The sequence below is a fragment of the Amphiprion ocellaris genome, chromosome 14 (genome assembly GCF_022539595.1).
Source record: "Amphiprion ocellaris isolate individual 3 ecotype Okinawa chromosome 14, ASM2253959v1, whole genome shotgun sequence".
In the NCBI taxonomy this organism is placed as follows: Eukaryota; Metazoa; Chordata; class Actinopteri; family Pomacentridae; genus Amphiprion; species Amphiprion ocellaris.
In genome coordinates this window covers 18,206,101-18,274,099 of record NC_072779.1, presented here as the reverse complement: position 1 = coordinate 18,274,099, position 67,999 = coordinate 18,206,101, and the positions used below count along the sequence as shown (strand labels likewise).

General features: G+C 39.0%; 1 protein-coding gene across 1 annotated transcript; it reads left to right on the top strand.

The window, feature by feature from the left end:
* Nucleotides 1-13,252: 13,252 nt before the first annotated feature.
* On the top strand, nt 13,253-54,940 carry fgf11b (fibroblast growth factor 11b). Its single transcript, XM_023275414.3, has 5 exons — nt 13,253-14,268; nt 34,232-34,342; nt 35,380-35,483; nt 47,722-47,920; nt 48,024-54,940. Exons 1-5 carry the CDS (start codon nt 14,076-14,078, stop codon nt 48,158-48,160), a joined length of 744 nt encoding a protein of 247 aa, XP_023131182.1. The 5' UTR covers nt 13,253-14,075; the 3' UTR covers nt 48,161-54,940.
* The last annotated feature ends 13,059 nt before the right edge of the window (nt 54,941-67,999 follow it).

Genomic DNA, 67,999 nt, shown 5'->3' with positions numbered 1-67,999 from the left:
AAGTGGATTTGTTCGATGGCTGCTGTGGCCACCTGATAGGTGTGACAGATGAGAAAGACAGGCTGGAAATAGACTGTATAGTGACCATAAACAGAAAGCCATGGCAGCAGTATCAGTGACACAGCAGAGCTATACACCCTGGACAGAGAACAGAGGTGGCAAAAGAACCTTGCAGCAGGATAACAGCACAACAGAGTGTGGTTACAATAATGTGTTAAAATTAGTTAGTTGAACCTCTGAGTTATAGTCAAATGTAGCTAAACAGAAACACTTCTTCACTGGTTAAATCACACAAGATTTTGTTTTCCAATGCATTCTCTACCCAGCATGCACACCGCTCTTACAGTCTGTATCCCTGGTGTTATTTTAGCTTCCCTGAGGTTAAAATACTAGTAAATGACATGGCATTTCATCATGCCAGTGCACCACTCAATTCAGATGGAAAACCTCACTGAGCTATTCTGCATTTTTGTGTCATAAAATTACTAAGAACCATTCAGAAATAGAAAAAGCTGAACCGAGGCTTTGTCGAATTCAGACAAATAAGCAGCAATGTGTTAATGATTCTATAAGTCTTTAAGTAAATGTTAACACGATCAAAGTGATGCTAACATAATAATGCTAAGCAGGTGTAATAGTGACCATTTTCATGTATTACCATGCTAAATTCCAGTTTAATGCTGACACAAAATTATTGACTGTACATAAAGATGGACAAACCAAATACGAAATCAGTGGTTTCTTGAATAGTTTGAAGGTCAATGTGGTGGTTTCAGTATTTTCCATCTTTGCAGTGCCTGACACTTCCTCACTCCTCAAAAGTAAGCGAAGAGGTAGAGTGTGAGTGGAGCTGAAGGGGGGCATTAAAACATCTCTGGGCCATGGACTGTTAGCTAACAGCACCCACTTGTTACTCAAACTATACATAACCATTATTTGTATCAGTCTGTAAAGTTCCGGCTGTAAATGACCAACAGGTCATTTGAAGAACTGCAGTTTTGGCACTTCAGCATTGAAATGAGTTTGCCACTTGCCACTTTTGCCACACAAAACCTAGTTGAAATTTGATGGGAATTTCTGTAGCTGTTTTTAGTACTTTGCCATCAACCACTGGACAAAGGTTTGGACACACATTCTCAATTCATGGTATTTCTTTATTTGCAGGACTATTTGCATTTTAGATTCTCACTGAAGGCATCAAACCTATGAATGAGCACATACTAAATTATCTAGTAAACAAAAAAAGTGTGAAATAAGTCAAATGCATGATATGGATTCGAACAGTTGCCAAATAGGGCTGTCAACTGTGTACCAACCTGACTTCTGTACAACACAACTGATGGTCCCAACCCTAGTAACCCTCATCAGTACACCTGGGGTCCATGCGGGCCCAAGGGGTATACAACTTGTCATATTATTTTATTTGCAAGTTGGATTTTTCAGTCCCTTTAGGTAATTGTCACCCACATAGTTGCCATCACATAAACCAAAGCTTATTTGATTTCAACCAGGTTTGTGGTGTATATATAGAAAAATCATTTGAGGTACATGCGGACCCCATCCAGACTGTGCATCTTTTAGCTATGTATGTTTGTGTTATGTTGCTCTTGTAATGACTGCTTCAGTTGCATTGTGTTTCATTTTAATTCAGGAGTTCTTACACTAATATTGTAAGCAATACACTACAGTAACTATCAATTGTAATTTCATTGTTTCTTTAATATTTGTATCTATAGACAACATACATTTTAGGAAAATATACACTGAGAGGATATAGACAGGTACAGAAATATGAAACAGATGAAATACTACTGAGATCCAGCTGGACCCCAAGTGCATGGATGAAGTAGGTTTTTCCACGTGTACTGATGAGGGTTAAGAAGGCAAGGAATTCCACAAATTAACCTTGACCAGGCACAGTTGGGAAGTGAAAACCATTTCAAATGACTACCTCATGAAGCTCATCAAGAGAATGCCAAGAGTGTGCAAAGCTGTAATCAAAGCAAAGGGTGGCTATTTTGTAGAATCTAAAATATAAAACATGTTTTGACTTATTTCACCCTTTGTTGTTTACTACATAATTCCATATGTGTTCATTCATAGTTTTGAGGCCTTCAGTGAGAATCTACAATGTAAATAGTCATGAAAAAAAAGAAAAACCCTTACATGAGAAGGTGTATCCAAATTTTTGACTGGTAGTGTATATATTATGAAAAGTCAAGGAAGGGATATCTAAAGTAATAATTCAACCTGAGGGAAGGTAGATGTCAACCAAAGTCATGGAAACCTAAATTTACTGGAAAGACCTTATAGAAACCTAATGAATCCATACATGTTCTTGGTAGTGCTGGAGGAAAATTCATGGTATCCACAAAATCTGTCATGGTCCAGGCTGTGTCTTACCTGTTTTTCCTTTTAGTTTCCTGTGCCCTCCCCTTTTTGATGTTTCTTGTCTGTCCTTTCTCACCCTGTTGGTCTTCAATGTGTGGGTATGGGACTGGGTGCGGTTGACCTACTGTCAGCAATCCCTCAATTGTTAAGATATTTCATTCTGGACCAAAGTGGTGGACTGATATTGCCATATCTGGAGTCTGCTGCCATAACTAAAAATGCGCTTAGTACAAACATTTCTTCCTCCCAAATTCCCTTTATTTTATTTGGATTCCAAAGAAAAAATAGCATTTTTCAAATTCTTTTCATAATTTATCTTATGTGTGAGGGGACAGAGATTGTTTGTGCTCTTATCATGCCATGTCTGCTGTTTTGCAGAGTAGCAGCAGCTCCAGTTCTCAACATGCGTCGACAGGATGTTCAAGAACAGTACTTAGCTGTAGGTCATCTGTGTTTTGGCAACCTTCAGAACTCAGCACACAATCACTGTAGTGTAAAATGCTAGAAAATAGACTTGGAGTCTCACAATATGCTTCATGTTTAGGAGTGGATAGTGGAAGTAATGCGAGCAGCTTTGAGGCAAGTGTAGATGAATAGATTTACTAAAATAGAAGTGTATCTTTTCCGTTAAATATAAGTCTGAAAAATGTCTAAGAAATGCATTCTGTGATGCTTTTGTTTTCCTTGACACATCATCAGTTTGCATACTTGCTGCTTTCATGCCATACTAAGCCACAGAATCTTGTCAAGGATTTGGCATGTCTGTATGAAAGCCTTTGTTTAAAAATGCTAATGCAAAGCTAATGAGTACAAAACATTACATTCTGGATGGGAGAAGGCAAAGCAAAAGCTTAGCTAGCCTAATTATGTAACCACGTATGTAAAAGATGCAGCCTCTGGGTCTGAAAAGTCCAACCAAAGTGGAAGTGCCTCAAACATGCATTCTTTCTCATGGCCAGCAGGAGGCAACACCTCTGTTTGCAAAAACAGGTTTGATTGTTGAGAAGTCTATGAGAAAATGACCCGACATCTCACTTGATCTATCACCTCGAGAAACATTTGTCTAATGGATTTATGGTCTCAATCACTATTTTTAAGTCTTCTTCAATACAGCATGATGTTTGTTTTGTAGATTATAGTCTCATTTAGAGAAGGATAGATGATAAAGCAGGGTATGTTTTACGTTGTATGTGTAACACAACCTGAATAAAGAGCATAAGGCTCACAAATTTGTAAAAGGAACAGTCCACAGAAACTGTGTGGAGAGCAGGTGGGGTGGTTTTGGTGCCAGAAGTTAGATTTGAGCTTTCAAGTGGTGTTATGATCCTAATTCAGCATAACATCTGCGATGGGAGGTGCCCATCTGATAACCCCAAGGACATGCCAGCTTTTATCTACCATTTCTCTCCTCTACCAAGCTTGATTTTTGCATCACTCGCTTACCTTGTGTAGAAATACATACCAGCATACATTTAGTAATTGTAGTTTTGGTGAATCCTAAAGGAGTCACTTGGAGTGAGATATTCTTAGAATCTGCAGTAAGTGTCAAGTAGTAAAATGCCAAACAGACTGATGGAACACTTGAGAGACCTCCAGAAACTCAAAATCAATATTTATATCAAATACACAGTCAATCTCAAAACCCACTTATGTGACCTCATTTTTCTGACATAAAACGATCTTGTTTCTGTATTCCTGCTTAGCTTTGATTTTCTTTGGCAGCGCTTCATATGTGAAAATACATCATAATTTCAAAACCTGCAGTATTACCATACATTTGTGCAGACTGAACACAAATGCATAAAAATACTTTGAATCCATTTCTGAACTCTTTGTGTTTATTGAGAATATTGTCAGAGGGATGATGAGAATTTGTTGTAGCAAGATTAGTTCCTAAATTGGGAGTCATTCTTTGAACCCAGACATTTCATCTCCATTCCTAATCCATGAAATGAAAGGTCATCCTAAAATGACATAGGTCTATTTCATTCCATTTCAGTGAAATGAGGGATAAAGATTGTGAATCAGGGGGAAAAAAGATTAAGAAATCAACATCAGAGATCATCCCTGACTTGTATTAATCAGACTTAAACAGCATTGTTGCATCTCAGTGTGTTTTCCTCCTCTAGGCACATCCACTAACTTTAAGCATTGGGAAGTTCAGAGTCATTTTTTTTTTTGTGACATAGTTAAGTGCTTTGGTGGCAATTTCCCCAAGTAATTAGATATATCCATTACAGTGCATTGAAAATAAGTGGTTATGGTTACACTAAAGTTTACAACCCATAATCCATAGTGACAGACATGTATTTTTTAAAGTGTCAACAATGCAACAACTTTCTCCATCCAGACAATGGCATTAGGTCCTGGCTGGGGGACTGAAATCCGGCAAAAGTGAGAGATCCTCCTTCCTGCTGGGCTTTTCTTTACTATGAATCTCACACCAATAATAATAATATTTTCTACTTCATTAAGTTCTTCAACAAGCTTACACTATGAGAAGAATTGTCATTTCTATATCATTGGGTGTGAAAATATAACTTTTAGAAACCAAAGTTTAAATTTATTTATTTTTTTAAACTTTGAAGATGTATAAGACACTTGTGAAAACCCAGGTTCACTTTTTTTCTTAAATTATGAAGTCTCCTCCTGTCTCCCTCCACATGGCAGGTGTATCACCCATCACAGCAGTGGCTGCCAGTTTTGAAGGGGATCACACGGGAGAGAGTAAAGGGAGTTACTGTGGTGATGGTTGAAGCAGCAGGGGTGACAGCGGACTTTAATAGCAAGAACACAGAGGCCTTCCAAAAATCTGCATTCATCACAGAAACTTTACTTACTCTGAAAAAGGCAAGTTTAATCTTCCAGACTTACCTGCTAAGGCTTCACCTCAGGCAACAGTGTAGATAAAGACAATGAGAAAAGCTCACGTCCAAGTACAAAGAGAATGTAGAAGAGCTGGGTTCGTTTTCCTGTTTGTTAATTCTTATGGTTTACTGACATACATAACTTTCCAAAAGTTGCACCATTATTGCAGTTTTTAGGTCAAAAGACTGAGAATACAATACAATAAATCTGCATCTAGTGACAACTGTAAACTGAGGCAACGATTGCTAAGTTGTTAACAAAACTATATTAACTCATACTGCAGTAGACCTACAAAGTAACTGTCAAAACTCTCAAAATGCACTGGAAATTTGCTGTAGTATCTGCTTGTGCCACAAGGTGGATCTTTCTGTTTAATACAACAAAATGACCAGCATTTTGCTGAATGGTTGTAAGGGTCATACATAAAGTAAATGGAAGGAACTTGCATGCTGTCTACTGTTGTATTTTCTATGAGTGCACGAGGGTCCATGTGACATAAACTTAGATTTTTTTCCCAAGTACAAGAGAGTCTGCACAGAACCCTCAATGGGCGTGGGCATGCATCCCATACTTTGTGTCTTCTACAAAGGCAGAAGTGTTCACACTCTGCAGTCATGTGTATGCACAGAATACGAAGATGTCGACCCTCTGTAACAAACAAAGTCCTCCAAGCAGACTCCAAGTGAACAAGAAAGTAGTATATAATAAGAACAACTATACATCCGTGGTGTTAGCGGCTGTCTGTGTCTTCAAGGGAGCATAGCCATGGCTAAGTAAGAAAAAAGTCACGGCCTGCCAAACTCTGCTTGCTGTGGCACTTGTGTTCATTAACACTGCAGCATAAATTTGGGAACCGTCTGTTACAACCATGCTAGTGACACTAGTATCAGAATGCACTTTTAAAATATTAGCATGTTAAACCTGCTGTTGGTGCTTAAAAAGTCAGGGGAACTCCACTGGCTGATGTTTTGATGACCACTCAGTACTAAAAAAAGATGTGGAAATCTATTCAATATTTAAAATGGGAGATATTTCGATCTGGAACAAAATAAAGGACTGACATACAGAACAACTGGCAGATACTGGCAATACTGGCATCCCCAGAGCCATGACTTTAGCATACAGACATAAAAAAAAAAGAAAGAAAATTAAACCTCGATATTATACATTTAACTACACTTCAAAAGGCCTTAACACTGTCTCCAAATATCAGACAAATCACGAATCCTAAAATTATTTCAGTGTTAGTTTTAAATCTAAAAATGTTGACGGTAAATGTAAGGAAATACAATTCTCAATACAAACAAAATTAGAAATTATTTATAAACAAATTATGAAGACAGTTATATTGATGTGAAGTGTGTAAGCTGGACATAAGGACAAAATGCTTTTGCAAAAACTGACTAGTAAAAGATTACTGTTTTCAACACAGCCTTCTACATAACAAACACACATAAAATATAAAACCATTTTAAAATAAATAGATTTCTGCAAACATTCACGACAGTTACCGCTGTTTAAAAACCAAGCATCTGCTGGGCACTGCAGTAAATACCAACTCAGGAGCTGCTGTCTACAGGAAAAATAAAACGAGAACCTGCATCTCTCTCAAACACAGTCATTTTCACGATTAAAACCTCATTAGCAGAGTCTGATCTGAACAGGGCTAAATAAAGAATGAAACCGAGAGTGATATGTGCTGCTCAAAGCTAATGAGCAACTCACCCGAGGGTCATGGACACTGGAAATATTATTTCTGTATGCAAGAAGCAGGCCTCAGATTCCACATGGTCGCATAATGGAGGGGGATTAACGAAGAATACCTCCTGTCATCTGTGGACAGCATGATGAGCTGAGAGGGGATTGAAGGAGAGAGAGTGATGAAGAGAGGAGGGAGAAAAAGACAGAACTAGGCCAATTGTTTTGATGTGCTTAACTCTTTCTGGCATTGTGTGTGTGTGTGTGTGTGTGTGTGTGTGTTTATGGGTGCAACGGTGTGTTTACATAAACATGGCTGCGTGTCCAAACTTCAGTATTTCCAAAATCACATCACCAGACACTTGACCAACATACTCAAGGACACCTTGCAGCAACCATACCATACATGTATTATAGCCTGGTGTGAAGTTGAATAACTAATTGTCGATTAATTTGTCATTTTTAATAGGTTATTGTATACTTGATTAATTGTGTTTATCTATAAATGACTGTTTTATAAAGGTTAGATTTCAATCTAAATTTGCAAAACCCAAGGTGACCTTTTGAAGCAGTCCAAAAAAAAAAACTTGGCATTCTTTATAATATTTCTTATATTAGACAAGGCTAATAATTTAAGCAATTTGTTGGTAATTAACTGTAATTACTGGTTGATCGGCCAACTGATTTATCAGCTAGCTGTTTTGGAGCAGCTCAAAGAACAAACAATCAGTGCAAATGTCTCGCACAGTGAGGAATCCTTAGTCTAGTTGATTCAAAGAAGTGTGACGACCATAAAATTTATTCTAAAGCTGTTTTTATGATGACAGATGAATTTATAATGGATGAAATATTCAGATCCTTTACTTAAGTAAATGTACCAAAATGATAGACAAATATATCATAGTTTGCTATTAGGCACAGTACTTGAGGAAATATATTTATAGTTACATGAAAATGTAATTACATCCCATGTAAATTGCTGGTCTTTCCACTAGTCTTGTGGAAAAAGTAACTACATTTTTCACACCTTCAGATCCATAGAGCTAGAATCATGAGTTTCAGAGTAGGTGTCAATGATTAGACCCCCCTTAGGGAATAAAAGTCGAATCTTTGACCTCTGGGGTCAAGTGTAGTCTCAACAACTAAAGAACTCTCTTGCGCCTTTGGAAAAATGGTTGTGGATGTTGATGAGTCTGGCAAGGGATATAAAAAAGTCCTCCAAATTATCTGAACTAAATCTACAAACGACTGCCAATTTGTCCAGGACAGACCGCCCTAGCAAATTCAGCCCAAGGGCAGACCGTTTGATGCAAAGTCTCCAAAAAAAGCCAAAATTTCATCACAGAATGTACATGTAACTCTTGCAACTGTTGATGTCGAAGTGCTTCTACAATCAGAAAGAGTTTACAGACAATTTGGCATTCATGGGAGGCGTGCCAGTAAAAGGCCTTTGCTGTCCAAAAAGAACATTAGAGCAAAAGTACGTTTTGCCAGCGAACAGTCAGACAAAGAGCAGACCTTTTGGAATAATGTAATCTGGACGGGTAAGTCAAAGTTATTGGCCACAGTAACAGTGGACATGTTTGATGCAGACCAAAGACAGCTTCTGAGAAGGAGAACCCCAGACTAACTGGGAAACATGGTGGTTAATGGTTAAAATGTGATGGTTTGGGGTTTGCTTTACTCCCTCATTGACTTGACAGCTTGCAGTCATTGATTCAACTTCAAGAGTGCTTGAAGATAATATGAGTCCATCTGTCCGAAAGTTGAAGTTATACTGGATATGGTCCTCTCAACAGGATAATGATTGTAAGCATACAAGCAATTCTACCAAGGAGTGGTTCAAAAAGAATAAATAGAACTGAACGGATTGGTATTGCCAAGTCAAAGAGCAGATTTGAATGAGAAATATTGTGGAGAGATTTGAAACAGGCATTTACATGCATTCAAATATCATGAAAATGAATTTTACATGGAAGAGTGGGGAAAAATTGGAAAGCCGATTACAGAGACTGATTAACAATTGTACAAAATGTCTACAAGAACTTATCTCTACTCAAAGGGGAAATCATAGCTTCTGAGGAAGGATGTGTGCTTACTTTTGTTATAGAATGATATTAAATCTATTGGTAGTTTTGTCAATTAAATGAAAAATCAGGTTTTTACTGTGATCCTCTATAGACAATCTATCAAAGAAAAGATAATATCTTATTGTCCAAATACGTGACATAAGCCAATGATATAAGCCAATAATATCGATATAGTAAATGACTGGTTATATCCCACCACTATGATGAATAGAAAACAACCTTCACCATTTCATCAATGTAGCTTATCTAGAGTATATCATAAGTCTTTATTAGGTATGAGGGAGACTTTCAACAACGTAAAGTCACCAGCACCATACTCCGTGATTGAGTTGCTTTTTCTGAAACTGTTTTATTATTAATTTATGATTAATTTTCTTAAGCATCTGCATTACCATTTTTATAATAAAGAATAATAATTCTATTACAAGTTTTTTTTTTTTATGATTACATTTTTTTAAAAATCAAATGGTCCAGCTCTGGGGGGTTCAGGCATATGGGTTCTGTAAAGCGTCTTGAGACAATTTGACCTGTATTTGGCGCTACATAAATAAAATTGAATTGAATTTAATTGAATTGCATTGAATTGAATAATGGGAAAATGCTTGACTTCTGTCAAATCTGGTAACGCAGACCACTCATGCCCACTGTAATGCAAAGTTACCTCCAAAGCCAAACTTTGAGGAGAACTAGGACAAAATGTAGGGGCACCACTGAAACTGACATGCATTGCAACATACTGCAATTTTTGCCATCGATCGGTCCCTGGTCTGCTACAATGTTTAGGCTGGTGGTATGTGTCAAAATAAAAGCCCCATGAATGTTAGGACCCAAGGTCTGGAAGCAGAACATTGCACTGTAACGAAATGATCAATCAAAACTGTGTCTTTTGTGCTCTCTGTGATGTTCATGGACCAACGTCGGGGCTGAAATGTGGAAAATGCCTGATGCTCAGACTTGGTCCTGTGTGCAGACAAAACATTGTTCATATATATTACATTATTTTTCATAAAGGAGGGTTCATGAAGGTTCTTCTTATGTGACGTAAGTTATGTTTGGGCAGCACAATAATGTAAGACAGAGGCTTAAAGCAAGTGTCTCACAGCAAAAGCATGACAACCCTTCTTGCTGTTGTGCTTTATGAATGTTATATGTATAACAGGTTTGCTTTTTAACACTATTACCTGCTGATTACTCATCTGAACTGTTCTCAATGGAAATTTGCGACTGTAGTGGCACATAATCTCTTCTTGAGTAAAATGAATTGATAGTTTTATTGACAACAAAGGGTCAAATAAGGAGCGTACTTACAGACTGGACAAGGGTAGATGACATCCTGCACAGAACTGTTCCCATGCTGCTTTGCTTCGATGCATCACATTAACTCTCCACTCTAATCACTGTCAACCTCGCTCACACATACTAATTCGTGCTCCCTACCTGATTAAAGTAATTTCTTGTTTTTAAAAGCAATCCCAAATTTTGCAAATGCCCCAATATTTTTAAGACAATAGAGGCAAAAATATCCCTCAAATATTTTGTAAAGTTTCTACAATTACACTGGGTAACATGGAATTAAGTAAAAAGTGAGAATGATTATTCTGGGAAAACATTTCAATCAAGCCCTTCAAAAGAGGATATGCCCATAATACCCCCGGCTACCATGCAAATTGATACGCATGCAGGGATTGCGGAATGAATTGTTTTTAGCAAAACATCTGCATTTAATCCCCTTCTGTGTATTATTCAGATGATGAGAATTCATATATGGACACATGACAGAATACCGATTTGCTATTTTTATATATTTCATTTTGATTTATGCTGGATTTTGTTTCCTCCACTAAACCAACAAGGTTTCAATAATGACACTATAGCTGTAGGAATCTGCACAATAAATTGTGAATGTCATAAGAAGTAGGTTGAAAAGCGAGGTAGGTGTGAACAAATTATATCTGAGCAAGACAAAAGACTAGAATTAATATGGTAATAAATTGAAAATAACAAATGGGGGCTAGACAGTGTCCTGACATAATGGGTGTTTAGTTGTTAGTTGGGCTGTGTTCATACAGGTGATAGCTCTTAGGAAGAAATGAAAAGTGGCTTTAGTCTTAATGAGTCTACTTACTTTTTGGCACGAAATTTCATTATAATGATGGAAACATTTCTTAACCTTCAGACTGCCTAATGTCCCCAGAATCCCTACTTAGCTTTCTTTTGGTGTAACTTGGCATGTATTTGTGACTGGATAAAGCAAAAAGGAGGACAACCTTTTGGCAATGTGTGTAATGTGATGTCCATTAGGAGATTGATTCTTAACCCAAAGTAAGAAGACGAGTGAGTGGCTGAGGATGGTTGGAGAATGCAAAGGGAAGGGATCATTAGAAAAGGAGAGAAATATCGTTCCGGTTTTTCTCGTCAATACAAAGTGCATTATCTCATCTGCGGTTCCCTCCCTTCCGCCCCCGCCATGCCCTCGTCCCTCCGCAGAGACCAAACATCTGCTGTCACCTGTCAATCAAGTCCTGACAGACGGTGACCTTGCGCTGCATTGTTAGAAACGATTTGAATCGACCTTGCATTTTCAAGTTCCCTTCGCTGCTGGTTTTCCTGACAATTGGCTTGTAAAAGAGGTGCCATGGCAAATAAAATTGGATTGATTGGCGCTCAGATAAGTAGATTTATTGGGTTCTCATCTGAGGGGCTGGACTGGAGATGTTCATAGTGATGTTATATTCAGTTGTCCTACAAATTTAGTGATGAGATTTTCACATTAAGACCCTGACTTACCGAGCTAATGTATTAATCAGTGTACTTCGACAAGGATGCTAAACACATTTCCAGTTCAGACATAATCATATCACAAACATCCACATTACATGCGCTCAAAAGAGTGCAGTTTTTTAAATTTCATTTATACAAATAATTGTAAATGTATTAATAGGCCTGCTTCCTATTCTATTCTTGCAAACATGCTGTGTGTCTTTAATCAGGTTGTCTTTGTTTTGCGGAATGAAAGCGGTAAGCATAAACCTTGTTTTTGCCGCAACTCAACGCGATGACAAATGCTTGACTGCAGGGCATTGTCATTTACCAGCAGCCGCTTTTTTGTGGAAAAGTATGTCAGCATGATTTGTGCTCTATACTGATACTTGGTGAAGTTTGTTTTGTCCCAAAAATCTCTATTTTCAGCCCTATAATTTTTACATAAATGGATGTAGAACAAATGAGTTGTACTGCATGTACATGGTACATTATAGATGCATGTTTGTTGTTTTTGTATGGGAGAGCAGGAGTGTGTGTGTGAGTGTGTGTGTGTGTGTGTGTGTGTGTGTGTGTTGGCAGGGTTAGCTGTCTAACTCAATCTGTCCAAGCTCATGTTTCTGTCAGGGTTAGTGTAAGCCAGCAGTCAGCTATGTCAGACACTAAATGCCAGTTTTAGGGGAAAAAAGTCATTTTATTAGTTTCTTTTTTTTTTTTTTTTTTTAACATCCATTTCATATGTAAAGCTCAAGGAAACAAATCAAAGAGAGAACATGGAGGTTACTACTGTGCGAGCGGGTGTCACAGAAGAATACTAACTAGAGACACACAATTATACAGCCGGGAAGACTCCACAACAAAATATGCTGATTCGCTGGGTGTTTGGTGTGTGTGTGTTGTGTGGATGTGTGGGTGCATGTGACAGGAAGGTAGCACATGGTGATGCTGTTCCTCTTGAGGAGATAGAGAACTGTCACAATCTGCACCTCAAGCACTCTCTCCTTCTCCCTCCCCTCCCCTCCCCTGTCCTCGTCTCCCCCCCCGCACTGCCTCTCTGTTTCAGTAGGGCAGTCAAAATGATTGAGGCTTTTTTAGGGAGACGTTTCTGTAAAATAACAAAATTGCAGCCTCTGTGAAGTGGCTGTTACCCGTCTCTCCCCCACGTTTCCCTTCCTTTTCCTAGCCAAACTCATTCTCACACATCACAGCCTCTACCTCCCCCCTCCCTCGCTCCTTTTTTTTTGCTCTCTCCCCCCTTCTCTCTCTCTCCCTCTCCCTCTCTCATGAATGTCACCTCTACTGATGGTGGCTGCTGGAATTCACACACACATACTCTCACAACCACTCGCTGACTTTGGATGGGAGGAGGCGGAGGAGGAGGAGGAGGAGGAGGAGGAGGAGGAGGAGGAGGAGGAGGGGGAAGAGGAGGAGGAGGGTGTGGGGGTTCGGTGAGGACTGTGGGAAAGGAGTGTGCCATTGGAGGCAGAAGAGGAATCTCTGTCTGTCTGTGTCCATGTCTCCGCTCTGTTCCCGGCTTCATTCCGACAAAGACCGTCAATGTCCCGCCTGCTGTTCTACCTCTGGATTTAAGTCGGCTGGATTACCGCTCGCACTCTCAGCTCATTATTCCACGCTGCCACATTTAAATGGGAGGCAAAGTTGGACCTCCGTGGACTGCACAAATGGTGACAAACAGTTTGATTTTTCTTGTGCTTTTAAGAGCTTCCTAGCATTCAAAATGACCTCACTTTACTTCGGTAAAAGTGTTTTTATATGTAAAATAATTTGAGCTCCTTTTCTTTGGTATTGTCTATTTAAAGTAGGTTAGTTAATTTTTCAACATAATATCTAGAACTTGGCCGTTAAGGCACATTTTGGAGTGAAATATGAGTGGGGAAGAGGGGTAGAGATATGTCTCCATCTTTACCTTTTCCAAAGTCAATCATTGGTTTTAGTTTACATCTGAAAATGTGACTATGGCACTTTTTTATGTGTTCTGCTAGTGTCAGATTTTTGTTTTTTTGGTCAGCGTGGAGGCTTTACATTGGACTGCAGGTGAACTTGCATCTCTTCCAGTTCTTGCCTCTCCAAGGGAACCCTCAAACTAATCTCTTCCCTGTTAACCCACTTAGACGCTCGATCTCCCCTGTGGGGGCTTCTCTAGAACGTCCGTCCTACTCTAGTTTTTAAGGGAAGCAAAAGCCAAACCAGCAAAGGGAGTACTAGGCAAAAAGACACCCCCCTCCCAAAGGTGAGAGGGGGGGGAAGATGGCAGCTCTCGCCAGCTCTCTCATTAGACAGAAACGGGCGGTCAAGGACGACCAAGCCAACCGACCGGTAGCCAACAAGCGCAAGCCCTGTCCGAAGAGCAACAAGTCCCTGTGCCAGAAACAGATCCTGGTTCTGATCTCTAAAGTGCGACTATGCGGGGGTCGAAAAGGTCGAAACGACAAAAGACCAGGTGAGTCACTGCTATCGTTTTCATCTTTTCTGCTTGCTCTTTTTCCTGCTCTTATTTTGGGATATTTTGCCAGGAACCAAGGCTGAATTAATAGTTTATGTAAAAATTTAAAATCGGAACAAATGATATCTTATATTTAATTAAAGAGAATTAATCTACAATATAAAATTCAATAATTCAATTTGTAGTCATAATGTCCAGCTTCAAATTCAATGAATTTTACTTCAGTATAGAGTCAATTTCTCTACTTTCAATTTGAAAGAGTCCCACGGGTTTATTTAGTCGATCAAAAAGCTGTTGAGTGCTTTTTCATGTTACTCTGTCCTCTTTTATCTCCTGTGCAAACAACAGGGTATTTGAAACAGCAGATTAGCACTGTATCAAAATACATTTCCATTTGAACCAAGACATCACCCAGCACGGCACCTGCTTTTTATGCAGAAATACTGTTTACGATTCACAGTTAAAACCCATCACATTAATATTTGCTGCCATCATAGCTCATAAAAACTAAGAGTGTCATGTTAGCAGGTCTTTTCAGGGCAGACTCCTGCAGCTTCACCTGTTTGATGCACTGACCAATGTCAGTCAATGCACTCATCCTTGCATGGTAAAACAGCATAAATTGCAGTGTCAGTGCAAAAGTAAAATGACTTGTCACACAGAGAGTGAAGCGTTTGCATAACCAAATACACAATATGGGGGACTTGTATCAAGAATAAATTGTGAAATTAGTTAAAAGCCATCATCACAGTTTCCTGTGCTGGTTTTGTCAGATTTTCTGATGTACTTGCTCTTTGAAAACACAACTTCAAGTCTGAGGCTCTGAATGAAGATTTATGTGATGTGGTGCCAAAATCACTTTACCTCTTACCAACTTGCCAATGGAACAGAAAAGCATGCAAGAAAATTGTATATTTTAAACACTACTATCTCCTTTTAGTATTTTTAAATTATACAATGTCTTGCTTATTTTAACATTTAATAGAAAGCTTTTTACATTTTTTCCATATTTGTTTTTTTCTAAATACATCGTTGCGTTAATTAAGAAGAAAGAATAAAATAATTTCTTAATCTGTTCTTGACATTCTCTTTTCTCCTTTGGTGTGAGTGGTAGACTGCTAAATTTAATTCATTACTGAGGAATGTTTTGCCTTTTTCATGCACAATTAGTAAGAGTGGTATGCCCAAGTTAAAATATGCATAATAAAGAAATGTCGCTGAACAAACATCCTTCATAAAGAGGCCACATACTTTCATGGCTGATTAGGGAAGAAACTGTGAATTTAGAGTGTTTTTTCCCCCCCGGAGTTTCTGACTGCATCTAAGCAGATTGAACATGAGAATGATGAGTGATGAGCAGAGCTTCGTGCTTGATGAGGACTTTCATTTCAGTCTGCACCCCTTTGCTCACATATGTTTCCCATGCTTCAAACAGCAGTGCAATTCAAAAAATCTGAAGTGCACCAAAAGACTGATGTGCTGCAGATATGATACAGTGCAGTACTTATTGAGTATGGTCTGGCAATTTGTGTTTTTAGTCTTACATCCTCTTCAGTGGAATTTATGGTACCGTCTGATAATACAAATTCTCTGAACTGGCTCAAAACATTTAAATCCTTCTGTCATTAAAAGTGAAATAGCTTTCTGCCAGTCACATCTGTTTCAGGGGTATATAAACCACCATGTCTGTACTGCTTACACAACAATTTTTTAGACAGCAAATGTGACGTAACAATGACAACAAACTATAACTGTAGCTGTATTTCCTAGAAAAACTGTATTATGATCATTATTTTGGATCTGTTCCTTATAGCCGAGACAATCCCTGCTTTTTATGAAACTGGCAGTAAGTTGTTTACATAATGCTACCAGATGTTCAGCGCTGCAGTGGCAGCGAGGTTGATTATGGACATGAATGAAGAGGCTCAAGTGACAGTTGTTACCACGATGGCTTCATGAACATGTCACCAGTGTCCTGAGATATCCCATTCACTGTTTGGGCTAAATGGTCTATGTGACGCTGTTTGATGTTTATAATACTAGAGGAACGTTTACAGTCCACTATTTGTAAATGTCTATGTTGTGTAGAGAAAGAAAGAGCTTTGTAAAGTATGTTCTAGTGCTTGTTCACGTTCTCAAATTTTCAATTAGAGTCGCATTTTTATGCCTCAAAATGTAATAAAAGCACAAACTATAGAAGGGTAAATAAGAGTAAGAATAACGAGTTTACAGCCATGCTAGTGGCTCTGTTAGGCTAATTCTACCATGACAATATGCTTTATGACAATGTTGGCATGCTTACAATTAGTAGGCATAATGATTACTCATGTATCCTCTTTATCAACCTAATTTACCATGTTATCATGCTAATATTTGCTCATTTGCAAATACAAATCACATATGAGGCTGATGGGAATATCATTAGTTTTGTATGTATTTGCTCATAAACCAAAGTATTGGACAAACTGAAAACCAGAGCTGTTGATAACTGACCAAAGTAAGTGGACTCAAGCTCTGGCCACTGTGGATTTATGTCAAATCATCTAATAATGTTGGATCAAAATGGTGGACAGACCAAAGGGCTTGATTTTATGTCCTCAATCATGTGTTATAAACACACCTCTAATTAAGTGTGTTACTTATTAATTGTTAATCGCTTAATTGTCGTTGCTAATTTAACTAAATAAAAATATATTAACCAATAGGGCAGAAGACAACAAGCAGGCATGTCAGGAAATGTATTGTAGATGTACTTTAGGGCCACTTGCCCCTTGTTTAATAGGATGGAGTTACAGGTGTGTTTGCTGATTGTCCGTGAAAACAAGTACATCTACCTGCTGTCTAACCGCTAATAGTGGCAGTCTTGTTGATGAACTCTGCAGCATCAAGGTATCTGGTACCTATCCAGTTTAGCTAGCTACCTATGGGTCATGTTAATGGAAAACTAGAATTTTTAAGGAATAGTATAGGCCAGGAGCTGGGTGTCTGTTAGCAGAGAGCTAACACTGTTAACATTCAGGAGCATCAGGATTCAGGACTGATTACATGCTTCTAACAGCATTCAAACAAAAGTGATGAAGTGATGAAGCGATGATGTGTTGGCAACGCTCTGCTCTGAGTATAAATACATTTTAGAGGTGGAAGTAAATACTGACAGACTTACTGGACTGACAAGTTGCTATAACAATATTTGTTGACATCTGTTCTAGTTGAGCATTTGTTTACAGCAGCTGGACTACGTTTACTACAGTGAACAAGTGATTCCATTATGTAGATCAAGTATGATGATTATTTTGATGTAAAAACATTCAGACTCAAGTCTGTTGCGAAAAGATTATTAACACTAGAGGTCCACTTCATGTGGACAATTTCAACTTGCTAGCTTGTGTTTAATACTTATTTTGTCAGGCCAACTGTTGACTTTTTAATGAAGTCATTTTCCTATCTAATTTATAATTCAAGTAACCTGATGTTTACTTTGTTCCTCATTTTCTTCATGTAACTGAGCCATGTAAAAATGCAATTAAATGTAAAAATAATGCAAAAAAAAAGAGTGACATGAAACTTGCAAGTCACATGACATTGACACAGCACAGTAGAAAAGAATGGGCAAAAAAAAAGTCAATATCTTACAATTTCATAGCCTTTATGCAAAGTTAATATATTTCACACTAGGAGCTAACGTAGCTATTACAAATTTTAGTGTTACACTGCGTTGTTATAGTCAATAACATTTTATGTATTCACAATTAAACTAAGTCCTGGATTGCTTAGAAACTGATTTAAATAATATGGTTAATTTCATTAATCAACGACAAGAATATTAGACATAACCAGTAAACTCAGTCAGTTATGAATCTACTGTAGCCTTATTCGGACTTTTTAACATGCAATGAAGGGTTTTCCCTGGAGGATAAGTCTGGGGATCATTAACGTTAATAATGAGTCATCCTGTGGAGACCACAAACTTTCAGGTCTAAAAAGTGAACCAGTACAGAAGTGCCTTAATTCTACATTTGTTCTATCAGCCGGCAGGAGGTGAATCCTCCAGCAGCAAAAACAAGTCTGACTGAATAAACGTCTATAAGAACATGACCCTACTTCCTGCTTGATCTGTTACCTCAGTTAACATTTTCCTAACAAGTTTATGGTCTCATTCTTTAGTTTTGAATCTCCTTCAATATAGCATGGTGTTTATTTTGTAAATTATCGACCTACTGACAATAAAACAGACGATAAAGCAGGGTATGTTTAAGGGCAGCATGACTGACCACCATATCACCGTGCATAGTGTCCTTTGGTTCTCAGTCAGATCTACCCCTCGTTTACCATGACCAGTTTGAAAAGAGAACAAAGGTGACGGCAAAATGTGAAACTGAAAGGTTTAAAACGGTAGATTACAAACCAATAGATGATGTCATGGTGGCTATGTCGATGGCTTATACACAATCTATGGCATATGCCAACCTGCTGGAATTAGTAGATTGACATGGCCCTTTGCTTTATTGGTAATGTTGCAACTGACAGGGAATAAAAATAAAACCTAATACATCTTTAAAAAAAAAGGTAAAACAAAAGCGTTTTCAAATTGATGGGAAAGAAAATCAATTGACCTTTATACAGTGCTGTGTGAAAGACGGATTTTGAGAAGATATATAATGTATACATGCTTTCTGAATTCTGTGGTTTTGAAAATGGCTTAAAGATTAGGGATTAATATTCCACATGTACACCACATGCATCCCACATGCTTATCTTTTGTAACATGTACATCGCCACTGGTTAATACCAGGAAATACATTTAGACATCTTCTCTGTCCAACACAGCCATCACAGGAGTCTGTAAATTCTCTACCAGTTGTGTTTTTTGAGAGGAGGAGAGTTTCAGCTGTCATATTAGCATCACACGAGCACACATAAGCAATATGTATTACTCTCATACAGCAACCAAATACAACAATGATAGGGGACGGACATAAACCCTGTTGTCTGTACATGCCCCTGGCACAAATCGCAGACAAGATTTGCCCATGACACACCACGGCATTTACCCGATTTTACCTGCCTCTGTCCTCTTCATCACCCTTCTCTAGGTAACCTGTGCAGTTCCTTACTCTATAAGAGACCCTTTCAAGTGGTCGTTCTCCCACTGTCAGTGATCTGCACTGCTGCCCTCATTTCAGATCAATTCAACTCATTAATGTATAGTGATTAATCAATAATCCCCCTCTTAGTTTGTTCAAGGTGGAATCTGACTTGAAAAGGGAGGGATATCGAACTGCCTGCCCCTGTGTATCACCTTTAGTACCTTTCTCTAAGTTAGATCATGTGAGCACATAGTCTAAGCATACACGTGTGCATTGAAGTGAAACTTGCAAAAAAATAAAATAAAAATCCACAGACAAACACCGCAGATGTTCACATTCAAAGTCAGTGAGAAAAACATTAAAACAACTACTTGGACTTTGGTAGGGGCAAAATGTTTCTAGACTTTACAGAAGAATTACCATAAAAATACAAATACACATTAAAAATAGCAACACTATCAGCTGAGTCATTAGAAACTAATGCATGCAAATATAGTGCAGAGCTAGACATCTTGTGGCATTGAGTGTGCTGTTTGGCATGGAGGTACAGTAGTATGTTGTAAGAGTAAGCATCCGAGGGGCCAGTCGACGGTTGGAGCACAAATGTAGGCTCCGGCTGGCGGGCAGCAGACCGGGTTACAAGGAGAGATCCAGCAAAGGATAGCATTAAGCTGACCCCAAGAGATCAGGGCCACAAACTCGCTTACTCAACAACACCTGATCAGACAATGCAGTGTTAGGTAGCTTCTCATCAGAACTTTACTGACTGTGACAGGGGTCAGAGAGAGAGAGAGAGAGAGAGACACAGAGACAAAGAGGGAGGGGAAGTCTGCGGAGGTAAACACAAGCTTATAGAGAAAACTAACGGTATTACTGATATCAGAGAAAACTGTATCAAAAGGTGGAGGTGGACGGCAATGATGGGGGTGGACACAGATAAAGAGGTAATCAAAAACACAGGAAGAGAAGTAGAGAGAGATACCAGTGGAGATTACAGGGAAGGTGAGTGGGACTGCAAAGAGGTGTGAATCAGCCCGTCATAGAGGCAGCATGTGGAGAAGAAGATGAGATGGGAAACCATGGGGCTGGATATTAAGTGTCACTGCAAAACAGCTTCCTTCAGTTATCCTCTTGTTTAATAATCTGTCTACAAAGTAGGTGGACCTTAATTGAACGTTCAACATTGTCCGTCCCTTGTAATAAATGCTGACATTTTTCTAGTTAGTGGAAGTCGGGTGAGTGGGTCAAGTCTGGTGTACTGCTTACAGAGGCTTAAATAAACAATACTGTCAAGTGGAAATAATAGTCCTTTTTAAACAGGGAACCTGCTTTACTGCCATTAAAGAGACCCCACATAATGCTTGCTTTACTTGTTTGCACTGAACCAATTAGGTTCACCAAGATGCTGCCACAGTGTGTGATTTTAGATACTTTGTCGGCATTCCAAAATCCAAGGCGTGACGTGTAACATAAGAACACGGGCTTTTTAGTCAGACATAGACCAAACGTATGAAAAATGTGAATACCTGAAGCAAGGTGTTTCTTTCAAAACAATAATGGCAGGTCAACTGAGTGCTTAAGTGTCTCTGCTAGCCATTTACGAGAGCAGCATTTTTTGCAGGTTAGTTGCTGACTGCTTCTTAAGAGATTTTTAACTTGTAAGAGGTAAGTCAAAGACATAACATGTTGTAAAAGTGTCCTATCCCTGTCCCACCATGAAAAGAGCTGTGTTTGTGCAGAGCTCTGCTTCCAATCTCTGCAGGCATAGTGGGCGTGACAACTACTTTTTGCCTCTCATATGATCACCACAATTTTATTAGTGGCAAAAACATCCAAGATCATCCACAGATTGTTCATAGAGCAGACACATAAAAGGAAATACGGCACTGTTTCGTTTAAACAGCCAACACTCAGGCCAAACCTACAGACACCAAAGTCGGTCAGTAAAAGATGTTTTACCTATGCAGACCAACAGAGCCAATCTGATATGAAACTATATAAACATACCATAATACAATAATTTATTCCAATTCTTTCATGGAGTATTTTCACATTCTGCACTGCCTTGCATTGACGTAGGTAAAATGTTTAAAGTTTTTCTGATTCATTTAAGAAATTACATTTTAAATTCTATGTGCTGTCATTCATTATTACATTAAGTACTTAGCATTTTTCTGTGTAGCTATCGAAGTGTAAGGGCAGGTAGTGTGTCAAGGTCACAAATTTGGGTCCATGATTACCTCTGCTACCAACTCAATGACAAAACAACAATGACGACCGTTCCCATTTCTGTGTGTTTTATACAAAATTTCAAGGCAGACTAACAGTACAACATGCCTTTCTAGAACAGGCTGTATAAAAGAGGCTTATGCTTATATGCTACTAAACTGCTATGCCAATTGCAGTTGGAGTATTTTTGACAGCAAGAAATGTTACATTGTCGTGCCACACGGATTATCTCAAGAGTTGGTTTAGGAAATAAAAGACTGTGGCATTAGAGACCCTGGTTCACATACTGACTCCCTTGTGTGATTGGGTTAAAGGTCCTAAAAATATTTATTTTTTTCTTGTTGCGAACAATGGGGTCTTGAACAATTAAACAGCTGTGCAAACTAGTAGGACATAAATCTAATTTCTAGGCAACACAACCACAAACTGTTGCAATGCAATAAAAAGCACTCGAAGCGTGCTGAAGATGTTAAGAAAACTGTCTCTCAGCAAGCCCAGTCAGTCAATTAAAAGCTTCAGTAAAAGCTCTTACCAAACACAGACAAAAGAACTTAATTCTGGTGTCTGGTCAGACAGCTAATCTGATTCACTTTTACTGGAATTGAAGTAACAAGACCAGAGTTCATCAAAATCGGAGACGATTTCGAACAACAACATCTGGATGACACAAACAAAAGATTAGTGCTTGATTGCTGTTGATGTCATCCGACCAAAGTTTGAGGATTTTCAGCTTTGAATAACCTTTGCTTCATCCAAGGAGATCTAAAATTAGTAGTACCAAATGGTGTTTACGAGGATGGGATGCAGCTGTATATGTGTAGAAGTAGGCAATCTAGTTCATTAAATTTTGTCTAACATGAAGCACAAATATTTGACCTTTAATCTTTTGGAGTGTATACAAGGAAAACCAACTCAACATAAATTCTGAGATCTAGTTTTGTATTTATTATCATTCTAAAGGTTGATCTGAAGTCTGAGCAAATAAAGTCAGTGGACATGAGGAGATCAGGTTCTTTTATTTGTGTGAGTATTACTTCAGTCAGAGTTCAGATGTTAGCTGGGGAAACCATATTCAGCTGCAGAGAGCCTGTTGATAATGGCCTTAAGTCTCATTCAAAGTGAGGTGGGTGGAAGGATGTGTGCACAAAGAGCACCCTTTTGTTTCCTGTCCTCCTGGAGATATCACCTTAACCTCCCACACATACCTCCTAAATTCAATCTGTGGGTGCTTTGATTAAAGCTGACAAGGGTGGATCGAATTTATCTCTAACAAGAGAAAGACAGTGAGGATGGACGACACCTATAGAGGAAATGATGAGAAGACAAGGAGAGGGAAATGTAATGTGAGAGGAAGAGGGTCATAAATGGGAGACACACTGAAAGGGAATCAGAGAGCGTGCTGATTGGAAACCTAAAAGATATATTTGCATGAAGCAGTAATTGATAAAATCTAATTGCTACATTTTATGAAATGCTAGAATAAAAGCCCACATGGCTGTGTTCACACTAGTAGAGTCTGGCTAATTCTTGACGAGGGAAGATATTTGTGTCTGCATTTCAAACTCCTCGTCATTCATGTACTGTCCAGTCCAAATAACTAGGCACCAGCTTTTCTGTTGTTACATATAACTCTTCATGAGAACAAGAGGGCCAATAAACCTTCAGAGTTTCCACTTGTTCAAAACTGTGAGGTTTCTGCACCATTTGTAAGTGCTGTTTGGTAGGCAAGTGTGACAAGAGCAGCTCAGTCACAAACATGGAAAATTGCAATAGAACACTGTTCATCTTAAGAGAAAACACATAAAACGCTGTTCAGCACCAAGTCTTACTACATTTGTTTGCTTCTCTCTTGATCTCTGAGCTCACATATATTGTATTTTAACCCAGCGAAATTAAAAGTAGTTTTCATTTAACCATTCTTCTGTTTTTGTTGTTAGACAAAAGAACAAGTATTAAATTGTTATCCTGATTTTAGAACCCCTTTATCTGACAAACTCACCACATACATGAGTTAAGGCTAGGGCTGGCCCAAATAGCAATTCCTGGGCTCCGAATATTCGCATCTCAAAATGAATATCCAGATTCTACTGGAATGACCGAATATTCGGACATTCGGGTCCAGCCCTACTACAACTGCTATGCTGTGAATTCAGCGATACTTGTACAGAATTCAAACCTTCGACCTAAGTCAGAGAACAATTACACAATGTCCTTGTGTAATTGTTTCCTGACTTCTCTCTCCATTTTTGTCTTTATCTATACAGGCCTAGCTTTTTTCACCTTACTAAGGGGTTTATTGAATTTCTTTTGGATTTGCACTACTGACTTATACAAGTCAATTTTTATGTATTTTTATTATGTTGGAGTTGCCAGTTTAACCCTACAGTTTTCAACTATATTTTGTAGGCCTAAATCTTTGCTTACATTCCAAACTGTGCTGAATTATACAATGATGTTCAGTTTGTCAAAATAAAGTTCACTTAAATGCAATAGTCATTTGCATTGATTGCCATTTGCGACTAATCAATAGTCTATGGATTACTCCTTTAAAAAAATAGTGATTACTGTCAGGTCCAGCTCTCTCCACTTAGTGAATACCTGTCCTAAGTTCACTCTTTTATCTCAGTTTCTGTTCACCTTCTTTGCCTCTTTGGACAGCAGGACTCTTTTACTTACAGACACAATTTCATGGCATACCATTCATTCTTTTTTCTGTTAATCAAGCCTTCATTTTTCCAAGAGATTTCAGACCCAGTGGCTGACAGAAATGCAAAGTGAAAGCGGGGCTTACAGGGAACCACGGGAAATGTTGATACTATTACTATTCCACAGTTATTGCACTGTGCTACCAACATTTACTTCATAATGTTAAAGCAAAACTCTTCTTTTGCCATTTTAAGAGAAAATCCAAACATAGCAATGCAGCGTTTGGTCACACTGCCTCCAACTAAGAAGAAAAAAAATAGCCCACTTCAGGAAATGTTACATGATTTTTAAAATGCCATGAACCAAATGTTAGTGGGTTATTAACATATTCCCCAATACTATGCACAGAATCCACAACTGGTTCAGACAAATGCATTACAAATAGCAAAACACATAGCTCATATTTCCAATCGGAATAATGCATGTACTTTCTATTTAAACACACACACATGGATTTTCTTATTTTGCTATTATTGCCCTTGAGACTACATTGAAGGGGAATTTTGCACCATTTCTTGAGCTGTTGAGAAGATACAGTTCAGGAACTTGCTCCTGAACGAAACAAAGAACAGTGGAGACAAAAGAGGAATACTAACACCTTAAGTTATGCTAAGTCATGACATTTCTGTGGAGGAAAAAATATAGTATTTATTTTGTTTTCCTCGCTTTTTTAAATGATTTTTCTGTAGCCCTTTAGTGTTTAATGAAGCATCTGGGTTGTGCATTCCTCACTGGCATGCATGTTTGCATATATATACACTGTACATTCAGTTGTTTACGAATATTTATGTGCCTGCGTGTTTGTGTTTGTATCTGTACGTTTCTATTCAAATGCAGCTATATATGTATCGAAACTGTGTCAGCTAAACTTAATCTCACACAATGTCGGGCTGAAAATCTACAATGGATTCCCTCCTCCAGTGAGAAGCTGCCCTTAAGCGCCTCTGCTCATAGTTTTCTTCTTCTTCTGTGTGGGAAAAGCGCAGTGTGTACGGACTATATCTAAGCACTTCTACAAGTAAATCAATGCAAGTTCCAATTCTAAATCTTTTCTTGTCCATCACCATGTTGTGTAGCTTTGTTGCGTGTTCACTGGTGTGATCATCACACATTCTGACAGAGGTCTGGACCCCTGTGGGAGTGCAGAGGATGTTTGTCTTTGTTTGTTCTGCATATATTAAAGTGCCTATTTGTGTTCTTGCTGTAGGGTCCATGGGAGAAAAGGATAGGTGAGGTGCGAGGCTCGGCGGTCATGCTCCCCTGCTTCTGTGTTTTTCTATGTAGCTCATGTGAAGGCAGCATTGAGGAAAAGGATTTCCAACTGAAGAAATTGAATTTGGTGCTGTAATGTCACAGACAAAGCTGTGAGTCTGCAGAAGGGTGCTGCCCCACGTCACTCTAAATCCCCTGAGCTGAGCACGTTGTTAACTGTCACTGATATGTTCCTGTCACAATGCTAATGAAGCACATACATGAATATTGAATGTGTCAGGGAAGCAGTGTGATTCTTATTTGCTCCCGCTCATATTTGACATGCTCTTGTCAGCACCATTAATAAGCACCTATAACTCTGCCTCACTCTTGTGAACTGCTGCCATTGTCACGTGAAATGATTTATGAAGCCTTGAATTCAAATTAAGAGGCCAGTGTTGAAGTTGCAGGTGATACGATACACCTCATTCATTCCCATTCTTTCTTTAACCTCGCCTCTGTCCTGCCATCCCTCTTCAACACCATCTACAACATCCTTTCTCAATATTTCTTCCCCCTATCTCCTCTCCGTCCCTCTCACGCTTGTCACATTGTGCATCTTCATATCGCTCTATCGCTCCATCACTGCCCTCTCACGCTCTTGCTGTCCTTCCCTCTTTTATTCCTGGACAAATGTCGCATATTCCTCGGTCTTGCCTCCAAGTTGTAAGCTAGCTTTCATGACTGCATTCCTCCCTTGCTCATCTTCTTCTCTCCCCCTCTATCTTCCCACAAGGTTGATAATTACTAGCAACACTGTAGAGCTCATGGCCCAGTTTAGAAAAGAAAAAAAAAAAGGAGGAACTGTGTTCTCCTTTTATTAGAGGCAAAATCAAACACTACACAAGAGACAGACTCCTTCGTTTTCGGAATGTGTGGTGCAGTTGCTAACACTCCATGCATGCATACATACATATAGAGAGGGGGTGGGGGGAGAGTATAGAGTGAGCAGCTGAAAGTGAAAAAGAGGCTGATGAGAAGGAACGGTAGAGACAGGGAGTCCTGAAAATATCAGCCAAGGAAAACCCCCGTTGTTTGGTTGGGTCAAAGCAGAAGAAGAAGAAATGCCCTTGGCTGCTCAGTGAAGCAGGCCCCCAGTAATTACCTCCAACCTTATCAAGAGGAGCTCGGCTGTAGGGAGATCAGCCAGCGACATACTGAGCTCAAATCAAGGCAGATAAATACATTAGTGTAATGATAACCAACACCGAGCCATACACTATGCTGATTAGCGATAAACTTCAACCACTGCTTTTTTTTCAGAGCAATTACATAGCAGCAAAGGGTTTAAGTGTCCTTGATGGCAGCTGTGATGCATGAAGTGATTACCTTGGGTTCTTATGTGCATTGACCTCATTTATACAGAGACACACATAATTGCTGTGTGAATGGTTGTACTGTAGGCCTAGGCTCCATTCTCCCCCAGGTGATTTTCAAAATTATTATCAGTGATGAATGTAAATTGATGAGGGGCATCCCTGTGTAAGCCTCATAGCGGTTTCTGCTGGGATTAGAGGCAAACTCAATTTAATAAGCAAAATGCTCTCAGGACTATGATCTCATGCTTTTCCAAAACTTACCACTTACTTAATAATCACTTCATCTCTCTGTCTGTAAATAGTAAATTTAATGTTGTTACATTTATTCCCAACAGAAATAGAACTAGACAAAATAACAGTCAGCTCATAAAATCATATTTGTGCAGCAAATGTGGGCCAAGGGTTGTATTAACATTTGCATGCATGCATTTTTGCGCATTTGCTAATTTTCAGTGTCAGATGAAAGAGTATAAGACTTGCAATACAGTGCATATACAGTATCTATTAAAGTCACATCCCATGAGGCACTGTTTCTACACAGTCACTTTCTTGCTTGTCAACTGCAAGTTATATTTCCCCTCGTGTGGAGAGGTCACTTGGAAATGGGCCTGCTGATGAGTCAACATGTTGTCGTGTGCGCTGACAACATCTATGTGCTGATGTACATAAACACACAGGGAGTTCTCTCTGACCCACACTCTACTGACCTGGATCAGCGAATGTTTTCTGTCACTCAAGCCCACACGTGTCCCAGGAGTGATGAATGTAGTCACACACACACACACCTCCTCTCCACGGGAAATACCCAGGACAGTGGAGGCTGCACGTTGTGTTTCTGGCATATCTAGTGAAAGCTCTGCAAAGCAGATGTAGGTGTGTTCACCCTGAAAGATTATGTGCTGTCCCTGCTGTTCTTGTAACTACAGAACAGGGTTGCCCCTCACCTTAGATAACTCACAGCATATAGGATACATATGGGAAGATTTATGACCATTACGAGCAGTTTCCATTGGCTCACGAGAGAAGTTTTTGTAAATAAGTCATCACTTTGGATTACAGAAAATCTGAGAAAACTTGGCATGAGTTAGGGAGTGAGGGCTCATCTACAGTCTCCATTTTCCTAAAATGAAAACAAGCTTGATTTTATACCAGGCTTTCAATGTCAGCCTGCTCCTTTTTCAATCATAACTCACTGTAAAATGCATTTTCTCCTTTCACAGAAAAGTAATTGCATGTGCAATTCATGGTTCCATTTTCAACCTCTCAGAAGACCAAAATTCTCACGTATTGTCAGTAATGTATATGTACAGCAATGAGCTACAGCAGTAAAGCCTCTTGCTTAATATCATGAGGTTTCCCCGAATGCTGCCAGAACAGCTCTGAGACAGTGGACCACAGACTGGGGACATCCTGCGGTATCTGGCACCAGGATGTTGGCAGTGGATCCTTTGGGTCTTCTGGGTTGCAGGCTGCATCAACACCATTGTTATGTTCCTCAAGCTGTTCCTGAGCAGGTTTTGAGGTGTGGCAGGGTGCACAAGGTGTGGCTGGTGGTATGTGTCAAAGTACTATCCACATGAATGCCAGGACTCAAGGTTTCCCAGAAGAACAGTACAAGATTCACTTCAGTGGTTTTAATATTGTGGCTGATCTGTATGTAACACACTGACTTACCTACAGCTAAAACCCCTAGATGAACAATCAATTAGTGGACTCACAGACAATCTGTAAATATTACCTTAATTGTATTTTATTTATCATTAAAAGCCATTTTGTTTGTAAGTTATAGGGTTTCTTAAATTACTGTATTTTAATTTATGTTCAAATTATTTTATCTAACAAATCATCTTCCCTATACAGGAAATTTTAATGTTTTTATTGAACCCACTGTGGTTACACCTTTTCTCTGTTAGCATATCTTTCTTTTTTTCATTTCTCCATCTTCTCCCTTTGCTTTTCAAATTTGATTTGATGTCATTGGAAAACAAGGCCGTTCCTAAACGGTCTCTCAAATATAAAGAAAGCTTTAAAGAATTAATTAATACATGTTGCTAATGGATTAATCAAATTCAATCATTTTTCACAGATTGTCAGAAACTTCTGTTGTCTGATAAAATAAGCATTTTGAATGTGTCTTTTTAGACTAATAATGTACACTTCTCACTGTTTTCTGATGTTGCATAGAAAGATAGTGTGCCACAAATGTGAAAATTGATTATTATCAATTATCATTACTTGCATAACTAATTTTCACTACATGGAATTTACATGTTGGATGAAATATTGACATGTACTACTAGAAAAGTACCAGTATATCAGAAGTTCTCAATTCAAATTCTTAAAGTTTTCTACTTAATCATGATCTTTACTAAATTTTGGCTATACATTTAGACCAATCTATTTACAGAGGGTATTCTTTTCATGGAAATAACCTCAGAATATCTAATTTTGACACAGAGTGAGCTTTAGGGGTTTAATCAATGAGTGGAGAGGGACCTTAAGTAACAGAACCAAAGTACCATCGGTCAAAAGTACTTAAAGTATCAAAAAACGGGGGGAGAGGAATGCACCTCGTAACTGATAGTATATGTGACATTTTTGCATTGGTAACACTGATGCAACAATCTGTAAGTGGCCTTTTACTGTTGTAATTGGCTTAGATACAGTTTGGCAATTGGAACTAATAACAGCTCTCGACATCTGAAATGAGACAAGTGGCTCTAACTTAACACTGCTGATTATCAGGCAAGCCAAAAAGTTTAGGAGCCACTGATTGAATCTTCAACTGGATATTTTATTTTATGACTTTTTCAAACAAGGACACTTACATTAAAAAGCAACAAGTTGCTTCACCTGTCAGATAAATACTACACAGTGTAAGGTATATCATTTCCCTTTGAACGCCATGAATAATAATTAGCAGCAGAAAATACCAATGCTCAATTAAAGCAGTACCTCAAAACTATTTGCAAGTAGCGTATTTGATTAAATTTACTTAGGTACTTTTTACCACTGCATCACAGGGAGTCTCACATCAGCATTAAATCTGTTTTGGTCAGGGTCTCATAAAACCATTGCTGCTGTGCCCCCTTGCCATACTAAATATTATCTTACTGTTTGAATACTAGTACGCCCTACCATATCAAAATCACTACACATGACCTTTGAGTCAGTAGCTCTCAGAGTTATCATCTTCCCTGCTTACCCCTCTGGAGCACTAGAGACTGCATTTGCACACTACACATCCTCATGATACAAACACTGGCTTTTTGCTCATGTAAACAACTCTGTGCTTTGCTAATCCAACCAAAGGTAGACTGCTGTCACAGTGTGTCACTATCTGTCACTGTGCTCCTCCAGGGCTCACAAAAATGGAAAAAGTTGACTTGCCTAATAATGTGCGCTCTCTGCACTGTGGATCGGACGCAAACCACTGAGTTTAAATGGGTATTGCACCAATAAGTAACACATGAAATTGAGTTTACTCGTCACAAGGAGTATTACTCGGCTTGTGAAAACAGTGGTCCTCATTGACTCTGAGGGGGAGCTTCCAGGAGTTTAAAAAAGAAGTAATCTTGATAATGTCATCGGGGTGATCTATTTGGGCTTAACACTTAACATTTTGAACAGAAAGCCTGTGTTTGCAAATTAAAGTCGTGAGCTTTAGAAGAAATGGGTAGATCAAATGAAAAAGCTGTCTATTTGCATTCTGGGAAATGTAGGATGTTTTTGTGGAGCCTAAGTCATATAACAGACTAAAAGTCAGGGATTTCTCAGACTCTGCTGCGTCATGTGTCTGTGTCAAAGTATTATGCAGACAGATGCTGTCAAGATAGTGGGAGGGGAGCAGTTAGAGTGCACATGGCGATTGTTGTGCATCTCTGCTATTTGATGGCACTGAGCTGAATCAGTGTTATGATTATGCACAGTTTTGATTATTTGAATATTGTTAAGGCGAGACATTACAGGCAAAAACATTTTTTTAATGTTCTTTTTTTGATTAAAAAAATAAATCTAAAATACACAGTTAGGTGTCTACTTCAATACACTGTCTATTGAGCAAATAAAGGCATTCTTAATAAGAGTCATTTGCAAATTTTAATATATGATTTGAAAAAACTTAAAATATTTTTTAAAAACAGTTTTAATGCAAATAATCAGCTGAGGAAGTTTCATGATATCTGTTAGTTACACCTTTTATAAAAGTAGTGATTTCCTTTTTAAATTTTTTTTTAAAAAAAATACATTTTAATCATTTTTACTGATGGGGTTTGTTCATGTATCAGTAACAGCCTAGTTTATGAACATCTTATTCCTAAAAACATGGCAAAAATGGGTGATGGACTGATTGAAAGTGATATCCACAACTCCCTCTGTACAAACGTTTGAATTTAACCTCAAAAATCAGGGCATTTTTGTACGTATAATACCTAATACGCATATTTAAACAAAACACTGCAAAAAACTTGCAATTCAAAAAAAATCATTGGCTTTTTGGAAGGAATCGACAGAGGAAGTTTCATGATAATATCTATTAATTAAAAGTTTCACTCTATTGACCTGTAGTGTCTATTAAGCCTAGTTTCTGAGGTGAACTGAGTTTGCTTAAAAAATAATTAAAACAACTACGAATTGTTTTGTTAATGAATAATGTAGTGATTATTTTCTTTATTAATCAGTCCGTTGTTTCTTTATAAAAAGTCAGGACAATAGTAAAAAAACAGTATCTAGAATACAACTATTTAAAAAAAACTTTTTTGCCGGGACCGTGCTTCTCTAATGCTGGATCAGAAGTAACGGTGTGTTGCAGTGAGGATGCTGAAGTTGGAGCAAGTCCTGCTGAGTGAAACATTAGTTTTAGTGCACCTGACACCAGGCTTGGGAGTTCCTACTGCAGCCATATTGCAAGAGATGTCTGTTGAATTTCTGCCGAAATGTGCTTTTTCTGAGGCACATGCAGTCGTCACTCCTAATGAAATGACAGTCATCTTATTCACTCTGTTCCCCTGCCGTCCCTCTGCTCACTTCTCTCCTCCCTGATCCTCCCATTTCCCTTTTCTCTCTCTCATCTCTCTCTTTTGCATCTGTGGGGACGAGTAATGAACGGCTTCCCTGCTCTGATTGGATGATGTATGATGTTATTAGGTGGGATGAAAGCGAACATAACTCAAAGGGTATGAAATGGACAAGGAGAGAAAGAAAAAGAAAGTGAGTGAGCAGAGATACTGAAATGTTTTGACACGCAGCTTTGAAAAAGAGAGGACAGGGAGTGCTGCAGATGCATGCATGTATCAATGGGAGCAGGTCACAGTTTCACTGATGTTTCAACCCTGGCACACTTCCTTTGGGAAATAGCCCTACAGATCTCATCCCTGCATCCTCTGCCATTCTCTGGCTCCGTGTACTCGTCCGAAGAAGACAGGCAGATTGCGCAGTGCCCTCGGTCGCTCCCTGGGGAGTGTGTGTGAGGGCATAGGAGGAGTTTAGTGGTAGGGGAACTCCCAGATGGCCCTCAGTCTTCCAGAGGCTCCATCATAAACTGCTCCTTTATCCATGTTTCATCTCCCTTATTAAAGCTGCAATGAAGGAGACCGGTTAGTGCACTGGGCGTGACTGGACTAAATGACTGTGCTTTAAGCTAAATCAGGGGACCTCAAGGGTTCCCCTTGCTGTTGGAGTATCCTAGACGAGGCAGCAAGGTTGCTGAGCTCAGGAGACAACTTAGATTCCCGCTACTGTTGATGTCTTAGTGCTGCTGCAAAGATTCTCTCTCTTTCTTAAATCAATGCAAAGTAGGCTGCAGGGACTCCACTCATGAAACATTCAACCACCTTTTTCACCCTCTATCCTCTCTTCCAGCACCCCGACCTCTTGATTATATATCTTTTATTTAGCAGGAGACAGACTAACTCTCTCACTTGACTCTATCCTCTGCTGGCCCCAGCTGTTGCTAAAAATAACAGTGGTAGCTACACAGTGGACTGAGCTTAAGTTCTACATGCATTTTAGTCATTACTAAGTTGTGGTATTGGCCCTTATAGAATTTCAGCTTGATTGTGTGTGTTGTATATTAGTTAGGTGAGTAATTCCAAAAATGTACATTGGGCAAATCCCTAATAAACTGACACATTGCTATTGAATACTTAAAGCCTAAACTCTTTTTTGCACTGAACCGTATATTTTCTATCCTCTGGTGAGAAATCTCTATATTCTAGCAATGATTCTGCACACAAATAGCTGTATGATTTTTTTTATGTACTAGTAGTAGTGTGAAGTGTTTTGGAGCTGGATAAGTATTCTTTCATGATGGTAATGACATTAGATATCCATCATCATGGATCCCCCTGCCTGGTAAAACTCTGGAAGTGTTAACAGGATGCCAAATAGCGCTTTTACAAGACATTTTTAAAAATATATTAATACAAGATTATTTTCTTTCTATTTTACGATTTTCTAAAATCAGAAATTATTTAACATTTTAAATAATTAAAAATTTAAATTAAAAAATGGGTGCTTTTGTTTATCATTACTATTATTACTTATATAGCATCATTAGCCTAAATCAATTATACATCAACCAAAAAATCTAGTATTTGCTGCATATTAAATCATTTTAACCAAGTTACACAGAGCAGACCAGTCTGAAGCAGCCTAACCTGGCATTCATGTGGATGTTACTTTGACATGTAACACCTACCTAGACATTGTTGCAGACCACTTACTGTACAGTATTACAGTGTTTGGTTTGCAGCAACCAAGACTTTGTTGATATGGTGTCAGTTTCCCAGGTAAACGTTCAATAAATGGTAAAAGAGTTAGGCCTAGCAGTCTCCACTGGGTTGAGCAAGTACAAATTTGTGAAAACACCTTGTTTTTCACATACAGTCTGTCCCCTCCTTATGAAAGTAATGCCAACAAATGTAGGAGCATATAAACCAACCAATCGACCGCCTCAGTGTACATCACAATGTCTTAGTTTAGTGTGTTAGTATGCTAACATTTGCTCATTAACACTAAATTACCATTGAGAATGATGGTAATATCATTTGCTTTCTAACTGTGGGAAAAAACTTAATTCTGATTATGGAACTGTACAAAGTGTCCAGTAACTCATAAGAATTCACCTCTGGCGACCAAAAGTGTCTGTACAAAGTTTTCAGTGTAATCTATCCAATTTAAAATACTTAAAATATTAAATACTGCACATAGTAAAACTCCCATGTGGTTCAGAGTCTTCATTCAAACTGACATACTTGACTAACCCATTCCTTTTTCAGGCTCTCTAAATTTGTGAATGTCATTTCTGCTGTCGACCTCTGGCTATGGCATCTGTCTAATGCGATGTTGTTATTCTGTGCTCCCTTGCAGAGCCACAGCTGAAAGGCATTGTTACCCGGCTATACAGCCAACATGGATACTACCTGCAGATGCAGCCTGATGGCACCATGGACAGCACAAGGGATGAAAGCAGCTCATTTTGTGAGTTTGTCTGTGTCTAAATGTAGCCAACATTTTGCGTTATGTTTTAACCAAATTATTCACAGTATAGTCTACAGCACTACATATACACACTGTAATAAAGCCAGGCAACTCCTGCATGTTTCACTATCATACAGCTCAAGAATGGAACAGCTCATGCCTTCATTGGGAGGTAAATCTCCAACTTTGGCAAAGTTAATGCTGTACAGTACAGATTGAACTAAACAAAACCACAGCAGGTGTCATGCTGTGCTATATATGTCCTTTGGCTGAAGAGTCAAGGCAGAAGTTAGTGTTCTGCCAGCTCACCTGTCAAATTTGTTCAAATTAGTACTGTTATTTTTGTCTTTTAATAGAAAGGAACATCATGTCAACCTGCCTGTCAACCTTAGGCACTAAAGTGTGTCCTTGCTTGTGCAACAGTGCTTATATCACAGACACTGGAACTTGCTATTTGAAGTTTATAAACCACAAAAAGCAGTGACATATTGCCACTGTTCATCCTGACCTTTAGCAAACTAAATTTGGTTTTCAGCCCGGAAACTATGCCGTGTTCTCTTCCTAGTATCGTTTCTTTGTATATGACCTTCAAGACTCAGACGTGGGTCATTTTTCAGACTGTAACTTGAATATGCTATTTATTTACTCACAAACCTAGATTATTTCTTGGTAAGATGTGTCTTTTGTTGTTAACTGGTTTTACAGAAGGTTAATCATCATATTTACTGCCTTTGCTCTAAGCCACAGTTGCTATGGCGGAACATCTCCATCATTATCGAGGTTTAGAGACAGTGTAAAGCACAGTGAAGGTGACATGGTATTGTGTTTCCATAAACATAAACTCCAGGAGGTCACAGCATTTGGGCTTAAGAGAGATATAGCAGGCAGCAGTCACACGGCAGCTGCTCAGCCCAGCAACACGAAGACAGGAAAACAGAATGTGTTGCTATTGCAGTTTGATTTCACAATCTCCTGACTCACTTTTTTTCTTCTCTCTTTGTCATGCTCTATCTCTCCAACTTTCTTCTCCAATTTAGCACAGTTCAACTTAATTCCAGTGGGATTGCGGATTGTGGCAATTCAGGGGGCAAAGACAGGGCTGTACCTCGCCATGAACAGCGAAGGATACCTCTATACCTCGGTAAGTATGCCCTACAGAGCAGTCACACATCTACAGAAGAAAACAGGGGTGGGTGATCCGGCCAAAAGATTACATGATAAACTTTTGACGTAGAATCACAATCCACAATCTGAATCATGATTCTCCCTCTAAATTTAGTCAAACACATACACGTGATCACATAATTAGATGTGCATGTGGCTACCTGTATACCTGTCACTTCAACCCAAGGCTAGAAATCCCAACTCACAAATCTCTGCATCTTTTTTCACTCTGAAGTAGTGATTCGTATCTTTGCTGCTTGCTGAGTTTCCACCCAATAAGACTACTTTGACAATTGATATTTACTGACATGGCTACTTTCAGAAAACACAGTCACAAAATGATGTTCTGCTTCTTTATTGAGGAGAAAAGAGATAATAACATGACTTCAAAGGTTTGTTTGCTGCACCGATACACAGCAGTGGTAGTTTCTGAAATTGAAACACTCAAAAAGGGAGACATAAGAATTGCTTGTAAGTGCTCAAGTTTGGATATAAGCTAGGTGTGTCTTGCTGTGCATGGTTCTGATATCTTTCATAGAAGTTATTGCCTACCCGCATTACTGACATGGAAATCAAGAGGGAGAATACCAATCACGACTTTATCATACACTGTCATTGTGGATTTAGAGGTTCAGCTGTCTGTCAGTTACACTTCAGTTTAGTGTCTCACTTATTTCGGGATTATATGGATTTTATGGATAGAAGTACAGTGTGATGATCACGTGTCATACCCTGCTAAGGAGAATTTTACCAATTTACCAATGCATTTTATAGTTTGTGTGACGCATGATATGTCAGCTTTGCACCTGTATAAGAATAGCAAGCGGCATTCAAGTCTTAAAAAAAAAAAAAAAAAAGTTTCTCTTAAATATTTCATTAACATACGTTAGATCAATTCTTGTTAACTTTCCAGTCCAACAGATCAGATTACAAAGGTGGAAAACAGAAATGTGTGAAGCAGGGGAGAAAAAAGAGAGATGAGGGACTAATTGAAGGGCAACAATATCCATGACAAAGTATTAGTATCACAACCCGTTTTGTCAAATTTGGCCAATGCTGCAATGCACTTCATTACCTCTTAAGTATCATTTCAACTGGAGCTGCTAACTAGATGCGCTCAGCAACCGTACCACTAGTCAAAATTGACACCTCAATATCAAAAGATAGGCAACTATAATCAGCAGCAGGTATTGTCGTAATGAGCAGGCAGTGTGAAGATTAAGCCGCAAGTAGGAGTTCTGGTTGTAATCAATACCTTGCACAGTGTTAGAGACGGCTTTAGGCCAATATGTTTAACATCATGTAAAACCATAATACATGTTATCAAGGAAGTGTTGAAGTCCATCTCAGCAGTTAGTGAATCTTTCAGGGTGGGGAGTTCGATTAGCACCTTGGACAGTGATGGTGTCAGTTTAAGAGCATGTAGTCTGATCAGCACCCTGGACAGAGCTCATGACACTGCTTCCATGTGATTAGTGTCGAATCACTTAACTATGGCTACATGGTTCTCACTATATGATGATGGTAGTTAACGTCGATCATTTTTACTTTACTGGCAGTCACTGTTTCCTGCCCTCTAGGATAATAGCACAGAAGTACGACAGTTATGCATGTGTTCATATATAGGACAGTGGCCAGACTCTGAATGTAATGTATCCTTGCACTAAGGACTGTAATAAGCTGCATTATTATAATTGGTATTTTGATTAATTTTTTTTAACTGCTGTTACCATTTTACATATAGTATACAATACATTATTATCGCTCATGCACTCATTCTTAACATTAAAATATCAAGAGGATGATATTATTGTGCAGTTTGATGATGAAATACATATTCAGTAAACACTACTCAGTCACAACATTCAAACCACCTACACCACAGTATTGTGTGTAGGTCCCCCACAAAATGCCAAACAAGCTCTTAGCATTTGGGCCACTGCATTCACTGGCAATGGCATGTTTGTGTCCTGGGGGGTATCTGGTGGGGCCTCTGTGGATAGAGTGTGCTGGCGCATCTTGCAGATGCTCTCTCAGATTGGGTTCTAGGGAATTTGGAAGTTGGGCTTGGGCTCTTTGTCATGCTCTTCAAGCCACTCTTAAGCAGCACTTGGTATTGTCTTCCACACTGGAAAAACTGCTCAGAAACGGTGAAATGGTGCACTGTCCTCTTCAGGGTGGCTGCTGCTGTCAGGGAGCGCTGTTGCCATGGGGAGGTACATAATGTTTATCACTTCACCTGTCAGTGCTGTTAATGTTGTGCCTCATTGGTGTAAACAAGTTGCATATCTGTCTCTCTAGTGGTTGTGTGCTTTCATTTCGACAGAATGTTTGGAAAATTATATGCAGAATCAATGAATGCAAATGTGGTTTTATGCAAATAATGAGGACAGCACCATCAGTGCATGTGAAAGTTAAATCTTGAATTATGGCATATGGACTGCACCACCTCCTATTATCTTTGAGTCCCTGATTAGCATGCATTAGACTTTGGTGCCTTGTCTCTGTGAACAGAGAAGAGAAGGGATTTCCTCAGCACCAGTCAATAGCTGTACTGCATCCCACACTGACCTCTTTCAGAGAATTTCCTCTCTCTCACACACATACACATAGAGGTACAGGAGTGAGTTTATGTAGGTGCTGTGCAACAGAACAGCTGTCGTCTTGTGTAATATCATGCAAGTTTGATTTTATGACCATATATTGTTCTCCATAGTGCATCTGATGCACTAATTTGCTGGTGTAGGAAGGAGTGCAGGTGGCATAATGGGGCTCTTTGTACATATCTTTGTGCTCAAAGAGCATGTTCCTATTTGCTTTTAGATTTAAAGACAAAGAGGGTAGGTGGCAGAGAAGAGGAACTTTTTTATTTATGATAAATAAGCTCATAACTGTCACTTCTAGAAGAGCCAAGGTAACTGACAGAGTGATTTGTCACTTCCTTTTAGCTATTTTGTCATCTTCATGCATATGCTGCCTCTATTGCTGCTTACTGATGGCTATTGTGCTGGTTTCTTCTGAATAATCAGAGGACTACTTTTTCATGTCCTCCACTCACATATATACTGGTCAGGTTGTTGGGCTCGGCTCAGTAACAAATTGGGGAAATCCACTGCTGTCTTTTCTCAAACATTAATCTCATTACTACCTGTAAGTGACAACAGGAAATGGCTGATCTTGATACAAAAATAGAGCTTGTCTTGTTCCTGCCCCATTTTATAATCTATGTGCTCTGAAAAACTCCTCATAGATACAGATTGTGTGTGTGTAGGACAGAGTAGAAAAGAGAGAGATAAGTGTTTGTGTTAATCGAGAATAACATTTCCATTAACAAGGAAGTTTTCAACAGCTGTACCAGACTGAGAATTTTGTCAGCTAAATAGGATTTCAATATGAAGATTTGACTATTCATTATGTTTTTTTATATATAGACTGTCAATCAGAGAATCAATTGGCGTGTGTTTCTGTGATGCTTTTGGCCACTTTAACTTTGTGAAATTCAACCTCGGCATGTTGTAGGAGAGGAAAGGTAGTTTGTAAGGTTGAGTTAGAGTCCTGTTAATGACAAAGCTGGACTTTGAGAATATATGGTGTGAAAGTGGAGGGTATGCAGACAAGACATCTGGCTAGTGTGGACAGCTTTGGATAGCGGTCCTTGTTTTTTCTCTACCAGTTTGGTGCTCCTGCATTCTGCAAGTGTGAGTTTGTCACTCTGAATTCTCTTGTTCTTTATCAACTGACATGAGCTGACCTAGCATATGCTGGCTTTAAGTCGATCAAATGTAGTTGTTCTGCAGATGATAATCTCAACAGCCAAAATTTCTTGCTGAAAAAATGCCAAACACATGAATAAATAATAAAATGAATAGCATACTAAATAGCCTAATATTGTGAGACTATGATATACTGTACATGCAAGATCTAAAGACTATAGCAATAGCATTGCACACTGGCTTAATGCTGCATTTTGGCATGACTCTTGAATGTCAAAGCAGACATGCCTCAAAAGCCAAAGAATGCTTTTAACAAGCAGCAACTTCCAGGACTGAATTTATCAAATCAGCACTAGGTGCCAAAAACTCCAGTTTCTCAAATGTCCACTTGAAACTGGCTCCAAAAGTGAGTCAGTCCCCATAGATTTACATGTTAAAATGCCCATCTTTACAGCAGAAAGAAAAAATCTTTACAGCCTGGTCCAAAAAAAAGGTTTTGGTCTCTATAGCTGATGTGGCCATTCATGATAGCTTTGCAGCGGGTGAATTTTTATATAATTTAACTGTCTAAATTGTGTTAAGGCTTGAAGTTTTCCATAATTAAGGGCATGGCCACTTTGAGCGACAGGTGGGTGCTGCCCTAGGACAGTCCATGATGTTTGATGAGATGTTTGCATGGCCTGCTTTAGTCCAACTTATGCTTCACCTCTTTGCATGTTTTTGCATTAGCTGGTAGATAGGAGGAGTCAGGCTTGCCATAATGATAGCAGTGTTTCCTCTACATTCATTTAGGAGTGGCGGGCCGCCATTCCTAAATCCTAGCCACCGCTCCTTCAAATTTCTTTTTTATTCTTTATTCTCTCAAATACACCACCGCTGCATGTCTCCACCTTCACAGCAGAGTGCTGCACTGTGTCGGGTACTTGCGAGTACTAAGATAAACTACAGATAACTATCTTGCTCAGTATCTACTCATTGTGGGGGGTTAATATGACGTTGATTACTCATGAGAGCGCAGCCTTAAAAGTGACATCACATCACCCAGGGACTTACCAGAGAAAAGTTATTAGCTTAAGATAACTCATAATAGATTTTACAAGTTAAATAGACATTCGCAAAATACTGATTACCAACCAGCGTTACGTAACATCTCGGTAGCTTAATTAAACGGGGTGCCAACTCAGTATCGCTAACTGAGTTAACTAATTGATAGCATTAAGCTAATATCTACACACCATGATGTAACTACTGACTGCATTTTCAGATGAACCTGTTCAATTTTTTTTTTTTCATTCAGTCTTTAAAAAGCTATTTTCAACTGGCCATTCAATAAATCGATTGTAAAAGTAAAACCTGCAGTCAAGTGTCATTTATTTACGTCGCCACGGCTCCCAGAGAGCCTGCCACCGCTGCTGAAAAAAATCCAGGAGGACACACTGGACAGTCAGCCAAAGTCCCCACGCTGAGCTTCAAAACTCTTCAGGAAACCTATTGGTGATGTCATGGAGAGTTTGTCCATCTTTATATATGGTCAGTGGTTTTAAACTAAATGGGCAGGAAAAGTTCAGAGGTGAAAGATTGGATTGAATAGACGAAATGCTCTCCACCACTTGTGAGACGGCAGGTAGAACAAACAACTCTAACAAAAGGGTAAATCAATTTGAAATCCTCTGAACCTACAAAATACAGTCAATGCTTGGATGACACATCAAATGTTAATTTAAAATAACATCAAGTTGAGAAAAGACATGCTAGGTGGCAGCTGAAAGTCATTTATCACATTGCAAGAAATGATCCCATGCCATCAGTTTGCCGGCTTAACTGTTTTCTTTTAAATCTCTAAAAGCCCCTACTATAAATTAACTTCATACAGACACAATGAATGAGCAAAAAGTGCAATCTTTGTTGGATAACAGGGTACGTGTTTTGTGTTTTCTTGCTATTTAAGGCATATCATTAGCATATGAAAATACTATTTGTATAGAAGTTGCTTAATATGGCCAGAATTCCTGAATATTTACATTTTTACGCTAAATAATCTAACTTAAACTTAGTCGGAAAAAGGCAAGCAGAGATATCCATAAGATTTATTATAAAATAACCTCATAAATAGAATAGAGTTATTGCCTCCACTATATGCAACGGTTAGCTATGCAGTTTACCCATTTCATGTGGCTTGGTGGGCTGCACAGTGGCTCGGTGGTTAGCTCTGTCTCCTTGCAGCTTGAAGATCCCTGGTTCGTGTCCTGGCCTAGGATCTGAGTGGAGTTTGCATGCTCCCTGTGCATGCATAGGTTTGCTACCGGTACTCCGGCTTCCTCCCATAGTTCAAAAACATGCTTAATTGGTGATTGTAAATTGTCCATAGGTGTGAATGTGAGTGTACTTGTTTGTCTCTACGTGTAGCCCTGTCCAGAGTGTCCCCTGCCTTCACCCTAAATCACCTGGGATAGGCTCCAGCTTCCCCGTGACCCTAATGAAGATTAAGCGGTCTATAGATGATGGATGGATGTGGTTTGGCTCTTATGCTGTTATTGTAATGCACACTAAGACTAAAAAATAAAGTATAAACTGGTCATTTTGAAGAATCTCACTAGACTGAGAGGTTTCTGAGAGATGATTTGACTCATTAATTTTCAGAGGGTAGCTTTTGCGCCAGTCAAGATTTAGAAAGGGGCAAATACATATTTAATCAACACTGTCCAAGAGATCTTTCATCTGGGACATCACAATATCGAACTGTGTACATGGACCTTTGATTCATTAAAGAAATACTAAAAGGACAACAGCAAACAACAACTATTGTGTGATTTGTGCAGACTGGCATAGAAATTGAGGAAGACAGACAGACACAGGAGAGAGATAAAGAAAGTGAAAGAGCGTTAGAGGTATTGATGAAAAGCTTTGTCCTTTCTATTCTTTTCATGGGAGGATTACATTGAGATGCAGGACAACACCAGCAGCTAGATAGCATCGCTTTTATCACAGGACAGGAGAAAATGTGGACAATAGAAAAAGCAGCAGAGAGAATGATTGGCCATGGCAAGAGAAAAGAGATGAAGCGCAAAAATGTAATGATAACGAAAGACATTTTGCCTGGCAGCCAATTAAGAACACTCAGGGAAGGCAAAACCTATTCTTTCTGATAGATTCATGATCTACTTTGTACTGGTGCTCTCCTTCCAATATTGTCCCAGGGATATATTAGAATGTAGCCCTTGCAGTTTGCTAAGATATGAAATAACAATAGTGGTAATAATAATACACAAGCAAGCACCATTCTCTGTGTCCCAGAAAATTTAAAGCAGGGGGATTTTTCATAAAGGGAACCGACTGTGTGGAACCAGTCACCTCTGTCACTGAGGGTGAAGGGAAGACTGTCAGCTCCAGCTCCACTCTCACCAGCATTATATTGACAAGGGCCTTCCAGCTGTCAATCACCACTGCAGAACTATGAGTCCATGCACATTATCATCCACTCTGCTCTTGTCATGCGAACATCATGTCTTAGTGGACTATCATAAAGCATTAGGGATAGACCATACATGTGCGGTGCTAAACAGCATTATCTGCCAGTCTCACCCTCTGTAAACCCCTCATAATAAGCACATCTATGCCCTATTGACTTATGTAACGTGGTGTGTCATAGTGCATCTACATCTGGCACGAGAGCAGCATCAGCAACATGCCCTGCTGGTGGTTTCCCACGTCGCATACGCACACATGCACAGATTGTGTGCGTGTGACAGAGGATTGTTTTGAAAGAGGTTTACATTTACATTGTCATATGAGTGGGTCTCTGCAGCAGCAATGCAGTGCTATTGGAATGTGGTGGGATTACTGCAGCTGGGCAGATTTCACAGCTTCTCATAGATTACCCAAGGAGCTGATGGGCCGGTCAATAGATGCAGGAAGCCTGCATGACACTGTGACCCCTGCTGTCTAAATAGGGGACTGCAAATAATTTAACATCACCGATGCTAATGCATTTTTGAAATTCCAGAAGCACAGCTACATGTTCAGGGGCATTACTTCTCATTTCATGCTTGCATGATGAAACGAAAGTAAACAAGATATACACACATCATTTACGCCCTTACTCTCTAGTAAGGCACAACTTTCATTCCTGTTCCCTATATTTTAATTAAATACAGGGAAAGATGTTTGACCGATCTAGGAAGCTCTGTTCTATTAGTACTTCCCTGTCCTTGCTTGTTTGTAAGTGCACTTCCAGTGTATTGTGGCATGGAGAGTAAAGCATCCTGAAGCAGGTAGAACAGATGTAATCAGACACAAGGGATGAAGAAGGAGGTGGTGTGTGTGGGTGGGGAGGGTCGGGATGATACTCTGCATCATAAAAAGGTTCTTCCCATCTTAGGGATTCTCAGCACGGAAGCTACATATTACCTTTCTCAACTGCTTTCATTCAAATTCATTTCTAGCTTGTGACACACAGTAGAGAAGCTTGCTGCCCAAGTCTCTGAATACGTCATGGTTGAAAAAGAAAGAGGTTTTTATTTAATTTCCAGTCCAAGCACCCAACATTCAGATGGAAATAGTCCCTCATCACTCTTAAAAATGTGCAACACTCAACACTTTGTCAGCAATTATTCATCCACGCAGGTAAATGTGGTGGTTTGAGTGATATCGTCAGTAAGTACACCTCTGTTGTAATGCTGAGGCCTCGAGGTTGGCTCAAGGTGAGCGTCTGATACGGGGATAATTACAGCAATGTATTTATATCACTTAGGGACAGCAATATGGGCCATTGTGGGAGGTTATCATAAAAAAAATCACTGTATGATGAGGACAATTATTTCATTGTCTTGTCTGCTATCACACAATGTTTTTTTTTCTTCAGACCTTTGGAGACTACTTGAATGAAATACTGAAGATGTGAGTTCTATCATTAGACTAATTTCAGGGGAGTGATTATGAAGGGTAATTATAGGATGACTTGGGAGAGGGGTTATCACTGGTGTCATTTCAGAGGTTGAGCTGAAGGGTATTTTGCTGGAGTGATGGGCTCTCTTTCCAGAGGGACATAAGTGTCAGATCGTGGGGTGCTGGCGACTAAAGCCCTTGTCGGCCAAGCGCTCCTGCTTTTGGTCCTGTGGGAGAAGCAGGTCTCTTCCTTTCTCTCTCTTCTTAATCTCCTTTATTACCCAGCAACCCTTCTGTCCTCTCTGACTGATCTTCTGCTCTCTTTCCTGTCTCTCCTACCTTTCCCCTTCTGTCTCCCGCACTTCCCACCCCTCTTGCTCTCTGGCCTGATTAATAATGAATGAAGCGGATCATCTATCGATCCCATCCTCTGTGTTAGCACAGCAGAAGATATCAAACCTGTCAGTGAATCTTAAAATAACCCTACGAAGTGGTGGGGATGGTAGTGGGAGTGTTTGTTGAGTTAAGGGGAGAGGTGTATTTTTTTATGGTGGGATGCTAGTCGTAAAATGGGTATAAACTGTTGGAGCAACAGGACAGGAGTGGAAGGAGAGAGAGCACAAAGTCCTGAACTGCCTTCTCAGCTTAAAGGTTGATGCCTCCCTGTGAAGGAGAAAGGTGATGATCTGTGATTAGTGTGAAATTGGAGGTCTCTTATACCTTCTCAATCTACTTCTGGCTCTTTTTTAAAGCTCGTCTATGCCAAGCTTTGATCCTTTGGCCCTCTTATGTCGTCCTGACTCTCAGAGAAATTCTCCACTCAGCCATTTCTGCCCTGCTGCTCTCAGTTAATCAATCCAGCAGATTGGCTTTGCTCTCTGACAGTGGAAGGACCCTGTCGAGACCCTGATGGAGACTAAGAGAGATGTATATCTGTCTCTATTGGTTAATATCACCGGTCAACATTATGCAGGGTTCAGTAGTCCTTATGTTGAGGACAGAGTGGGAGGGGAAGTGCTGCGGGAACATGATCATTTACAATGACTGGCTGAACTGTTGGATTTGATCCAAGTTCAGCTAATTTGATTTTGTAATGTCTATTCAGATTTAACCAGTCACAGACAACTGACAGGACATGAGAGTGGCCTATACTAAAGATATGCTTCTTTTTGGGGGATTCGCAGTAGCATGCATTTTACTGTAGTAAAATTTTATTGCTTTTGCACACACACAGCCAGAAAATCCTGCTAATGAAGTGTTTCCCAACCTGTTTAGTTTGTGATTTTTAAGGTAAAGTTTGTATTTCAAACCCCTAATCACAAGTGTTAGCTGTCTATTAGTTGTGTGGTGTTTATTTTTTCACTTTGATGAAGACTACGCATTTTAATCGATCTGCCAACTTTGAAGTCGAAGACTCTAAATTCAAGCCATGTACAGTAACATTTATTCATTTGGCTTTTGTACAAAAACAAGGTACAGTTCAAGGTACAGTAAACCAAGGACAAAATTCGAGGAACCTACTAAAATGATCAACCTAATCAAACAAATCTGCAACTATTTTAATATTAAAATAATTGTGCAAGTAATATTTCAAGGAAAAATACAGTTAAAAATCCCTCTTTTCAGCTTCTTGAATTTGACAGTTTCCCTGTTTTCTTAATCACTTATTTTACAGCGAATATCATTGATTTATCACAGCTGGTCAGAAAACAAATGTTTTTTCAAAACGATTTGAACTTTGACAAATGGTGTTTTTTTTTCATCTTTTTCTGACAGTTACTAGGCCAACCAACCAATATTTAGATATTAATCAGTATTAAAAATGACCATGAGTTGCAGCCCTTCTTTCAATATGGGATCTCTACAGTGCGTCTAATGTTGAACAAGAAGTTATGCTATGTTGATGTATGTTGAATGGCGAGTTCAATGCACAGATGTTTTTGGGATTAAATAAAGCCTCTCTCGAAGCAGATCATGCTCTTAGTTAAAAGATTAAATTCTGGGCCGTCCATGGTGCACAGTGTAACTTCAGTATTCACTTAAACCACTAGTTTACGCGTTTATCAGTTTAACACCAAATAAAGAGGGGCATGCATGCAGTAATTACAAATACAGGGGGTCCTTGACGTACGGTGGAACTCCGTTTCTACGGCGTGACATAATGCAATTTTCACCGCAAGTGGGAACTCACATACTGTGACGTATGTGGCATGCAACTGCCAAATGTAAAACGTCGCGTAACAACGTATTTGTCCGCTCTGCTGGCCAAATAGTTCCCACAGGATTTTGTTCACCAACCTCACACATTGTGTACAAACTTGAATTACTGACTTAGCAAGTAAGTTTGTTGGACTTAGGATGCAGTTTCTGCAATTAAATGTCACAACTAGAAATCTATATATACAGCAAAAGTGGGTGATATGATGAAAAGATTAAAGGGCAATATTTTGGGAAACATTTATGATCCACAGTCTAAATCAAAACTCTCTGCATAGATTTAGTTCTCATGTGATTACAGATTAGTTAGCATATGGTTGACTGGATACAAGGTCTGTCTCTTCAACTAGGGAACTAGGAGCTAAAGGCCCAATTCACAAATCTCATGTTTTCACTGATTTCATTCTGAAGGTTCTAGTCTGACTCACTGGATGCAGGCTGTGGGTATAAGCCTGCTGTTGGTCGTGCATTTCATGTGGCTTTCTCCTCCCCTTCTGCTAACTATGTGTTTCCATTTTCAAAATCCCTTTGGGAAATAACGTCATCCTCCGGACAACCAACCTAAAGCTTTTTTCCCCCTATAGCAGAATGATAATGAGGTGTCATTCTGTAGACCATTCTGCGTCACGGAATGGTCTGTGTGAGTCTAGTTCAGACCAGAAGAGGTCATTTGTATCTCTGACACTTTGAAGCTTCTGTGAGGATGCTGAGCCACATGCCGCTATTCTTCATCTGTCATGCTGTTTTCTGTTCACAGAAAACGCTACATCTCCAATATGTGTCCAATGATTATCATCCTAATTGTATCACAATCAATTATGCTTTTGCTTTGTTCATGTGGTGTAGGAAAGTTTAAATGACAGTGTTATTTGTATATTTTATGACATGATCTGTGTGACTCCTCTGAAAATGGAAAAATAAGATTGTCCATGACATAACATAGTTAGATCACCTACCCCTGATGTACAGTATGTAATGCATGTCTATACACTAAATTTGTTATTGTATTGGCGTAGGTGTCAGTGTTTTATTGCCTTTCATCTTATTTCTGCATCTCTGCTTTTATCCACTGGGAATGCGTTATGTTTAGCAGAGATGTTAATGCTAATTCTGACATACTATACTATAGCATGCTTACTTGTCTTGCTGCTCTCAAAGGACCAGGATGTTCATGCTTTCAAAGAAACAACAGTCCAGATATACCGTAATCCCGTCACCTAATTAATGCGTTTTACTGTGTGTCCATGTATTCTTTCCAAGTGTGTGCTCACATACACTGGAGTTCATGTTCAAAGACTTGTAACGTTTCTCTTTTTTCAAAACATTTGCACATTATTTTTCTTCATGTGCTTTGTTTGCTAATGCGAATGGACCTCTCCCCTTTTCCATATTTCATTTCAGGAGCACTTCACTCCCGAGTGTAAGTTCAAGGAGAGTGTGTTTGAGAACTACTACGTAACATACTCCTCCATGCTCTATCGCCAGACCCAGTCTGGCCGCTCCTGGTATATCGGTATCAACCGTGATGGCCAGGTCATGAAGGGCAACCGGGTAAAGAAGACCAAGGGAGCCGCACATTTCCTGCCTAAAGTTATAGAAGGTTTGTGTGTTATATGTCACTTAAGCAAAATTCAGATCAGTTTATGTTAGCTATTCATCACCTCCTTAATTATTAACCCACAGTCTCTATCTTTGTCATATAGTTGCGATGTATAAGGAGCCTTCGCTGCACGAGCTTGCCAGTGAACCAGTGAGTCCGCCTCGGAAGACAGTGAAGACGTCAGATTCGCCGTCTCTAAAGAATGGACGGCAAGAAGATCCAAAGGCTGATGCCTCATAGCACAGGAGACTGAGGGCGGGACAAAGGGCAGCAGTGACACTGGGAACACAGTTGCCCATTAAGCACTGAGCGTGGCTGAGGGAATGGTCCTCACAGGCCACCACATTCCAGAAGTGCGCTATAAGATGCTGAGGGATAAAAAGTCAGCAGACCATCAGCAGCTAAGAAGGCCTGAGAGAGGAGTCACCCCCTCACCTGACACCACAGAAAGAAAGCCCAGGGTCCGAACCAGAACTACTATTCCCTCCCCCTCCCACTGTTAGTCTCTTCCTCTGCCCCCTGTGACTTCCTAATGCACAGGCTCCTTCATTTCCCTTTGAGACTCAAGCTTCTTTGTCCCACTGACAATTTCATCTTTTCTCACATGTCTACCCACTGTCTGCTCTATTGTACTGTATATTCACCACACACGCATTTGCAGCACTGACTCGGCATCATAATCCTCACCCATGGGCCCCTTCTTGAGCCCTAAAGTTGGTGACAGTGTGGCTCAGCCAGCTTTCCACCCACCATCTGCCTACCAGCTAAGCTAATCACCAAGGTCAACTAAAGCTCAAAGTGAGATGAAACAGCTCAGAGAGGAAAGAAATCTGCAGGAAGCCTGGGTCAGGTCAGGTCAGCAGAACAACATGAGAGCAGGAGAAAGTGTGAAAAATTATTTTAAAAGTAGTTTATGACACCAACACTAACACGAATTATTTTCCTTTTTTGGCTTGTTTTCCTTGTCATCTTGTGAAAAAGAAAATGGAATTCATAACAGTGCAGAGGGAAACAATGTCTGTAAAATATGATTAAGATGCTAATAATGCCAAAAACATGACATCAAATCAATAAAAAGTTGATGATATGCATGTTAATGATGATGAGCATCATGATGTTGATCATGACGCTCTTAATAATAAGGTTTAGGATGTTTGAACTCCAGAGTAGAGTTTGTGAAGCTCACAAGAGAGGCACTACTTGCAAAAGTATAAAATTAAATTAAATTAAATTAAATTAAATTAAATTAAATTAAGGAACTCTTTGTCTTGGGAAGATGAGCCATAAAATAGAGCATAAATTATTAGTTTTTAATCCAAACTCTCATTGAAAGGGTTACATTGTCTGAGCAATATATTTACAAACAAGCCAGAAGATAATACTCAGTAAAAATAGGGAAAAAGAAGAGTGAGTGAATGAGTGAGTGACACCCTCTTTCTACCCTGGGATCTCTACCAGGTGATCACTAATTATTGCACTAGCTCGATAAAGGCTACAAATGAACAAGTGGGTCATATTTAAAATCCAGGGTGGATCTGAATGCAGTCACCTGAAAAGGAGTGGTGGTGTGTACTTCACTCAGCATCTGCTGTCAGAATAAAGCCAGGTTTGAAGCCCAACATCAAAGCTAGAGGAGCCTCTGAGCTGGAGCACTTGTTATTCTGAGGATGTCTGGCAGCTTATCCACTCACTAGCTTTATCAAATCACCTTGGAAGAATTGCCCTCAAAAATGTAGTTGTCTGAGTGAATGTCTCAGTGTGACTGTGTTTTAACCCTTGTGTGTGGATGTCTTTTAGAGTATGGATGTACTGTAAGATTCTGTGTGTGAATGTGTGCCTGTACCAAGGATAGATAGAGGAACTGTGGGTAACCTCTACCGTGTCCTTCAGACAGAGCACAACATTGTGTCTTTGATATATTTGTATCTGTGAATAGGTGATGCTTCATCTGTCTTGTGCATCGTTTTCACTGACTTCACATTTAAAATGGCATGGAAGAGCAGTTCTGTGCAACTTTGTGGGGACTGACCTGGAAGGCTCTAAATTAATTTAATATTTTGTTTTGCTGCAATCAATCAATGTTTTGAATCCAGCGAGTCTCTAAAATTTTAGAATATTATGCACTGACCTGATTGAAGTTAAGGCTTCTAAATGGGAACCGTCAGGGTATTTCAGTCCTGGCTGCCGTTGGGTGCTGTCTGCTCTGGTAAGCCACTGAGGGGAAAAAAAATGTCACCACAGTGTTCAGTCAAAGTGAATGTGCATGGATACTGCCAACAAACACAGACAGCTGTGAGTCCTTTGCTATGTCAGAAAGAGCAATGTTAGGAGAAGGCAAACTGTAAAAATGCTCATTATATGGGCGCTAAAAATCACAGATAAATCTAGGAGGTTCAGTGCATTGGCAAAGGCATCTAATTTTAATGGTAACATAATGTGAAGACGGGTTACAGAATGTGGAACGGAGGCTTTACGAATGTGCTGTATTGAGGGTGAAAAGTAAGTCTGAAATTGTGTGCGGAATTGCAAAGAGGTCATCACATGGAGGCGGTTATTTAGAAAGAGTGAAGGATTAGCAGGTGTATTCTTGAAGAATGTTGATAAGGAATTTCTGCAGCAAAGTAAGCAAGAATCTTGGCAGGGTTGTATGCGGCATGTGGATATGATAATGAATGTGAAACAAAGAGGCACGTAAGGCACTGTGCGCTATTTATGACTGGGAGTCTATAGAGGAAATTAGTTGGAGGGCTTTGCGTTTTTTTCCATTAAGTCTTTTAATTTTCTGGGCTTTTCCGGAGGGAATATCACTCAGTTCAAATTTGGATATTTTGTCCTTGCAGCGGATTTTGTATTGCAGACCTACAAATCTCTATTTTTGAAAAGTCAATTCTCTGTCTCCCTGCTGAATTTGGTACAGCCTAGTATGGCTTCTAACTTTGCATTACTAACAACTGTATAAAATCAAAGTGTCGTATTTGTGTATTTTAAAGTTAATAAGCCATTCTATGACAGGAAAGCATATGGACATGCAAAGGAGTGACAACATAAGAATCTTGTATTCCAAAATCTAACATAATTGCAATTTGGTCTCTCTTTGTATGAACAGTAAAGCTACAACTAAAAATACAAAAGTATCAAATCATTAAATTTCCGAAGCTGAAACCAGCAATTTTTGGGGTAATTAATCATGAAAAATAGTTGCAGATTAATCTCCTGTCGACTCACTCATTGACTAATTGCTGCAACTTTACTTTACAGAGCATTAGAGCAGATAGGATGTAAGTAAACTTACAGAAATAACTCTCACCACTCTTTAATATACTTTTGTTAAACATCAGAGTAACTCCAAATTCCTCCATAGGTTTCACAGTCCTAAAGAGCAGCCAGTTCTTACTTGTGCAACACAGAAGGATGTCACAGTAAGGTGTTCAGTTGGGATCCTGCAAGTAGACAGACAAGAAAGGAGAATGTTAAGTAGTCCGATGTCAAATGTAAAGTGAAGAAGATAGAATTTAAGACAGGAAGATGTTGACAGAAAAGTATGTTTTCAAGATGAATGTGAAGAAATACAGGTGACAGAATGTAGCTGTGAAGTGAAACTAGAGAGATGCTTGAATGTAAGAGCTATGCGAGTAAAAGCAGCTGAAGGTGCTCGTAGAAAGTCCACCATAGAGTACAAAAGATATTAAGAGGATCCTTGTTATTGTAGTTGAAGGGGTCAGAAAGTGTTTCATTTTTTGAGTAAGAATACATTTATGGGTCGCCAGGTCTTGCAGAGCTAACAGTGAGGTGGTAACATGGAAAATAAAAAACACTGAAGGAGTTTGTGCGCCCACTCATGAGGTTTAAAGTTGTAATCCCTGTCCTACACAGATCTCCTCAACTATAGTATCTACAGCCCATTAATTTTCTTTTCAATATTATGTTGTCTGTGTAGGCGTATACTTAACAGTGTCTTCATAAGGTCTGTGTGTGATTGTGCATCTATGTGTATGTGTTTGTGTGCATCTATGACTAAGAGTAAGGTAAGACAAGACCAAGAGACAAGGGGAAAAAGAAAAGGGATGAGATTGAAACAATGATCGATAGACTCAATAAAACACAAACGAGAGAACAGCCACCCTGAGATGGGTGCAAAAATTTCCCCAAGGTCTGCCAAAGACAGCAAAATCCATTTGTTTATAATGAACTCAGATGGCTGTTGTCCGATTTCTACCTGTAAACTCACCAAACAAGCCACATGGACGACAACAGAAAGAAGGATTTTCTCATTTCCTCAAGACCTGTACACTGGGCCTCACAAATAGCGTGAGTATCAGCAGCCATAGTGTCCTCTGAGATACACATCTGTTAAAAAATAGTTCAGGTGCATAACATAAACCAACTCCCTAAACTTTAAATTATTGGAAAACTGGAAGCACATTGCACCTTGCAGGCATTGGGCATTGCTTAAAACATCTGAAAGTTACCTGACTGTCTAGAAAATGCTCTTAAAAGATTATGACAAACAGGAAATCCCGGTACTCTATCAAAGTTAGCGGCCGTAACAGGCAATAATGAATATTTCACAGCAGCTAATTCATCACAAACATCTGGGAACTAAAAGCTTTATTTCACTGTACAACAACTACTAACAAACAGGGAAATCTTTGGAACAAACCCAGGTAACATTTCATTTCAAGTGTATTAAAAAGAACTAACAAGGCATTTTAAACACACTGAATGCTGTAGAATAAAATGGTGTTTGTCCATGCACTACTTGAGACCATTTTGAGCTATACATCTTTTGATTTTTACATTTTACACAGTCTGCATGTAATATATGTTGTCTTTATTTAATCAGGCTCATAATCTTCTGTTCCTTTTGTGAATTATCAAAAAGAAACAAAACTAGGATCCAATTGAACTGAATAAGCTGCTCATCCCTGTCCAGACACCGTTCAGTCCAGTGTATTATTCTCACATGCTGTGCTTGTTTGCAGTCAGTGTTAATGCATCATTGCAAATGCAGACGTACCAATGTGTTTCAACTGTACTCAAAATACTTAAATGTGCACCTTGTCAAATTATAGGGTAAATCTATGTATAACTAGCACCCTCTAATGGTTGTCCCTTCAAGGTAGCACTCTTTATGAAGGGCATACAGACAAACAGGTCTGAAGGCAGAATTACAATGTAGAGTTTCGGTGAATTTACTGTGGTGAGATATGGTATTGTTGTTCACACAGAATTTTAAAAGCAGTGCTTTACTTGCAATTTTTTTTTTACAATTTATGACGAGGTTTAGCTCTTTACATCAAGCTTTAATTAGATGATAATGCACTCATTACAGCTACCTAATGTGGTTATGATGCCTTGTTATGCTTTATTTGCAAAAAGTCAAAATGCAGCAGCTTCTAGCATTTCATGAATTCTCTCTTGTTGAATTATTTGATTTAATGCAACTCACAAAAAACTATTAATGGTAAATGACAGTACTTGGCACTGGAGAGATTCATGCAGTGAGAATAGAACAGAAAATCTGACAAACAAAACAATACATGGAATGACACAGACTGTTATGTATTGTGCTATAAATCCTGCCTCTCTTGTGAAAACGTATTTTCTTGCAAAACCTAAATGGCGTTAAAAACTATGGCGCTAATTTTTGGGGACTATTCATGGGAACTGAACAACTCAAAACCCATCAAATATGAATTATAAATCAGTCCTTAAATTATAGCACTAGCACAAAATGGATGTGTGCCATGCTGACGAATCTTAAGTTTTAAATATTCAAAGCAATATACTTCAACAGAAGTTGAGCTTCAGCTGCAACACTGTTTGTGAATATTGTTAATTAAACAAGCAAAGTGCAGAAAGCAGAAGCCATTTATTTTGAACTCGCAGAGTAGTTTTGCTGCTACAGCCTAACATTTCTCCTGTGTGAGTGAGTGACTACTTTGAGGAATGTTAAAAAAAGTGAGCAATCTCTATGCAGTGCAGCAGTATGCTTCCGGGAAACAAATGTGTGTGGAAGGATGCCAGTTTAAGTGTTTGTTATGTCAGTAATACAGTTATTGTATATCAGATGTACTATGTCAGGTCTTTTTTCTCAAATATGTACTTAATATATGTTCATGTTGATTATTTTTTATTACTGTTAAGTTGTTCTACCTTGTCATGTTTCCTTTCTAATGCAAAACCCTCTAAAGGAAGAAGAATTGTTGTTCCTATTTAGTGTGTTTTGTCTTTGATCAGCAGCGTTTTGTCCACAATGATGTGAACCTTGAGTGAAATTCACCCAAACTGAATCCCACAAGTTTCCTGTCATGACCTTGGTGGTCTCAGAGTTACAGTCACGCAAGTCTTCCAGAAAGTTCCCGCTATTGCTTTTTCCTACTCTTACAGACTCTTCTCTCTCGTAAGCCAATCTCCTTGTCTTCCAAAAAACTGACACTTTAAAAAATAATAAAAGACCAAAAAAAAAAGCCATAACTAAAAATGGGCCTTGACACTGATCAGCCACAGAGAGCAGGCCTGACTCCTCAGGCACCTCCCGAGTGTTACCAGGGATTCAGACACGTTGGACTCCTTACAATAAGAGCCAAAACAAGCAACAGGATCATACTGGCTTTTCTGAACACTCAGAGAAGCAGCAAAGAAAGAATGAAGACCAGCAATATGCAACGAGAACTACCAGCCTGCACTCAAGGAGGGAAAACAAATCCAACGGATAAACTGCAATCAGGATTTGCAGGCTACAAAGGCAATTTGGTCTGCAATAATAACAACTATTTGTCCAGACTGACATGGGATTTTTTTGTTTTTCTTTGCAAAGCATGCATACATCAGTGTTCTTTGGCTCTTTAGGGATGACTCCCTCTCAGTATCTACAGTCACAAGTGCTCAATTCACCCTCTCTCCATGTTTGCCATCAGACCTGTGTACATTTCTACAATAACTCCTACATGAATTGACAGGAGATGTCTTATTCTGGAATATTATTCAATAAAATAACATATATTTGTATGATTGTAAGCAGTCCCCTTTGATGTTTTGTCTTCTTTTTCCAGTTTCCTTTCAAGTCCCTCTAAAATGCAGTATTAGTTTTCCCTCAAGGCGCTGTGGGCCATCTGCATTTCTGTCCTTCCTTTATTTGTCCTTGCAGTCACCTGCTGGGCTGCATGTTTTGAGAAATCAATAGTCTAAGCGAAAATACATATTGAAGTCAGGAAAGATAATATTGAGAGGTTACTACATCCAATTTAAATAAAGAAGAATGTCAGTGTTTTTGAAAAAAGTGACTGGAAATCCCAGGTGAGCTAAGAGAGACAGGTGACAGAGGTTGTGGCTGAGTCATCTGACCAGCCCTCATTCTCTCTTTTCTTCCTCTATATTTAGAGGGCATACAATATTGTACTTTGTGCCTTATTTCCTAGAGTCAAACTGCAGCTTTTCACATCTGTGTGAGCAGTTCTAAAGAAGGTTAAATGGTAATGTTAACAGTGCTGGTTTCAGGATGTTTTGATGACAGCAGCCATGGCAGCTTGGTTATTTTTTGGAGGGATGGGCTTAAACATTCAGCGACCATTTTATTAGGTAAACTCATACACTAATTCAATCCAACAGAACACCTCTGCCATGAATTCTACTTTTACAAAGCTTATAGGCTCTCAGACAGGTAATAATCCCACTTTAGGTATATTATTGCAGTTCCAGTGGGTGGTGTAGGTGTTCTGGAGTGCATTATAATATTTGTTTGCGATTATTTCAGCTCCAGTGAATATTTCCAGCAGCAGGAGATGTATTCTGGGTTCACTTTGAGCTGTTGTCATGGATTGTGATTACAGAAGTACCAAAACTGCAACTAACAATTATAGTCCCTGTCCATTAAACAGTCTTTTACTAGATTACTCAATTAGTTGTTTGCAGTAGGAAAAGGGAGCAAATGGAGGAAAAAAAATCAATCACGATTTCCCAAAGCCCAAGATGATGTCCTCACATGTCTTGTTTTGTCCACAATCCAAAGATATTCAGTGTAATGTCTTATAGTAGTAAAAAAACAACAATAAGTATTCAAATTTATGTAGCAGGAATCAGAGAATAAAGAACTAATTTTATTATAAACTCAAATTGGTTATCAAAACAGTTAGTGATGAAATTAATGGTAAAAAAGTGAGTCTAACTTCACAGAAAATTAAATGACGCTTCACTGTATCAATTACATATATTCACTCAGCCACTTGGAGGTCTACTTAGAAGCAATATTTCTGCTATTTTGAAAAACAGGACAAGAGGTTGTCCACACACTGAATACGTCACATTTATTAACCTTTCAGCACTCAGCAGTCTAATTACAGACCAAGTAACAATTCTATCACTGGATTGGCATGGAAAATTATATCATATTGTTTAAAAGCATAAAGCGTCACGTTTCAAATGGTGTATATGATTTTAAGATACCAATACTACAGCAACAATAATTTCTTTCATTGTAATAACAGCAACAAGACACAAAGCAGGCGTGCACAGGGAAAGTTGTGGTGCCACCTCCAAAGTAGTTTTAGGTACCGGGAAAGGAAAATTACTAGTGCCAGAAAATAATAACCGGGATTGCTGCCATTTAAGTCCAATAAACAAAATTCTTCCAGGCTTTTCTCCTTAAACACGAGAGCGAATGTTACAGGTTTGAAGTTATTCAGTAATGAATAATCTTTCTGAGAATACACTGATGTTCCCAGAGCTCATTTCAACTTATATGTTTGACAATCAATCTAATTCCTTGCTTCCTACTTTAAGTGCTTACCATATAAACAATATTTCCTCAGTTTTGCACAATGTAAACCTGAAGAAAGTGCACTATCGCAGAGAAATGCAAACTTTAGTTTCTTCATCTAATATAAAATGGATGTGATCAACTACAGATTAAGGTTACTGAGACCAGTGCACTATCACACTAAATTTATGTGAAATTCATTCTAGGTTACAAGAAAAAAATGCATCCATCTATATTATGTATATTAGAAGACTGCATTGTATATATGCAAAGCATCCCTCATTATTTACATGTGTCAATTAGGATTTAGTCAGTAGAATAAAAAATATCAGTGCAGAAGAACATCAAAGGAGACAGACCGGCTTGCTCTAAGCATACTGATGAATCAGTAACAACACAAGTTTTGGGAGTCTCTTTCATAAACGACAATAAGACACTCTATGTACCATCCAAGCTAAGAGCCTCTGTCAAATTCTAGATGCATTAACTAAAACCTGAAAGCCAGTCACTATTGTAAAACTGTACCCTAAATTTGGCAAAACACTTGTCATACATTTCTGGTGAACTGCTGTGTAGAAACATTTGTCATCCAAATATAGCCAAAAAGTGCTTAAAAGGGTGTACTAGTTTAATTTAAGGTAGCTAGTGGTTAGCTGGCTGACCTCAGAGGTCAAAATGTTTCCTTCATCAGTCAATGGCAAGGCTATCCAATTAAAGCTAACTGAAGCTAGTATTAGCTCCAAAAGAGTGTCACTCACTGTAGGCTATTACCATCCCTACTGCCACTGCCCCTCCAGCTGACCTCAGCACTTGTGCTTTTAACAACTTCCTCATTTGCAGACTCTTTTTTATAACAGTCTGTTGATTTCTCTGTTAATAAAAACAATTTTATTTATTTATATATTTATTTACAATTCTATTTTGTAACGTCTTTTCACTGAATTGGTTTTGGTTAGCCTGCTTTGTGAAATCGGTTAAGACATAACCGGGGTGTCTGTCAGCACCACTCTGTGGCAGAGAGAGTTAGAGTATGGGAAAGTGGCTAGAATGTTTAGTACACGTAAACTGTAATATGGTCGTAATCCTTGTATCGTTAAGCATGCTAACAACAGAAAACGGTCCACACTTGATGGGGCGAGAGCAATTCAGCAAAGGTCAGTTCATGTTCACCCAATCAGGCTAATTCGATACAAGTTCCAGTAGAGGAGATAACTGTTGCGTGCCATAGAATGTACATGAAAGAGGGAGGTCAGCTAAGTTTATGGCCACCTAGCAGCGTCTAGTATTAAAAAATATGAAGAATCCAAACATCTAATAACCAACAATGGATGTAACTATTGAAGAATCAATTAATCGTCTAAGCATGTTACGGCATCAAAAGCGGAAGTGAGCGTGCTATGCAACAGAAATAACCATATGGGCGGAGCGCTGAACACGGACGGAAATCCATTGATAGTTGCAGCCCTAAATCAGACTAATTGAAATAAGCCTGGTATAGTTTGAAAAGTCTGCTCATGGAAAGGCCTTACACTCCCTCATGGTGTTTGATGTATATGCTGATTAGGATGTGTGGTCTAATGCTGCTGCAAGTCCATTGAAGCCGTAGTATTTGGAAATGGCTCACAGAAAACCACCAACCATGGAGGGACCATCTGACACTGCACATGTTTGGCATCCACCTCCTGAGGCATAGCCCATCCCACCTTCTCACCTCCTGCCCAATTCACCGAGGATCTTGATTGAAACAGCACGTAGTCCAGCCCTCCAGTTCACAAGATTCAATTGGGTGCTGGAAGGACACAAAAAGCTGATGAGTTTGACATACACTGCAGGTGTTATTTAACAAGAGCAGCACGCAAACATGTATCTTGTTATACTTTTGATGTATAGCTTCTGTGATAACCCTGTTGTACTGCTATGGAGGTACTCGCTTAATTACCAGAGACCGGACCGGGCCAGTCAGTGACACTGATCTGCACACAGTCAGCATTCCTGTGTTTAGCAACACTAAGAGCAGGGATGCTGTTTGACTGTTCTATGGGTTTTGAATTTGGTCTAGTGAAGTTTTATTTTCCTTTTCACTGACTTAACAGCAAAACAAGCTACTTTTCCCCTTGTAGTTTGTCTCACTCAGTTGTTTTTGTAAAATGCCAAAGCTTGTAAATAAATAGCTTTACTTTAAAAAACATGTATTATTCAGTATTCATTCCCATCCCCTAACCAGCTAAATCATGACAACTACAAGAATAAAAAAAAAATAAGGAAGGCATAAAAAAATAGACAAATACATGTGTTTGTGTTCATGAATGTCTGAGAAGAAGGACATGATTTTTTCAGGTTTGAAGGTTAATGTTTTCATTTCTAATGGTATAATCATCTAGAAATGCATGGTGAAAATATAAAATGTAATATAAACACAGATCAGCCACAACATTAAAACCACAAACAAGTGAGTAATATTGATCGTCTAGTTACAATGCAATGTTCTGCTGGGAAAACGTGGGTTCTGACATGTTACTTTGACAGGTACCACACACCTAAACATTGTTGCAGACCTAGCACACACACCCATGGCAACAGAACTCCCTGATGTTAGCAGGGGCACAGCTGGAGGAACGTTGCCAGATACAGGTCAAGCCCATGATGATGGAGCCTTTCAAGTGCATAGATGTAATACAAGCAAATTCTACTTTGATCAAACATAAACTCCCTCAAAACACAACAAACAAGGAACAAACTGGCAAATAAAAAGAGTGTTTTTTTTAAATCAGTGCTTAAAATGAACATTTAGAATAAGTTTTCATTTTTTCTAAATCATTGCATAACGACTTTAAACAATTGTCAAGAAAATCTCAATGGCAGAACATGATCAGCAGCAACATGTTGTTTTTCACTGACATTTTAATTTAGTGTGCTGGGGGATAAATTTAACAAGGATAAACATGCCGTTTTATTAGCTTGAGTTTGGTCAGTGCTACATCATGTCCACAGTGTTAAAACTGACGGTCATGTCAATTTATTAGCTTAAGTTTGGTCCGTGTTACACAAGTCGGACCTTGTCGGCTGACTTACAATACCTAAAGCAGACTGGTAAGTTGCCTGTCGGTAAAAAGACAAAAGTGAGCGTTAACACACATTTCAAACGTGTTCGAAGTTTTTTTGTGTGTCTCCTCTGTTTAAAGTTTTAACCAAGTTGACTCACCGGGAAAACAAACTCCGAAGATACAACGTCCACATCTTTAAACACTTCTTGAACCGTCAACTCTCCATGACGCACCTGGAAAACTGCACAATCATGACGCAGGTAGATTTAACCCGCGTCACTTCACCGTCAAGTTGACAGACATTACTGACGTAGTGACATGAATTTTCAAGTTAACGCTGTTTTGTGTCGTTGAGGTGTCAGCTAGAAATTCCAGGTTATCAAAACTGCTTCAATAATTTTCTAATCATATTGGCATTTAATAATATATTAAGATAACAAACATGCTAAATTCAATTTAACTGAAAATATAATAAATTATATATCATAATAAAACTAATAAGTTTAAACTTGTACAATCATCTTATTTTGTATTTTTACTGGATGTAAATACAGTAAAAACTGTAAAAAACAAACAAACAAACAAAAAAACATATTGTAAAAGAACATATTACCATTTGTAAAAAAAATTACATTTTTGATTTGGATACAGTCACAGTTACACTAAAAATGTAAATCAATATTAATGTTTTCTGTGATTTTACTAGTTATTAGCTACAACTTACGAAAATGGGGGAACCTTTTTTTAGATTCCAAAAATGCTTTTGTTTTTTCAAATAACAGCAAATATCTGGAAAGTAATTATATTTTTACTGACTTAAAACCATTTTAAATGTAAAAAAATAGTTTGCATTTTATTGATGGAATTCTTGAAGATATAGCCCTTTAAAGTACTTCACATGTAATGTAGAAATCAGTGCAACTTCTTACGTTTAAAGATGAACTGTTGCAACAAACACAAATTTGGTGAGAACTGATTGTTGATGAAAGACTTCACCGTGTAAATAAGCGTTGATTAATAGATGGGGAAAAAAATACTGCAATTCCCAAGAATGTTCACCTGATTTAATGATTATCTCTGTAGTCATTTGTAAACAATGTTATTTTGGGTTTAACAGCATCAGTTTAGAGAAAACTTACATCCAAAATATGGTAAAAAAGTTTGAAAATTGTGATTGGGCCAAAATATCACAAAATGCCTGAAATGTGTTTTTAATGTGACCATTGAGATGATGGAATCATCAGCTCGAAATTATATTTGATGGTTACTTATATTATATTTAATTCTTGAGGGTACTTCAGGTGCGTGCTTCCATACAGGCACCATGATTTTTAATTCTTACACCTGGAAAATAATTTGTCATAAACTGCTAGTTTGGCCTCCACAAATATTTGTGTGTTTCTGATTTGTAACTAATGGTAATTTCTACTGTTACAAAATTAACCTAAACTTCACAAACATTAATATTTTCTAAAATACAAAAAATATATATATATATATATTTTTTTTTTTTAAATTTGTATTTATGTAAAAATGTAAAAGATTGTAAAATTTATTCATTTATGAAGAAATTTTACATGAATCTTCTAAACTTGTTTTGCATGACATCAATATTAATGAAATAAATAATAATGAATAAATGCAAATGTATATTGACATGTTTTTTTACTTTATTATTTTTTTAAGGATAGATTGATTGAAACTTTTGTTTAAATTTACATCTACAAAACACAGTGAGCAAAAAGTGAAGGTTCTGAATACTTTTTAAAGTGACCTATAATCTTTTTGTACATGCGTATCAGTTTTGTTACAACTACACTGCTTTATTGTTGAATTTCGTAGAATAATTAGATGTATAGTTGGAGTGTGTTCTGTGAGATCTTCCACCTTCAGAGCTTCTTCGACAGTGAACCAGATACAGAAGAGTCACATTTCTTTCAACAGTCAGCTGCACTGAGAGATGCTATGAAAAGATGTCACAGTTTGGAATTCAGCAGTTTGATGAACTTTTTCAATGACTAGATATGAACATACAGCAAAAATGCGTTCACATAGTTCAGAATATGACATTTTTCATGTAAATGTTTTTTGAAACATTCTTAGAAAGCAGTTTATATCAACACATCATGTTATTTGTTAAGGTTTAAAAACCCACAACTTTAATTTAATATAGCAGCAGCCGATATGTTAATTTGTGATGCACCCCCTGGCCTGGTATTTACTACAGCTCCTGAAAGGACACTCTCAGTTGTAGGAGAAGTTGGAACAAGATAAAAAAAAAGAGAAAGAAATCCAGATATTCTGTTTTAAGAAACACCTCTGTCTGAGCTGACATTCTTGTGAATCTTCACTGTGTGTCAGCTAAGTTGTTCTTCTTTGGAAAACAGATAGCAGCTGGACCTGATGACTCTACAAGCAGCAGAAGCTACTTAAATATATCATACTGGAACAGTGTTTGTGTCCACTTGGCAAATATCACTCCGACATAAACTCCTTTAGTTCTGTTTTTGGTCTCAACCAACTACAAAGAGAATTAAAGCTGCAAGCAGTGTTGGACGGGTCCTCGCATCCGTGCGGCCCGGCTGGCCCACGCATGTCCACCAGGAGGCGCTGCAACTGAGACAGTAAAGTTTCAGGCAGATTGGACCATGTACAGGCTACTTACACAGCACTTCCTGTTTCATGGCGAGAAATCCAAAATGGCCGCCAGGTGGTGCATAGATGTGATTAGGGCCGGACTCTGATCATACATGTAAAATTTCAGGCAGATTGGAGCATGCACAGGCTAGTTAGACAGCACTTCCTGTTTAATGGCGAGAAATTCAAAATGGCCGCCAGGTGGCGCTCTTACTGTGAGTGTATATTGACCTATGGATGTGATTAGAGTCAGACCCTGATCACACATGTAAAGTTTGGGGCAGATTGATGCATGTCCAGGCTAGTTAGACAGCACTTCCAGTTTCATGGCGAGACATCCAAAATGGCCGAATTCTGGTGGTCACCATGGCCACGCCCTCAGACTGTTGTGGAGCGTTTTGATAACATTTGATCACCCATGACTGGCGTACATCCTGACCAAGTTTGAGCTCTCTCAGCGTTACGCTGTTTGAGTTAATAATTTTTGAAAATGTCCAAAAATGACAAAATATGAATCATATTTCAAAATGGCCGCATTCCGTGGCTCGCCATTTCCACGCCCTCAGACTTTTGTGGAGCATTTTGATAACTTTTGATCATCCATGCCTGGAGTACATCCTGGCCAAATTTCAGCTCTCTCAGTGGTACCCTGTTTGAGTTTATAGCTTTTGAAAATGTCTAAAAATGACCCATAATCGTCAAAACATATGACATATAATTCAAAATGGCCGACTTCCTGTTGGGTTTTGGCCATGGGTGTCAATTACATTTTTGTGCGTCTTGACGAGTTACATATGCCTACCAAGTTTCAGAACTGTAGGTCACACATACGGCCCGTAGTAAATATTTGAAATTTTCCAGGTGGCACTATGGAGCCATTTTGCAACAATCATGTGCAATTCGTCTAAAATATCAAATATTTCAGCAGTCCTGATGTGTAGATATTTTGGCGAGCATATGAGCATTCCTAACCTTTCAAAAAGTATTTTGTCTGTCACGGCAACATTGCATTGCCACGGCAACAGAATTTCATCAATTGTCAAAATCTTCACACTGTGGCATTGTCAAGGGGGGAACACTGAGCTGACCAATTTTCAGGATGATATGACAAAGTTTCAGGCAATGGTACATGCAAATGTAATGACAAATTCTTCCTGTTGCCAACAGGTGGCACTATGAGTATTTCTAAATTTATGAATGTGGATGTGTTCAGAACCGGACTGGTGTCCATCACATCAAGTTTGGTCCGGATTGGATCATTTCCAGCTGAGATATTAATAATTCAATTTTCATGGCGAGAAATCGAAATTCGCCGCGCCGCCACAGACACGCCCCTTGACGACGAGTCACCATTTTCTCTGGGAATCATCATCAATGTGTTCTGGCTTATGTCACCACATTTGAGGTGAATCTGATCAACCTGCTAAGAATAGTACATCAAAGTGTAAAAAAATGTCTATTTCCTGCTACCACAAGGTGGCGCTATGACTGTCAATGTACATAACCACATGGATGTCGTCAGGGCTGGACACTGATCACACATGTAAAATTTCAGGCAGATTGGAGCATGTTCATGAAAGTTAGGCACCACTTCCTGTTTAATGGCGAAGGATCAATATTTTTGATGACCGCCATGGCCACGCCCTTTGACTTTCGCACAGCATTTTGATAACTTTTCATCAGGTAGGGCTGTTGCATATACTGGCCAAATTTGGCGTCTCTCGGACTTATCTCCGCTGAGTTATTAATCTCAGAAAATTTAAAGCTAATAATTCCTAGGGTTTCAATAGGTTCCTCGCACCACTTCGTGGTGCTCGGACCCTAATTCAAGATGGCCGACTTCCTGTTGGGTTTAGGGCGTGGCTGTAATTGAATTTTTCGTGTGTCCTGATGTGCTGAATATGCACACAAAATTTTGTAGCTGTAGCTCAAACATCCTGCCAGTTGGCCTAATGACCACTTTTTGAAACTTTGTAGGGGGCGCTATGGAGCCATTTTGGCAAATACATGCGCACCTCTCACAAAATATCAAATTTTTCGCCAGTCCTGATGTGTGTGCCAACTTTCACGCGTTTTGGGGTATGATAAGGTCGCCAAAAATGCATTTCCCCCGTCGCACAAAGAAAAATAATAATAATTCCTTGCATTCCAATAGGATCTTCGCACCATTCGGTGCTCGGACCCTAATAATTCCTAGGGTTTCAATAGGTTCCTCGCACCACTTTGTGGTGCTCGGACCCTAACTAGAGAGGCGACACATTCACATAGAAAATCCAACAATTCCTTCTGTTTTTACAGTTTGTGACTCTGGTAAATGGTGTCATTTTTCAAAGCTGGTGGGTTTTGGGCTTCACAGATTGAACCTAAATGCTTTTCTTAAACAAACTGCTGAGCTGCTGCACAGTGAAATGTTTGAGTGGAGCTCAGGATGAAAGCATCAGAGCTGTTTTACATGTTTTTACGTTCAGCTAATATCATTTCCTCTGGACAATGTTTGTGGTGTTAGAAGTAGACGTTTGTAGGGAGTTTTCAGTTGTGATACTTTAATGCATAAATATTTGCAGTGGTGGTTTCACTGCAAGCATCTACTGATGTCACCAGTGAAGTAAATAAAAACAGCATTTGTTGAACTTTACGCCTCTCAGTGTCTGCAGTTAGTTTAGCTGAATCAATGCAAAGATATTTCTATTTTTCTACATGACAGGAATGTCAGTGAAATCCAAATGCTAAGAATAAACAAGTGATCTGCCTGGTCACAGATCCCACTTTAATCCAAAATAAAGACTTTGCAAGGAAATGAACTTGAAATATGAGCCACCAGTAAAAGTTGTGATCAGACAGAAGGGCCTGTATTTTATCTTTGGAGAAGTTTAACATGTAAGTTTGTGCAGCTGATCAGTGGTGAGGCCTGTGGATGACTGGAGATGTGTGTGGACACTTAGACGAAGCAGCAAATGTGTTGAAAATGAGTTGTCTTCTCAGAGTCTTGAAGATGTTTTGTCAGAGCTAAGAAAGAAGTAAGAGATCCTGCAGGTGATTGTTGAGTGGTGTTGAGGAATTTGAATGTAGAGGAATAGCAAAGAGATTTTGAAGATATTTAAGCCATAAGTTGTATTTTGTTTGCTGTTCTCTCCCATTTGTAGTGAAGAGAAGTGATTTGACATGAAGAATGTGATTTGTGTGGCTTTGAAATTGTGTTAAAATGTAAAAATGAGTGATGAGGAGAAGAGTGTGACTTTTTAGTATTGTGTTTTTTAGCGTGTTCTTTAAAAGTTGTAGGTAGATTATGTTCTTTTTTTGATTTTGTGGATTGTTTTTTTTTTCTTTCAGTGTTGATGTCACCGCCTTGACGAATAGAAGAAAAGCCTGTATTTGGGTATGTAGGACCGGTAGTCCAGAGGTAGTGATGGTGGTTTGGAACCTGGAGAGTGCAGGTTCAATCCCCCACTCTGCTCAAGCTTTTTTTTCACATTTGGGCAAAATTTGCCAAAAATCTTCTTGAAAGGCTCTTTACGCTCTTTACGCTCTTTACGCTCTTTACGCCCTCTTGTGTTGCAGGTACATGGGCCAGACGTGGCCATCGAACAGGCCGGGGGGGTCTGGCACCGTGTAGTTCCTAGAGCACCTCCTCTTTTTGCATTCTTCATTTTTCCTTTTGGTAGTGGTTTATACAAAATTAGCTTTTTAATCTCCACTCGCATTGCCTCAAGAGACAAATCAACCTCAGCACAAACACATTTAATGTCGTGAGTCTTTGGCTGAGAGCTTCTCAAACTTTACAGTGCAGTAAAATTAAATCTTTACGCTCTTTACGCTCTTTACGCTCTTTACGCTCTTTACGCTCTTTACGCTCTTTACGCTCTTTACGCTCTTTACGCTCTTTACGCTCTTTACGCTCTTTACGCTCTTTACGCTCTTTACGCTCTTTACGCTCTTTACGCTCTTTACGCTCTTTACGCTCTTTACGCTCTTTACGCTCTTTACGCTCTTTACGCTCTTTACCTTTTTCGGGCAACTTCTTGATTTTGCAGGAACCACCCTTCAACTCCAATCCACTGACACTCCACACCACACACCACAACCTTTCCACTCCGCTATCATCCTCCACAAGGTTCCCAGTGGGGATTCGAACCGTGACCCTCCACATGACAGACACACAACCTATGTGTGAGCTATCTTTCACACAAGGTCCTTCATGGACTTTGTTGTAATGATGGTTGAAAGAGGTTGTCATACAGCCAAAGTATGTATATATTGTAAATAAAGCTGCTGTAACAATGTACATTTCCCCTGGAGTGGGGAGAAATAAAGAACTTTCATCTTATCTTAAAAAGTGTCAAAAGAGCCCTGGGCTGGATTCGAACCAAAAACCTCCTGGATGAGAAGCAGATAACTTACCACTGCGCTATCCTTCCTACTGGTGTAACGGTTAGTTTTCGTAAATGATGGTACACAAAACTATTAAGGAGGTGAAGATAATAAAGGTACTAAGGTGGATTTCAACCGGGGACCTTCAACATGCCAGGCAAAAAACTTACCTCTACACCACCTGTCCTACAAGATGCTGCTCTAAGTTTGCTTAAATGATGCTAGCAATTAGTACTGGAGCATCCAAAGGACACATAAAAAGTGTGAGTGGGGATTTAAACCATGGACCTTCAACATGTGAGGCACAGAACTTACCTCTGCACCACATTTCCTACAAGGTGTTGTTGTAAATTGGCTTAAATGATGGCATCAATCAGTACTGGAGCAATCAAAGGACAAATAAAAGGTGTGAGTGGAGATTTGAATCATGTGAGGTACAGAACTTACATTGCAGGTTTGTTTCTGAGACTGAATACACCCAATCTCATCTGATCTGCAAAGCTAAGCAGGGTTGGGCCTGGTTAGTATTTGGATGGGAGACTACCTGGGAATACCAGCTGCTGTAAGCTTTTTACTTCTCCTCACAACCTGAACAAGACACTGCTGGTCATTCACTAGAGACAGCTATCAACTAAAACCTCTTGGTTTCTTTATTATACACTCTATGAGGTGGATAAGCTGCAGCCTATGCTGATTTATTGCTGGTTCTGGTTGGAGCCAAAGAACAAAGGCGTCACCTGTTGGAGCAGCTGATGTCCTGCAGCCTCTTCACCACAGAAAGCCTCTGACAGCTTCAATTCTTTACACTCTGACTGCAAGACACCAATCACATAGGAACATATACATGTGTGGAACAAAGAGCTGAACTGACACTCAACATGTGTTTGACCATTTATTGATAAAGACATTCAAACATGTCTAGAGATAGAACACCAACGCACGGTGTAAGAAAGGTCAGAACAGACTTCACCTGCTCAGGAAACTAAGGTCCTTCGGGGTGCAGAGAGCAATTCTGAGGACCTTTTATGGTTGTGTGGTGGTATCAGCCATCCTGTATGGAGTGGTCTGCTGGAGCAGCAGCATCACAGCTGCAGACAGGAAGAGACTAAAGAAACTGGTTAAGAAAGCAAGCTCTGTCCTGGGCTGGTGTTAGACAGGAGGATGATGACAAAGCTGTTGTCTATCATGGAGGACATCTCCCACCCCCTGCAGGAAACAGGACCATCACCGGCAGCTCCTTCAGGGACAGACTGCTTCACCCACGATGTTTAA

Coding starts and splice junctions, on each gene's coding strand:
- fgf11b (XM_023275414.3), top strand. CDS start 14,076: ATGGCAGCTCTCGCCAGCTCTCTCATTAGACAGAAACGGGCGGTCAAG. Junction 14,269..34,231: donor TCGAAACGACAAAAGACCAG/GTGAGTCACTGC, acceptor GCTCCCTTGCAG/AGCCACAGCTGAAAGGCATT. Junction 35,484..47,721: donor AAGGATACCTCTATACCTCG/GTAAGTATGCCC, acceptor ATTTCATTTCAG/GAGCACTTCACTCCCGAGTG.